The following is a 72,089-nucleotide window of genomic DNA, read 5'->3' as shown; positions in this document are numbered from 1 at the left end:
GCTTCGAGAACACGACTTAGGACAAAGACTTGTCATAAGATGGCCTTAGGACACGTCCTAATCCTAAGCTAGCTTCAAGAACACCACCCCTGTTCTTGCAAAGTATTCAAAGGCAACACATCCAAAAATGTCATAAATGACACTTTTCAACGTGGAACCCCAAATCCAACGTCAAATAATGGCCGCCATTCAAGGTTTAGTACATGAACAAGTATTTCCTCACCTGTGCTGAACGAACAGTAAAATGTTATGCAATTAGGAGTAAATATAAATTCGGCGCAAATGAAAAATTGAAATCGGCGCAAATAAAAGAATGACGATTTTTAAAATCGACGCAAATGTGATACGCCCCAGCCTCAACTCTTGTGATTGATTACAAAGTTATAGAGAAGTTGATGATCTTGAAACTTTTCATTCCTCTTACAGTGCTTGTTAAATTCTGTTACAATTACCAATACATTCAACCATGGAAGTATTATATTGGCCGTTTCACTACCATTATTCTACTTTAAAAAGTTAATGACCTGTTATCTTTCACGTAAATTATAAAATATTCAGTTTACATTCTACATTAGGATTACATGTAATTGAAAAAACTTGTTTACAAACAAATATCGATCCCCGATATCAATTTAAATACAATTTTATTAGTTATGTGTTGTATTTAAATATATAAGTAACAGTAACCCTGTTAATATTTTAAACTTGACATATTTGGCAATTATATATCATCTTAGTTAAAAATGGTCCAGTTTGCCATTCTTGTATATATAGGTCTAGTGTATATTAATTTATATTGAACTTCTCTGTAACAGGCACAGACAACTTATTGTTTAATGTCACAAATAAAGTATTCTCAATTTACGTATTTAAGTTAATATGATGTTATTTAATACATCCGTTTTGTTGTTCTAATAATGGGAATGCTGTTTAAATCACTGTTTACCTTCGTATTAAATAAAATTATACCTTCAAGACAGGTACAATCAAAACATTTTCAATGATTGACATTTTAAAGATTATGACGTGATTTATGTTTATTTTTCATCTTTTGACTAAAATCGAGAGTATTTTGAAGTAGAAAAAGACCTCGATGGGTAATAATCCAGTCAAGAATGAATCGCGTGTTTTTCGAGGTGAAAAGAGCTTCAACAAAGCCGTGACAACAAGCAATGAAGCTGAGTTAGAATCGGAAAGTTTCCTCAATGACAAGGTTTGTTTTACACAATTTACTGACATATACTAAAATATATAGAAAACACGCCTCTCTTCAATTAAATCTAAATGTAGTTTTTACTTAAAACGAAAAGTTTAATCGTTACACGTTTTATATTTGTAGTCTTAAAATATAGAGATGTGATATGATTGCCAATGAGAGAAATATCCACCAAAGTTGAAATAAAGTATATGTAATCAATCAAAGGCAAACATAGGGCCTTCAACAATGCGAAAAACCCAAACCTTATAATTGACTTTAAAAAGGCCCGACATGCAAACGTGAAAGAGTTCAATTCAGAAAACTAACGGTCTAATTTATAAGAAAACAATTAACAAAAAAACTAATATAACAGACAAGAACCGTTGATAACCACTACACTTCAGGCTTCTGACTGGGAACTTGCACTTTTGATGTCAGTTTTTTTTTTTTGTAAATCTTTTATTTTCTTTCCAATCCTGAAATACTATAACCTTGGTCGAAAAATGAAGATATAAATGATAACCTAATTGGATAAGTTATTGAAAATAAGAATTGAAGTGTAATTTAATTTTAATCTTGGATTAAAAAAAAACAAAAATATTGGTTACAGTTCTACATGAATTTAGTTTAAATTGATAGAAGTGGTATTAACTTCTAGTCCATTATTAGCAGGGGCGGATGAAGCCATTTAAAAAAAAATGGGGGTCCTAACCCATGAAAAAAAGGGTGTGTGGAGGGTTCCAACTACATGTCCCAATTCAAATGCATTGATCGTCCAAAAAAGGGGGTTCCAAACCCCAGACCCCCCCTCACATACACAATCATCCGCCACTGAGTAGAGTATATTTTGCGCCGTTAGAATAAAAACAGACCATTTCAGTTTAGTAATTTAAAATATATCCCACACAATCATTTACAGTTTTAACCTAAATCTCCACTGAAATAAAACGTATTAAAACTTTGTACTAGGAGGTGTCGATAACGTTAAGTGTTGTTTTGAACTTAAATCAATTTATTATTAATGCTTGAATAACAAATGAGGAAATAAATAAATAGTGTGGCTAAAAGGCATGGCAACAACAACAAACAAAACGTACTTTAATTTATAATTTAAAGATTTAACTCAATACCTCTCTACTAACGAAGAGTGAACATCAGATTATGTCTATTTTACAAGATTAAAGTTGGCTTTAGATGAATTTTGCTGTTTCCATAGGGTATTTTTAACATATAGCTCTTCAACGATTTTCGGTACTTAAACATCTTCGGATTTCAAATGTTTGACTTAAACGTTCCTGATGAAGGAAATCCAGAAAAGCGCTTCGGACGCAAGAAATTATTAAACGTGTTGTTTTCATTTTTTTATAACATATAAGACAGAAATTGACGCGATTTAGAGTAGAGAAATTGATAAACACGTCAAACTAAATAAGATGAGAGCAATCAGATCAGATTAGGATAAAAACGACAATCAAAATGGTGTCAGAAAAACAAGTTGGATATTGCTACAGTTTATAATCTCGATATATCTAAATGTAGTGATATATGTATAATAAGTAATGGCACACACCTTTAGCACCTTTGCGTATGAGTTCTGAAACAAATGTTTTTTTTTTAACAAAAATGGACAAACTGATATTTTGGACGCTTTCTTTGCAAAATGAAAGCTTGTTGTGTCATGAATTATCACACGACGTACTTGACACTATCAGAAGAAAAAAAATGTTATGTTCTCTCTCTCTCATGTATCCTCATTTTTAAATACGTACATCGATGTCTTCAACCTAACATTGGATGTATGTTTCATTATGAAAACGTTATTTTGATTGGCTAAAATAAATCATGTTCTATTGATCACAGGTAAAGCGTTGACCTTGCGCTCATTGTTAGAATGAAGCGCTTCCGCACTTCATACAAAATGTACTTCGGTCAACGCTTTTTCACTCCAATGAATTTACAATAAGAACCATTCAATTCTTCAATAATTGCCCTTTGTTGCTATTTTGAAATGATATAAAAATGGAACATTATCGTGCTTACAAAATAAGAAGGCAAACACTGCCATTATCGTACCAAAGGGCGACTTAAGAATAGAACTATGGACTTCTTGTTGTTTCCTCGTATAGAAATAGTGCCACGATATACACACTTTTAGAAACAATAAAACAACTCTTTCCGGGGCCAAACGGTGGCCTATGAAACAGCAAAAGTTGATATACCCTCATTTTAATGTTGCAGTTCAAATATCCTCAACATTTATACCATGCTTTGTTATTTATTTATGTGCTTTGACTGATTTTAAAGTGGTGACAGTTAAACTGCAATGTGGGCTGGGTGCCACCTGCTATTACTTGCAATGATAGATCTAGTTTTTAATTTGTTATCGTCCTAAACATGTTTGGAATATTTTTCATTGGAGTTAGGATACCAACAATCAATCAATCACTATATTCTGTGTGAGGTTTATAACATTCATGCTACTACATGTAAGTCTTATAAATATAAGGCAGACATATGAATACTAATTTCTTTAAAACTTGCTTATACATAAAAGGAAGGCCTGTCACCAATTCCACGTCTAACTTGATTAGTCAGTCATCTGTATCTCTAACTTTGGCGCTGTTTTCGGAAATATCGAACTGCGAAATGATTAAATTTTTACAAAATTACAACACTACAAATGTCTTCAAAATGATACTGATGAACCGTCTTTAATGGGTATGGGCTGTATGGCTTTGTTCATTGTTGAAGGCCTTGTGGTGACCTATAGTTGTTAATTTCTGTGTCATTCTGATCTCTTGTGGAGAGTTGTGTCATTGGCAATTATACCACATCTTCTTTTTTTATATTGAAAGTGTTTTTGACATCGGACTCAAACTTCTTTCAAACTTAGTTTTACTGTGCGTATTGCTTGTGTGTTTTCTTTATTCTACATTGGTTTGAGGTATAAGGGGAAGGTTGAAATCTCACAAAAAATGTTTAACCCCGACGAATTCACTTTGTTATGATTCATTAACATATTTTACTTCAGCATGGAGTGCAGGGGCATCACTTTGTCTAGTTTAAATGCATTTCAACATGTACATTGGATGTGCATACTTGGAAAGTTATTTCTTATGTTGGTGAATATCAACGAATCATAAAACGAAAATAAAAATAGAAATGTACAAAAACTTTTAACACCATATTTTTTTATTCAACCTAGGTCAAAATCCTTCCATCTCAAGATTTTTCCTTTGAACCAAATCCCATAACAACAAACCAAGTTCAACGAAGACAAGCAAAGCGAAATGTGGTTAAAAGAGTCTTGTACCGGAATGCTCTATGTGAACAGTACGTCATTGCAGCCAACCATAACGGTCTGAACACTGATTTGATAGACCTTATCGAAGAGAACGCATCGAAGGTAACATAAACTGTTCACATAATTCATGCATCATTATTTTGTTTTTGTGTCATTCGATAGATGAATGAAAGTGAATGATTATTAACAGTACATCAGCAACGATCTAACACACCATTGTATCTTTCAGAAATGTGAACTATTCAGTAGATTTAAATTTGCATACATTGCTTTTTATGCGTGATATGATAATAAAAAAGTACAATAGTATGATATCCTGAAATTATGACAACTATCCACCAGAGATCAAATTATATAGATGACCCAGTAAGGCCTTCAACAATGAGAAAATCCCATGCCGCATAGAAAATGAAAATGTAAAATAATTCAAACGAGGAACCTAACTGTCTTATGTATGTACAAAAAGAATAAGCAAAAGCAAATGTGATACACTGCGACAAAAAACACCATTGAAATATACGTACATAAATTGGGACACGCACATGTAGAATGTAATAATGCTTTCATACGTGCAGAAAACGTTGTGCAATCTACAAAGATAATTTTGTCAATTTAAATATACAAAGAATTGCAATATTATCTCATATCTCAGCTTGTAGGTAAGATTGACAAGGGTGCAGAACAAGATATTGGCGATTTTGATTTAAAATAATTTCAGGTACCACGGGTAGCACTGAGCAGTTTTAGAGAGCTGAGAGATTATCTAAAAGAACCGATACTCAACCACCCTGACAGTGACATTCTGCTGATCAGGTCCTTTATTATTTGGTTGTCAGATGCATTGGCTCATGATACAGTTGAGGATTTAGAGCCTCCATTTTCTCCTCTGTCATACAGATCTGGTGAAGGACAAGGCAGAACCCCGGATGTATTAATTAGACTGTTACGGCAACATAAAACTACATTTACCACAATATTTATTTTATTATGCTGGTATGTTAAAATAACATATTTATTATTTAATAGATTTTTCTTGATGCGAATGGTTTAAGATATATATGACAATTAAAACAACGGTAGTAGTTTTTTTTATATCAAAATTGAAATTCGGTGCTAATAAAATTCGAACAAAAACATTCAAACAACACAGTACAAATCCTAATACCCTGTTGGTATGATCTGACCGATTTAAAAAACATTCAGGATTTTATCCTTTTTTATCTGAATATTTGTAAAAATCCACAAAAGATCATCATGTGCATATTTTGTGTATTCAAATTTTACTGGCAAAATATTAAAGTCAGGTATTTAACCCAACAAACGTAAATAATTCTTTGATGCGTTTCATCTGGTAAACATTTCTGAAAGTTTCTGATACTGAAGTATCGGACCTGTCTCACATACACATTTATATGTTTTAAATGGTTTCCTTTTTAGGTTTTTAGTTGATTTTTTTTTCTGGTGAAAGATAAGTTACCATTAACTATGCTTTAACATCTTATGACCAGTATTTTTGTTGACTGTTTTATTTGTCTTTTTGTTCGATTTTTGTGATTGCCTTGTTAGCTGATCTTCGACGTATATGTCAGTTGATTGAATATTCAATTGGTATATATCGTTACGGTTTCTTTTTTAATGCTTCAGTTATTTCGGTTTTTCTGTGAAATACATTCCCTATAATATTAATCAAGCAATGTTACCTATTTCATTGGTAGAGAAGAGAAAAAAAGATTCAATTATTTTTTACATTTATTCTTAAATGATCTTAAATCTCTTGTAAGTTTTTTTTCGGTATGTAAGGCGTGTAATTACGTCATCATTGTGTGAATGAAATTAATAATATTAATCGTAATTTCAAGCTGTAAATAAAAAAATAAAAGAAAAACATTTCGTCTTCCTTGCTTAGTCCATATCATTTTTCAGGGCTACTGGTATTAAATGTGACAAGATAAGTGGTGTCTGCAGGAGTGATGATGGAAGCACATTACTTCCATGCGCATGGGTAGCAGTTTTTATTAAAGACACGTGGCAGCTTGTACATCCATATCGCATATGTCGAACACTATCAGGGAATATATCAAAAGACATGGTCAAATCTTATACTGAAGTCCATTCAGATACGAATGAGATTCTAAAGAAAACATTCTTAGATCATTATGTATTGTCAAATCCAGAACATTTTATTCACGAATGCTTTCCTGATGATGAAAAATGGCAGTTACTTCTTGAACCAATAACAAAAGAACAATTCTTAGACCAAGACATGTTCTTTCCTCCTTGGTGGAGAACGGGTCTAAAACTAACTACTCATTTGAGCCACCGAATAACCTGTGACGATGGTAGAATTACACTTGGTTTCATGGGAACATACGAATCCGTATATGAATTGGTACTTTGGTATAATTTAGAATTAGTTGAGACAGACTTAGATATAAAAATTGAAAATGATAACTTCTTACAAAAGTTTGTTTATCTTATCAGAAACGAATCAACCTGGACATGTGATATACTGTTTCCTTATACTGGTACCTACAAACTTGTATTTTATGCCGGTAAATATGGTGAACCTCTTCTAAAAATACTCGCAGTTGATATCGATTGCAAGGTGTGTCATCCTGAACCCATGCCACTTCCTATTAACACTGGTGCTATTGGGCTGGGGCCTGGTCCTTTCATGTACTTCTCTGGGCTATCTCATCCGTCATACAGATCTGGAATACTGCACATCGATTTGAGCAGACATTTCCAGATAAAATTTCGGATAGATAATAGAATGTCTGAACTGATTTCGATAAAAGCAAATGTGTTGTCTTCAGAAGCAACATCAAACCATTCGGAGGATTACGAAGTGATTAATGAACTAACCCAGTGTTGTTTAATACGAAGAAGAACATACAAAGAAGTAGTGATTGACGTTTTCCCACCAGAATCACCAGGACAATACATTTTGCAGATTTGCACTGAAACAAATGGATATTTAGAATCTGAGACAAAAACAGCCTGTTACTATCTGTTGATCTACGACGAACTTCCTTTGCAAGAATCGCACGAGGTATATATACTCTTAACTGATGAAGATACTTTCAGAGCATAAAATGTAATTGCCTTTTGCATTAAATTCTAACACAAAACCATGAAAATCATTTTTTTTTCTTGAATAAATACATTTCTTTGGACCGTACTGCATACAACACATTATGTTTGTTGAAGTGTGTTCTCTATTGTTTCTTGTTTCGCAATTTTGCTTCGGATATTGCTTTTACTACTTCCTCTATTTTTCTCTGGAAACCGTCGACCAAATAAAGAAATTTAACATTCAATTCTTGCCAAGGGTTAAAGTAGGATAAAAAGGAATACATTGAACTCAACATTCAAATCACAGATTCAGGTAATATCGATACAATGAATTCAATATATGCTTTGATCTAATATAAATATATGTTTTTTTTTTATAATTGTAGAACTGTGGTATCAGAGCTGCTCGTAAGATGTTAAATGCTTCAATAGAAGGCAAGAACGTCAACGAAATATTATTCCGTATTCAGGACTGTGCTAGCAAGAAAATAACAGAGGTCGACCTAGATGTTCAAAGAACTAGAGGAAAAGCTGCAATTCTCAAAATTAAACAAAGTAATGGAAGTTTTTTTAAATTTGATTTGTGTACTTCAAATAAGCTACACAAACACATTCTTAATAGCAATATAAAGCAACAAATCTTATTGCTTTTAGAATAATCATTCAGTCGGTCAACCAAGGATAACTTTGAATTTGTTATTTGATAAGGTACCTCTGATTTGAATTTTCCTTTGATTGAGGTATTTTTGTTATCTTCCCGTTTTTAAGTTTCTTCCTTTTTATCACGGTAACTGCAATGCAATGCTATCCAAAATAAAGGTACCAAAATTAATTTGATGCCTTTTGTGAACATTTAGAATTATATTTCTTTCTAGTCTGAGGTGCTTGAAACTAATCTATGTATATTGAATAATACATAATGTCGAATAACCCTAAACCAAAAATTCAGCACTGACATAAAAGAGGACACATATCAATCCAGTTTTAAAAAGAATTTACTCTAACTTCCTCTGCTAATTCAATAGTATATTTATTTAGAAAAACTACACAGAGGTCGAAAAGTGGCTGTCGATCCACGGCTGCATCATTCAAACATAGTAAGACAGTCGGAATATGAAGCAAGACTACATAGACTTATAAATATTCTCGAAAGACTGCTCTATTATCTACAGCATGGTGACAGCTCAGAAACATGGGCAACTGTGAGCAGACCACAATCATCAAACAAAGTAACAGTCGAAAAAACTAGTGCAGTTAATCAAACAGTAAATCTGCTGCTCACATTGTTCAGCAAGTCAGATGAGAAGGAAAAGGTATGTATACATGTGTTTTTTTTTTATTTATCAACAAAACACAATCCACGAAATACAAAATATTGCTTTTAATTAGTAAGTGAAGGAATTTGTTCTAATTATTTTTCAGTTGATTAGATATTTTGTTGATTTAATGTAACTACAACATGTTTTGCTAGTATCGAGTTTAGGACTTAAATATTCGTTAACTTAAATTTGCTTAAATCATTTCATTTTGCCCAGAGATACATTAATCATTCTTACACCCAACTGTCATATAAGATATGAACTAAAGAAGATTTTTGATTTAAGTTCATGCGACAGAAAAGCAACATGGAAATTCCCCCCAAAAAATTACATAAAGTCAATATAAATGAGAACTAAATAGTGTCCTAGATAAACAAATTAATCTCCATCATTAACAGCGAAAAATATGAAAAAGGATTAATCAATTAAAAGAAAAACTGATTGAAAAATACAGTTGCAAATACACAATGCCGACTAACAATGTATCAAACAAAGCATAAATAAACCAGAATATAATGGTTTTAAAGTAAACTCACTCTGCTGGCATCAACCTCATGGTGTATAATAATTCAATTTCGGTTAAAATCCTTTATTAAGGATGTTCGTTGCTCAGTTTCAACATAAATAACTTTTCATAAAACTAGTATGTATTGATAGGGAATAAATTGAGGAATAAAAAAATCAAAAAAAATATAGGGGTCAATGTGCTTCTTTTCGTGATATTAGCCATTGGAATTTTGGCGGGAAAATGTTCTCTCTTGATTTTTCATAGCTTTATCATTGACCAGTTAAAGTTCTCAAATACTACTAAAAAAATAGAATTTTATAAACTTTTACAAATGACTTATAATCATACATGTAAAAGATTTATAAAAAGAAAATTGGGGTTCATGGGGACATTTTTTGAAGGCATTCAAATGGATAAAACCAGAGGATTCCGAAAATCTGACAGAAATTCCAAAACATGACAAGCAGACATCCTAAAATATGTCAAACGGGAAATTATTAAAACGACAAAAAGATAGACTGAAGAGTATTATCCTCTTGCTTGATACCTGTGCTATATTGACAAGATTGGAAAAAAGAAAGAAAATTTTCATATACCCAAAACTTACAAATAAGAAACGAAACTTATGCAACTGTTTATTTTGATTTGTTCGATTAAAAAAGATTTCGTACTAAAACTAATATACGGTCTTTGATATTTGCTCATCAAACCTGCTGACAAAACTGATACTTGGAAAGAAGTATTCTTAGCCTACAGAGCGAAAAGGAAAAGCTGGCAGTTTGATACACAGTCTTACAAATATGTACATGCGATTGATAGATGAAACATATTAAAGAATCAAACGTAATAATACTTTTGTAGACGAAACGCGCGTCTGGCGTAAATACAACATTTAATCCTAAGTATCTAAGATGAGTTTATATACATTAAACTGTCTTAGTGTTAAAGCAGGGACGAACTTCAGTTGACACAGCTTGTACTTAAAACAAACTGTTTTCTTGTGGTCTAGTTTTTTTTCAAAAAACATTTCAGGATACTGTTTGGTTGATTGAAGAACTCTCAAAAGAGCTGAAGCAGCACGGATTTATTATTTTACCAGAAGACATTAGACGGACAATGGATTTAATGGTAGATTTCACATTTAACCATCGAGTAAAGATTGCATCAGACATATTCAAATGCGTAAGTCGAAAGTAATCAAATTGGAAGTAGTTAATGTTTGTGCTGAATAGTTTTACCATGCCTTGTACAGAGATTAGAAATTGTGATGTGATTTCGACCAAAGGACAAAGCGCATGCACTGTTGGATAACAGATTTATCTATCATGAAATGAAGCTAGCTTAATCCTTTAACATCGTGTTTCGTTGCCATTTCACTGATTAATTCAAAGTTTGGTGATTAGTTTGATCTCATGTGGATAATTGAGTACTGCTGAAATGCGTTTAGTCGACATACGACTCATCAGTGGCGTGCAAAAAAAGACAGAAGTTATAAAGTTTAAAAATTAAAAAAAATCGAAAAAAAAATGTGCGAAAAACGGCTAAGCCAATATTTTGGGTTAGAATGACCTTAGTTGTCGAACAATTTACCTGTTTTATAAACGGTAAATTTATAGAGAATGTACATATTATGATTAATATTTCAATTCAACACAGACTGAGGTGCTGTTATACCTTTAAGCTCAGTGACGTATCGAGCACCCGCAAAGGCATCAGTCCAGTTTTAAAAAAATGCTTCAACGATTCACTGCTTACAATATTTTGTATGCAAGCGAGCAATACATCTACAGAAGACTCATTAATGATGCACGAATCAAAACAGCTGGAAGACAAATTCATATGATTAGGAGAGAGTATATGCTCGTTATCTATCAATAGTTTTTTTTCTTTAACTATATACGGTCATATCATCTAAACCAATCACAAATTCTAATATACTTAACTTTATAACGTACAAGTATTAATTATAGCTGCATTAGTGTTGTGCATTGATAAAAACAGATAACAATGTTAATATATACTATTATCTGTTCATAAGAGTCATATTTCTTTATCTTTTGCAATTTTAAGGTTAGATGTAAGAAGTTTTATGTGTAAGATTTGTAATTGTCTTCATTGAAAACGTGTTTGATGTAACGTTATTAAGGATGTGCGAAAGATACCAGAGGGACATTTAAACTGCATAAGTCGAAATTAAACTGTTGATGTGTATGTTATTTGTTTATCGTTTTTTTTTTGTACATACAAAAAGGCCGCTAGTTATTCGTTTGAATTGTTTTACATTTTTCAGTTCGTGCCTTTTTATAGCTGACTATACGGTATGAGCTCTGCTCATTGTTGAAGGCCGTACGGTGACATATAAATTCTGTGTCAATTGGTCTCTTGTGGAGAGTTGTCTCATTGGCAATCATACCATATCTTTTTATTTTATATTGACAACGCTAAACATTTTCATTTTAGAGAATGTGTGATAAAATGTTTTGTTTATTACAGGTTAACGAGATAGTAACATTGCTGATAAGTGAATGGAATGCGTTAGAAAGATAGACATATTCAAAGAGGCAACAGTATGAATGAACGGCAAAGATGTTATAATTCTAATATATAGCTAAATATCTACATTAAACCTATTATGTTATCTCCAACAATCCTTGGCCATTCGTTATCTTCGAAACTATTTCAAAGCCATTTTTTCGAAGAAAAAAATCCTCAAATTGATACGGACGCCATCATAAGATTGTAAAATCCTTATAAAAAATCTGTATCACAGATATCCTGGTAAATTTTGCAATTAACATTACTACAATCCCATCCTATTCTTTAATGCTGATGTCATTGCACGAGAGTTATCAACAGTCTTGAAGGCTGTTTTATGCATATGTGGAGCAGAACCTGATTACACTTCCGATGCATCTGCGATCTCCACTAGCTTTTATTTAAAGTGGTTCGCAATGCGCTTGCTTTTGTTTTTGATGTTATATTTTGTGATTTTAAATGTATCGATGATTGTGTTGTTTTAACTTTTGTCTAACCTTTGTCATAAAAAGTCAAAATTTCACATTCGGTCAATTTAATTGGCAGTGGTTATAAAATTAAGATATGTTTTACATGTTTGGTCATTTGGACATTAATGACCATTTTTGGTAGTGGGTGACGTTAAATCACTTCATACCTCATCAAAGTATTGTAAATGAGTAGGAGTTGTATCTGATCAAGCTTCCGGGTCACCTGAATTTAACCCTGGTATTTGGTGAGGCCTGTATAGCTCGAGATCAGTCTTTAGTTTTCAGCGTAGTGATGTGTTGACAAATAATGTGTCGTTTTTTCTCGTTTTTTTTTCTCTTTTTTTCCATGGTGTTGTCTGTTTCTCTTTGACTAATGAATTTTGATTTCCTCTTTAATATTCTCTACCCCATTTTACACAGTTGATAAAAAACCATATGTACAACCCCTTTAGAAGAATCACAATTAGAATTGAAATTACAAAAGGAGATTAAAAATAAGTACAATTCACCGGGAATTATTAAAACACTGAGACGTTGGGACAACGTTTATGGAAATGTCACGTAAAACATTTGATTCTGAGGTTCACTACAGTTATGCATTGGTATCTTTTATATTGCACATGGTCTTTCTTCTACGTATGAATTCTAATTTCCACTTTGCTACCTTTTTTGTTTTTTGCGATGATAAATTTAAAATGAAGAAGATCCTGCAAAGAAGACTAGCAACGACGAGGGACAGGTCATTAGTATTCTGATTTAAAAAGTATAATCGCAAAAGTACTGAACTCTGAGGAAAATTTAAATCGGATATGGCAAAATCAAAAGCTTAAACACATCAAATTTAAAGGAATGGATAACAACTGTCATATTCAGGACTTACTACAGGCATTTTTTATGTAAAAAAGGGTGAATTCAATCTGGTTTTATAGCTAGTGAAACCTCTTACTTGTATGATAAAACACATTGTGTCAGACCATATTTTGATCTCTTCTGATTTTATTAAGTTTTATGGGATTGCTACATATAATTTACGTACACCACACTTAATGTTTAGTATACTACATTTAGATTTAAACAAATACATACGATTAAAACATTCAGATGAAAGCAGTTAACAAATCTCAATATAAAAACTGAAAATTGTTTTACAAAGATTGCGCAAAACCTATGACCGGTGTGCTCCTGAAGGGAAAGTAGTTACTCTTCTTTTTATGGCACAAAGCTTAATTCATGGCCATTTATTATACTATTTTAGTAATGACTAAGTCTATTAAAAATGCCTCTATGAAGTCTTATCACTATAAAACGACATTGGGGACTATTGTCAAACTCGAGATAGACTTTCTGATTGCAAGTTTTAACATTATGTTTCGATTTCATTTTGCTTCCCAAACGAATCGACTTTGGTTAACCCTACATCTTGTTGAAAGGTGAAGGTAGATAATTTTGTATTTATTCACCAGAATGGTCTCGATAGCCTGATACAGACACAGACACAAAGAGTAAAATAAAAAAAAATAAAACACCGAGGAAAATTCAAAACGGAAAGTCCTTTATCAAATGGCAAAATCAAAGAATAAATCACATCAAACGAATGAACAACAACTGTCATATTCCTGACAGGCATTTATAATGAAGAAAATGGTGGATTGAACCTGGTTTTATAGACAATCGCACCAAATTTAATTATATTGACAACGATCCGTGAACAACTAGAGTGAAAATACAGTTTATGCGACAGAACGTTTTTTAAAGGGCGTATCACCAGGGGTGCGTTAAATATCTTAGCTGCATCGTAGGGCTACGTAGATTTCAACTACTGAACGAATACGGACGATGTGTGTGAATGAACGACAAATTACAATGATAAGGAAAACGTTCGTCTTCAGTTTTATTGTCCCACTATCCTAGGATATAGCGGATTTCATCTACCTTTCGTACGGTAACAGATCTGTTGACCGTTTTGCTTTCACTTTGCAACTAGAAGTATGATATGGAGTATATGGCCGTTCCAAGATTGACATAGTTGTCGTTGCTACCTCTTGAGATGGCATTATTAATAATTAACTAAACAGAAAGCTACTCTTACCGCTAAATATATCTAGAACGCCAAAATGACGTCGACGTTTGTTGGATAGTAAATCATCGTAGCATATCGTTCAACAAATTTAGATATCTAAAACAAAGGGGTTATACTATAGTATGTATGCCACAATATTGAATGGAACCCATGCAGTCAAGTAGTTAGCACATTTATGTTCTCATAACATGCCATTAATATATTCCTTTTCTTTTTATTTAATGTAGATTTGTTTAACCTCTAGACAAAGATAAGTTAGGACGTAATTTATAAAAAAAAGTTTACGAAAAACGAATATCACTAATATGACAGATATGAAACAACGACAACCCCCAAAAAAGACATCCTGACTTGGGCAGGAAAATAAAGATAGTGTCGTTTTTAAACATGGGTGTGAGCAAGCAAACACACCGCTAACCTGGACAGTGGTATAACAGCACAACATAAAAATATGTTGCATTAGTGAAACTCAAAAGATCGGTACCAGACACAAAAGCAGGTAATATAAAATAAACACAAAACGCCGATATCAGTACACGTAGTTACTGATAATTCATTTTAAGATAATTATATGAATAGCTAAAAATATTTCACGTTCAGTTAAAGAAGTGTGCTAAATTAAATTTTGACAGCGTTTTTTGTGTAAAAAGAAAGAATGATTACTGTATTTCATCAAATTGTCTTTTTCAATAGCGCTATCACATTCAGTTTAAGAAGCGTGTTTAATTATAATCTTGCCAGCGTTCTTTTGTAAGAAGAAACTATTTCATATATTCATTGACTTTCATGAATTTGCCTTTTTCGATGGCACTATCATATTCAGTTTTAGAAGCGTACTAAATTACAATCTTGACAGCGTTCTCATGTAAGGTGAAAATATAGCTACTGACTTTTATAAAAAAAAAAATTCGATGGCACTATAGCGTTCAGTTTAATAAGCTTGCTAAATTACTATCTTGACAGCGTTCTCGTGTAAGAAGAACATTTAGTTACTTACTTACATGAACTTGCCTTTTTAATAGCACTATCTCAGGGTTCTTTTATAAAGACAACAGAGTGTGTGCCGTTAATTTATTTTTATTCATGTAAGCAGACAGAACTGTATCCCCTGTGAACATTAGTTTAAATTGCTTTTTCTCACAATGTATAAACACTTCCATATTTGTTTTTTTTAGATCTAGTCAGCCAATTTTGTCTGCAGTCGTAAATTGCATTTAGTTCTTTCATTAAAGATTTAAAAAGATTTAATTTTTGATTTTCTAGTACATAGTTTAACCGTCTAAGTTAATGTGCTAGGTTTATCAGGCATTCTGTTAGGTATATACATTTGTATCTATCCGTCTAATCAAACTGTGTTTAAATTAAAATTAAAAAAAGCATTGCATATATTATATACTATTGTTGTGGAGTCATGTGCAATATTTGTACATTATCTTATCATTTAATGTATATTTTTTTTAATGTATTTAGTATTGAATTTATTCATGCAATAGTTTTCCAATAGCTGTTGAATAAATGAGATAATTGAAACAACTCTTTTATTTGATATACACATGTATGGCTAATTTCCTTTGTATTCTTTCACCAGCACGGCATTTAAATCTGGACATTATTTTATGTCGTCATTTTAAATATAAAAAAATCAATTTTGAACAAAAAAGTTTTGCATATCTCTAATATTCATTGAATAATTTGTGAAGGACATTCTAAACCAAAATCGAATTTAATATAAAAAGATTATTCATCTTGATTGTTCTTTGTTGTTGTACAAAAACATGCAAATCTGTTATAGTTAACATCAATACCTTAGATATTTAAAAATGTAGAACGGAATGAGATTTTTACTCTCTCTATAAAATGTAAAAAAAAACACTTTTTGATCATTTGTTTACTTAGATTTTAAGCTGACAGATTCCACCAAGTTACAAATCTTCGATATTGACTACGAGTAAAACATGGGACGATTATCAAAAGTTATGCTCTTCTTATGTTTTACTTAAATATCTTAAAAACGGAGAGACTGAATTAGCTGAAAATAATCAAATCAATTCCAAAGACTTTACTTGGCTGAGCAATTTGTTTACTTGATGCAAACAGTGTACGAGATTTTAGACCACTATATACTTGTAATTTGCCATTCCAAACTTGCGTCATATTTGGAAGGACAAACTTATCAGAAGAGTTGCAAACAATACCACAAACTCCTTTGTTTTTTAGATAACGCTCAAAATATGACGTCTGGCTACCTGGCTACGTATACATCAATTTTTGAAATACTAAGGCTTTTCTACCTCAGGCATAGATTACCTTAGCTGGATTTGGCAAAATTTTTAGGAATTTTGGTCCTCAATGCTCTCTAACTTCGTACTTTATTTGGCCTTTTTAACTTTATTGGATTGGAGCGTCACTGATGAGTCTTTTGTAAACGAAACGCGCGTCTAGCGTATATAAAAAAATTAGTCCTGGTATCTATGATGAGTTTATTTATCAACACGACACACTCCTTTCTTATTGTAAACTGTCAAATAATAAAAGATAGCTATTACACGAGAAGAATTAAAATTATGATAAGCTAATTTGAACATACAATGTGAAAACGCACGATAGTAATATGAATCCACAAATAATTGCTGGCTGGTATAAAGTACTCCATGTACTACATTTGATCTTAGTATTATTGTTTTGCTTTGTCATCAGACTTTGACTCCCCAAATCACTTTTTACATTTAACTACTAATATGTATATCAGGTACACGAAGAAGATGAGTCCAGCATTTATTGTCAATTAGTTAATTCAGTTAAGAGCTTTAGTCGGAAGACACCAAAGAGAAACATTTGAACTCATCAGTCAAAAAATAACAATCAACTCCACCTATAAATGTATTTCATCCTTCTACTACACGATTAATTAAAAAATACACTATATTCAAACCCTGCAAAATGTTTAATGGAGGCATTGCAAAACAACAGGAGCCTGCGTATTAACTGTGTTTTTGAAAATCATGTAAAACAAGGTTTAAATCATTATAAGTAGTAATCTGTGTAAATATCCTCATAATGATTGCGGCCAACTTTGGTTAAATATGTCCCAGTAGTTAAATTAAAAGCAGTCGCCTTATTTTAGTCTTTAATGGATGACAGATTCGTCGTATACATTTCTTAATCAAGGTACTTTTTATGCCCCACCTACGATAGTAGAGGGGCATTATGTTTTCTGGTCTGTGCGTCCTTCCGTCCGTCCGTTCGTTTGTTCGTCCGTTCGTCCTATTTCAGGTTAAAGTTTTTGGTCAAGGTAGTTTTTGATGAAGCTGAAGTCCAATCAACTTGAAACTTAGTACACATGTTCCTTATGATATGATCTTTCTTATCTTAAAACAAAATTAGACTGTTGACACCATTTTCATGGTCCACTGAACATAGAAATTAAAATTGTGAGTTTCAGGTTAAAGTTTTTGGTCAAGGTAGTTTTTGATGAAGCTGGAGTCCAATCAACTTGAAACTTAGTACACATGTTTTTTATGATATAATCTTTCATATTTTTAAACCAAATTAGACTTTTGACTCCATTTTCATGGTCCACTGAACATAGAAATTAAAAGTGTGAGTTTCAGGTTAAAGTTTTAGGTCAAGGTAGTTTTTGATGAAGTTAAAGTCCAATCAACTTGAAACTTAGTACACATGTTTCTTATTAGTTGATCTTTTTATTTTTAAGGCTAAATTAGATTTGTTACCCAATTTCACGGTGACGTCCATTGAACATGGAAAATGATAATGCAAGTGGGGCATCCGTGTACTTTGGACACATTCTTGTTTGGAATATGTGTCTAAGTTTAGTTCTATTTTTCCCAGTAGATTTATCTGAGAAAAGATTTGTAAAAGACTAAAAGTTTACGAAAAATCTACTACAAAATGGATGAAAAGACAATATTGGCCATGTTTCCTATTTGAAGAAGGTACTTTGCTGAACATTATTGATGTTTACAATTTATCTGTATCTATAGTAATATTATAATTAATAACCAAAAGATGCAAAACGTCCATAAAATTGCCAGTTCAGGGACAACAACCAACCAACAGGTTGTCTGATTCATCTGAAAATTTCAGGGCAGATAGATATATACCTGATGAAAATTTTCCTTGGTCAGATTTGCTCAAAATGCTTTAGTTTTAGAGATGTTTGCAAAATAACTGAATTTTACCCTTATGTCTTGCATGTATGTGTAGCCATGTTGCCCATGTTAGTTTGCAAGCGGGATCATCGGACATATTTTTTAAACTTAATACCCAAAATGACGATTATGACCAAGTTTGGTCAAATTGGTATAATGTGTAGTCTCAGAGGGGAAGATTTTTGTAAAATATAACAAAAAATTGTAAAGAAATTGTAAAAATACCTTAAGTGTTAAATCAACAGTTATTCTGACTTATTTGTAGATCTTACTTCGCCAAACATTATTAATGTTAACATGTTATATCTATCTATAATGATAACTTTGTGCGCAAGTCTATTTTGTTTTTGATCACAATTTGTAAAAGTAAACTATTATAGGTCAAAGTATGGTCTGCAACACAGAGCCTTGTCTCACACCGAACAGTAAGCTAAATGTGTACAGATATAAATCACTGTGATGTTGATGTAAGGTCTTTAAAGTGCATACCAAAAACATTTCTGCGTGAAAATTACATGAAATGCAATGAAAACCACATGGTACTAACTTGATATCTTAAGGGCATACCATACAGTTACAGGGGAGGTAATGACGTTGCTAACGTAAATTGTTATTTTCGCGACGTCAAACTTTTACTTATCGGGAAAAGATTCAGTTTTCGACTGATTTTAATCATTCAAACTTATTTTTACTTGAAAACGAGTTCATGGACCCCTGTTTTTTTTAAATGCTATTTGGTTTCATTACGCGAGAAGATTATGTGTGGCACTTTGCATGAAAACGTAAATAGTGCATTTTTTTAAAATTTGATAAATACATGTATACAGCAAAAATGATGTTTTTTCTACATTCATGAACATTTGATAAATATGAGTTATTTCTGAATAAAAAATTGGATAAATTGTTAGAATACTTATAAAATACAGAAATTACAAATTATTTAACAAAAAACCATTTGTGTTTATCTTTTAAAACAAAAAAGTTACGTCGTTCTTTCGAAAGTGAAAATACGGCCACAAATCCGAATTTTGAGCAAATATGCAAAATTTCGACCTCATTTTCCTCAAAAAGTAGCACATGAAGGTAAAATTTTTATTACATATTTGATTTAATCAGGTAAAAAAATAGTCTATATGGAATTATTTATCAAAATGTAAATACGGGATCAAAACTGTATCGTATTCAATGCTTACAATGTTTAATCCCACCGTTGATATACACATCATTTAGTGTATTGATCATAATATTATGTACATCCAATTCATTTTCTTTTTAGACATTCATCAATGAAATATATGCCTTGAAATTCAAGTTTCAAAATGATTAAACAATTTTTTAAAAAAGCTACATTATTGCAAGGCGCTAAAATCTAACAACTGTTCAAAAAATATTAAAGTTATCTTCCTTTGTCTAAACTTGTAGTTGAATAAACTACAACCAATGCTTTATTAAGTGCAATATTTAATTTACTGCCCGTTAACTAATTAATCTCTGTTTTCCCTAAATTTAGCCTATTTGCACTCATTTTCAGAGGTCAAAAAATCTCTTGGATGGCCGGTGACCTCCAAATTTGATTTCAATTCTATAAAAAAGAGACATCAAGCTTTACAGTATGAAATAATGAGCAACATCTGTCATTTATTTTGCTCTGAAAATTCAATCAAAGAGATTCTATGTCTGTTTTCCCTAAATTTAGCCTATTTGCACTCATTTTCAGAGGTCAAAAATCTCTAGGATGGCCGGTGACCCCCAAATTTAATTCCAATTTTTTAAAATAGAGACATCAAACTTCACAGTATGAAATAATGAGCAACTTCTGTCATTTATTTTGCTCTGCAAATTCAACCAAATAGATTTTATGTCTGTTTTCCCTATATTTAGCCTATTTGCACTCATTTTCAGATGTCAAAAAATCCATTGGATGGCCGGTGACCCCTAAATTTTATTTCAATTCTATTAAATAGAGACATAGCTTTACAGTATGGAATAATGAGCAACTTCTGTCATTTATTTTTCTCCGAAAATTCAATCAAAGTGATTTTATGTCTGTTTTTCCTATATTTAGCCTATTTGCACTCATTTTCAAAGGTCATTAAATCTCTTGGATGGCCGGTGACCCCCAAATTTTATTTCAATTCTATAAAATAGAGACAACAAGCTTAACAGTATGAAATAATAAGCAACTTCTGTCATTTACTTTGCTCTGAAAATTGAATCAAAGAGATTTTATGTCTGTTTTCCCTATATTTAGCCTATTTGCACTCATTTTCAGAGGTCAAAAAATCTCTTGGATGGCCGGTGACCCCCAAATTTTATTTCAATTTTATAAAATAGAGACATTTAGCTTTACAGTATAAAATAATGAGCAACTTCTGTCATTTATTTTGCTCTGAAAATTCAATCAAAGAGATTTTATGTCTGTTTTCCCTATATTTAGCCTATTTGCACTCATTTTCAGAGGTCAAAAAATCTCTTGGATGGCCGGTGACCCCCAAATTTTATTTCAATTTTATAAAATAGAGACATCAAGCTTTACAGTATGAAAGAATGAGCAGCTTCTGTCATTTGTTTTGCTCTGAAAATTCCATCAAAGTGTTTTTTGTCCATTTTCCCTATATTTCTATATAACCTATTTGCAATCATTTTCAGAGGTCAAAATATCTCTTAGATGGCCGGTGACCCCCAATTTTTTTTGCATTTTTTCATTTACAATACTTCAAAGTTAAATTTCACAAAATAGCGATAATAAATATTACAATTAAAATATTAAAAACATTACTGACTTACTGGACATTTAAAAAATAACACATTCTAAAATAAACAATTAAAACTTATACATAAAAAATATCATTACACACAATACCTTCTTCGATAAAACATTTTATGTAAGGTTTTTGCAAAAAATGGTTGAATTGCATCATTTGACATTTAGAAAATAAATTTGTCTTTTGATTCAAGATCATTAAAAGTCTCGAAAATATCACAAGAATTTTTCTTTAAATCATATCTTAAATCTAAATAAAAATTGCACCTTTACTAAAAATGTTTTTCATCCTCAACACAGTATATACAACTACATTGCACGTGCATTAAAAGGCATTTTGGCCTGGTGTATCTACCTGTTTCAACTGCCAGTGGTAAACAGTCACCACTAAAATTTGACAAAACTCGTCTATGCTGCCTATTACATGTACGAACTAGTTTTACCGGTCTTACGTATAAGAATCAAATTATAGAACATTTTTATACTCCATATATAAGTTCGTTACATTCATTTCTGTCATTAAACAAAGTTTTAACTCATTCAGTTTTATCTAATTCACAAAGTTTGGATTTGGTTTCTTGCAATTAATGTCTGATGGAAAAATTATAAATAACATTTTCAATACATAAATTTGTGCTTTATTTATACATGTTTTATCCCATGACCTAGAACAGTCCTTACTTCACGCATGAACCTTATATGTTAGTCTTGTATCGTAAGTGTTGCTCACTCTGAAAAATAGACGAAATTGGGTCATCAATGCTCTTCAACTTTGTACTTGTTTTGTGTTTCTAATTATTTTGATCTGAGCGTCACTGGTGAGTCTTATGTAGACGAAACGCGCCTCTGGCGTATCAAATTATAAGCCTGGTACCTTTGATAACTATTAGAGATTTATAGAATGATTGATGCCACCTGAATGTTTTTCTTTGTTACACATAAAATAACCGGAGGAAGTTAGTTGAAATGAAATGACGAAATATAGACATAAAGCAGTAACATTTTGGATACACAGTATCTGAGGGTATTTTTTATTTGGGGCGGGGGGGGGGGGGGTCCTTTATTTATGTATTCTTTAGATTTGTAGAAAGCAGTGGGTTTGACGACGCGACAAACATATCATATTTAGTTACAAATAACTATATGAATAAATTGGAGTTCACGTCCCAAAGCAGACTCTGTATTTGTACATCCCGCGCAGGAAAACGGACGCCGCTCGGCAAGAAACTTGTTTGAAGGAATCTATTTACGTGTAGAGATCTTGGTATAAATGAACGGACTCTCTAAGCCAGAAGAGCAGCAACGGCACACTACTTCATACAAAATAAAAACCACTATTACTAACAGATATTCGCACAGTATACAAATGGGTAGATGTATTACCCCCCCCCCTTTCCCCCTAAAAAATAAATAAATAAATTACAAAATCAAACAATAGGAATTAAAAAAGAGATGTGCTGAATAAAGTAGCCCAACAATACAAATAACCAACAGAAATTTGGAGGACATCATACAGTCTTAAACAACAGCCAGGTGTACACATACAATATAACAGTCTTAAACAACAGCCAGGTGTCCATACAACATAACTGTCTTCAATAACAGACAGGTGTCCACACACAGAATAACAGTCTTAAACAACAGCCAGGTGTCCACATACAATATAAAAGTCTTAAACAACAGCAAGGTGTCCACATACAATATAACAGTCTTTAAAAACAGCCAGGGGTCCACATACAATATAACAGTCTTAAACAACAACCAGGTGTCCACATACAATAGAGCAGTCTTAAACAACAGCCAGATGTCCACATACAATAGAGCAGTCTTAAACCACAGCCAGGTGTCCACATACAATAGAGCAGTCTTAAACAACAGCCAGGTCTCCACATACAATAGAACAGTCTTAAACAACAGCCAGGGGTCCACATACAATATTACAGTCTTAAAGAACAGCCAGGTGTCCACATAGAGTATAACAGTCTTAAATAACAGACAGGTGTCCACATACAATATAACAGTCTTAAACAACAGTCAGGTGTCCACATACAATACAGCAGGCTTAAACAACAGCCAGGTGTCCACATACAATATAACAGTCTTAAACAACAGCCAGGTGTCCACATACAATAGAGCAGTCTTAAACAACAGCCAGGGGTCCACATACAATATAACAGTCTTAAACAACAGCCAGGTGTCCACATAGAGTATAACAGTCTTAAACAACAGACAGGTGTCCAAATACAATAAAACAGTCTTTAACAACAGTCAGGTGTCCACATACAATAGAGCAGTCTTAAACAACAGCCAGGTGTCCATACAATATAACAGTTTTAAACAACAGCCAGGTGTCCACATACAATATAACAGTCTTAAACAACAGCCAGGTGTCCACATAGAGTATAACAGTCTTAAACAACAAACAGGTGTCCACATACAATATAACAGTCTTTAACAACAGCCAGGTGTCCACATACATTAGAGCAGTCTTAAACAACAGCCAGGTGTCCATACAATATAACAGTCTTAAACAACAGCCAGGTGTCCACATACAATGTAACAGTCTTAAACAACAGCCAGATGGCCACATACAATATAACAGTCTTAAACAACAGCCAGGTGTCCATACAATATAACAGTCTTAAAAAACAGCCATGTGTCCATATAATATCACAGTCTTATACAACAGCCAGGTGTCCATACAATATCACAGTCTTATACAACAGCCAGGTGTAAGAGGGGGGGGTCCGGGGTTTGGAACCCCCTTTTTTGAAGATCAATGCATTTTAATGGGGACATATAGTTGGAACCCCACCCTTTATCTTGGGTTGGGACCCCCCTTTAAAAGTGGTTGGATCCGCCCCTGTGGTGAATTTATTTCTTATTTCTTTAAATGAAGTTGTCCGAAGTTTTAATATTAGATGATACTTCTTTGCGATCACGCGTAGACTTACCAGGACAAATACATTTATTCTTAAATGCATTCTTAATACCAGAGGACATAGCTATCAATATTAAGAAGTCGCTGGCACTATTTATGATACGGAGAATAGTTCCGGCTTGACTGATAAATCGGGATGTGTGCGATGTGATTTTATTAATTCCTAATTCTGGAAATAAACGTGCAATAATAATGGTCAGTGAATTTGGAAGAAAAGCTAAAATGTTTGCTAGACACAGAACAAGAAAAATTTTGCACAATTTAATTTGAACGCATTTCCGTTGTTGATTAACAGCAATTAAATTTAATGCTTGCATTGTTTTCCTATATGTATACATCTCATACAATATAAGCCCATTCATTATACAGAAAATAATGATTTGAAGTGGCCCAGAAAAAATCTTTGATGTAAGAATTACTGTGTTTGACCTCGCAATATTCTGTAAATAAAAATATGAGCTTACAGGCGAATACACGGTTAAATTTGTTCCATCTAATACAATGTCTGCAAACTTAGTATTAATGACTTTTGATATGTTAGCAGAGCAACCAAAAAGAAACGAAAGTGAAATAAATATGAATGGAAACCGAGCTGTTAGAGATGACTTCAGGTGAATGGGATATTTAATTGCCAGGAATCTTTCCACAGAAAGTACACACAAAATATTGATAGCTGTACACCGAAACGTGTACGTTACAAACACTTGATTCCAATGTCTCATTTGGATAAATATCCTCTCCCAAGCACCAGAGACATATAGTTCTAGTATATTGGATAATGATACTAACATATCTGATAGAAGACTTAAAATATCAGCCATTACAAATGAGAACATGTATACGAATGAAGATCCAGTATTACATCTGTCAAATAAAACTAACGTTACAATGATATTTCCCACAAGTCCTATTAAACAAATTGATGGAATTATATACGCGTTCTGGTAAAATTCAATGTCTTTTAATATTGCTAGTAAAGAGCTAGGGTAAATATCGAGGTTTGGTGACCTAGTTTTTGTATTGTTCTCATTCAGACAAGCTCCAGTTGGTATCACACTACTTGACGTTGTTAAATCTATTCTAAATATTGTTATTGCTTCTCTGACTATAAATCCAGCTTGTGTCTCCTCTGCTGTAGTATTCATTCCAACTATTGTTATTGCTTCTCTGACTGTACTTCTAGTTGGTTTTTCTTCTGCTTTGAAATTCATTCCAAATGTTGTTATTTCTTCTCTGACTGTACTTCTAGCTGGTGTCTCTTCAGCTGTGATATTAATTCCTAATGTTGTTATTGCTTCTCTGACTGTTCTTCTAGCTGGTGTCCCCTCTGCTGTGATATTCGTTCCAAATATTGTAATTGCTTCTCTGACTGTACTTCTAGCTTGTGTCTCCTCTGCTGTAATATGCATTCCAAATATTGTTATTGCTTCACTGACTGTGCTTCTAGATGGAGTCTCCTTTGTTGTTATATACATTGCAGGATACAACGTGCGCACTTTGTTTGATTGTGGAGTAGAACTGGTCGTTAATTTCCCTTTCAACGATATCAAAACCAGACTAATTATCGTGCTATGTACTCTGAACATCATTTGAAGTAAAGGCTGCTTATACTAGTCACTAAAATATTTAAAACATTTGGTATTGGTTGCTTAATTAAAATTAAATTTCAAAACACTTTGATGTCAACAAGAAAATTCATAAATGTCTAACGATGTGTGGAAGGAATGAAAAATGGTCCGAGACCACAATTATTTCGTAGTGCATTTCTTTTAGAACATAAATGAAAATAAAAAAAAAACACCTGCGCTTTCTCAAAGAAACTTTTACAGTGTGTTGTACTACTTTTGGGACAAATTATATCAAAATTATAGAAAACTTCATCGGCTCTAACTCAAAATATGGACAATTTCATGTTTAGGGCGTCTTGAAATCTTTTGACAGCTTCCGAAGTGCTAATTTTCAACCTTTTTCAGCTGGACCAAATCACTACTTTCCTTTAAAATTCTGGACCCAAATCTTTTTACAGTGTAATTTCACCCCCTACTTGCAATTTGAGGCATTAAACATGGAGAAATAAATTTGAGCATAAAAGGGGCATAAAAGTTAATGGAAGTAATCCACGGTCAACACTGGGGACTATGAACAACGAAAATCAAGGGACGACAATTGTGGTCTCGGACCTAATAGACAAAAGGTTAGAATAATTCAAACTGCTTTGTCCTATCGATTATCTCTTTCTAATCTGAATTGAAGTCGGGAAAATGAACACATATGTAAACATAGTTACACCACTGTCCCAGGTTAGGTGAAGGGTTAGCGTCAACAAACTATTTTAACCCCGCCGCATTCTGTATGTGCCTGTCCCAAGCCAAGAGCCTGTACTTCAGTGGATGTGGCTTGTCGCTGTGTAACTAATTTGTTTTTCGTTAATCATTTTGTATATAAATTAGGCCATTAGTTTTCTCGTTTGAATTGTTTTACATTTGTCATCTCGGGCATTTATAGCTGACTATGCGGTATGGGCTTAGCTCATTGTTGAAGGCCGTCCGGTGATCTATAGTTGTTTATTTCTGCGTCATTTGGTCTCTTCTTATTTCTTTATAGACAGGATAATGTAAACATAATACCATGCTCCTATTCAAGTGAATGAAGGCGTACATACGTGTGCACTGTCATACATACGTGCTGCAGGTCAAGAGCACGAATACATACATACATGTACGTGTACCCAGTCAGGAGAATGGAATATTAACACCTGTTATCAGGAGAATGCAGGAATAATCTGTACCTTGTCAAGAGAATGAAGGTACACATAACTGTCCCTAGTTACGAGAACGATCACATACCTGTATATGAACAGGAGAATATAGACATAAATACGTGCACTTAATGAGGAGAATGAAAGCATACATGCTTGTGCATAGTCAAGAGAATGAATGCATAAATACGTACATCTAGTCAAGAGAAGTAATACATACCTCGGAGAATGTAGACATAAATACATGCTCCTAGGGGTATAGGGGAGGGTTGAGATCTCACAAAACATATTTAACCCCGCCGCATTTTTGCGCCTGTTCCAAGTCAGGAGCCGCTAGCCTTTGTTAGTCTTGTATGTTCTATTAATTTTAGTTCATTATATGTTTTGGAGTTTAGTGTGACGTCCATTTTCAATGAACTAATACACAATTTTATTTAGGGGCCAGCTGAGGACCACCTCCGAGTGCGGGATTGTCTCGCTGCGTTGAAGACCCATTGGTGGCCTTCGGCTGTTGTCTGCTCTTTGGTCGGGTTGTTGTCTTTTTGAAATATTTCCCATTTTCATTCTCAATTTTACCTAGTCAAGGGAATGTAGGCATAAATACGTGCACCTATAGCTAGTCAATAGAATGAAGTTATGAATACATGTACATAGTCAAAAAAAGGAAGGCATAAATACGTGAACCGGTGTAAAATGTATTGTCTGTGCGTAATCAGGATCACGAAGTCATAAATACCTGTACTTTGTCAGATTTTGTAAATTTGTTAGATCATAGATCAATTTCAGTTTGAATTAAATATGTTCTCCAAACGTTGTTATTTTTTTTTTTTTTAGTTTTTTTTTAGTTTTTTTTAGTTTTTTAGTTTTCCTGAATTTGTTTTCCTGAAATAATTAACTTTCACATGTATGCTGTTTCTATATTTTCATTAATTCTTAAGAAAAAAAATTCCTTACCTTGACTTCTGTATATATTTGTGTTACAGTGTATTATTTTTCCTGATATTTTGTCCAACAAATTAGTGTATTTAAACAATTGCTGTGAAAATTAAAATCTGTTAACCAATCAGCTAAATGTGGTTTTCTATTGGTTTAAATGGCAATAGTACAATAATCAATACATCTCATCAAACAAATAATTAAAGTCAGCATTATAGTTAGAGGAATATATATATTATCTATCATTAGTGTCGGACGGCGAAATCTAAGCAAAGAGAAATTGAAAAGAAACAATAACAGGTGTGATAACAATTGTTAACCAGCATTAGATCGGTTTCATGAACGGTCTTTTCCTAGCCGTTTAAACACAGAACTAAATTTAATTCTTAGAATTACCCATCAAAATCATCTGCATACAATGTGGTAAACCGATTGTCAGACAATATTTATGTTTTGTTGTCAGCTATCAGACCCTGTCTTATGATGTTGTCAAGTGTAAGTGCCTGTCAATATGTTATTGCCAGTTGTCATGTTAACCTGACTTTACTATGTTACTTGTTGTCATCATATCCTATCAATACAGTCTTTTTCGATCAGTTGGCAGAATGTCTTTACTGGGTTGTCAGTGGCTGTCTAAACTGTGTTGATAGTTGTCATTCAAAAACTATACCATGTCTTTACTGGGTGTTCAATTATGTATATAATATATGTTCCATATAAATATACTTTGTAACTTCTTATCATATCCTGTCAATACAGTGTTTTCAGTTGGCAGACTGTTTACACTCGGTTGTCAGTGGCTGTCTATAATGTGTTGAAAGTTGTCAGTCCAAAACTATACTATGTCTTTACTGGGTTGTCAGTGACTGTCTATACTGTGTAACTTGTTGTCATATCCTGTCAATACAGTGTTTTCAGTTGGCAGACTGTATACACTCGGTTGTCAGTGGCTGTCTATACTGTGTTGATAGTTGTCAGACCAAAACTATACTATGTCTTTACTGGGTTGTCAGTGACTGTCTATACTGTGTTGATGATTGTCAGTCCAAAACTATACTATGTCTTTACTGGATTGTCAGTGGCTGTCTATACTGTGATGATAGTTGTCAGTCCAAAACTGTACTATGTCTTTACTGGATTGTCAGTGACTGTCTATACTGTGTTGATGGTTGTCAGTCCAAAACTATACTATGTCTTTACTGGATTGTCAGTGACTGTCTATACTGTGTTGATGGTTGTCAATCCAAAACTATACTATGTCTTTACTCTATTGTCAGTGACTGTCTATACTGTGTTGATGGTTGTCAGTCCAAAACTATACTATGTATTTACTGGGTTGTCAGTGACTGTCTATAATGTGTGGGTAGTTTATACCTTTCCATACTGTGTTAGTGGTTGTCAGAATACCAGAATTAATGTGGAGGTTTCCCTAAGTAGATCAATAAGTTTGTCATTGCTTTATCTGGGGTACCAATTTCAATCCACAATTCAAAATTAATCGAAACTTTCTCAAATTCTTATAACATTAAAGGTACTAAATTTATTGCAATAGATATGTATGGCCGTTTCAGAATCTAAAGGACTATAATTGTATTGCTCGTACCCTACAATAAGCATAACGTCACGTCATTGGTCGAATTTCCATTGTTAAAAACGTATTTAACCAATCATAACGTTTTTGTGTAAACTTTTGAAATACTACCCAGTATGCATATGATGAAGACATAATCTTTCAGTCAGTTTAATTGAAGTCTGGAGCTGGCTTTTCAGTAACTGCTAGTAGTCCTGTCATTTTGCTTAGTTTCTTTTGTTACCTTTTCTGACATCGGACTCGGATTTCTTTTAAACTGAGTTTTACTGTGCGTATTGCTATGTGTTTCTTTATTCTACATTGGCTAGAGGTATAGGGGGTGGTTTGAGATCTCACAAAACATGTTTAACCCCGCCGCATTTTTGCGCCTGTTCCAAGTTAGGAGCCTCTGGCCTTTTTTTAGTCTTGTATGTTATTTCAATTTTAGTGTGACGTCCATTTTCACTGAACAAGTACACAATTTTATTAAGGGGCCAGCTGAGGACCACCTCCGGGTGCGGGATTTTCTCGCTGCGTTGAAGACCCATTGGTGGCCTTCGGTTGTTCTCTGCTCTTTGGTCGGGTTGTTGTCTCTTTGACATATTCCCCATTTCCATTCTCAATTTTGTTTTAATCATATTCTGAAATGACAAAGGAGTCAGTCCGGTAAGGACTCATTTTGGCCTCAAATTTCAGTTTCATCTGACGACAGATTTTGACCACTTTTTAAAGACTTAAGTGTCTATTTCACTTGATTTAATTAGTATAAGTGAAAGATTTTAACTGATTTAGTCATTAAAAACGATCCGATTCAAGCTCAAATGTGAAAAATCTCTCAAATATGCCAAAAAACGTCACTTTTCAGATGGTTTTTGTCAAAAATGAAAGTGGCCGCATCCGTGTTCATCCACAACTTTTATATATGTTATGTATTATCATAAAATACAACTTACATTTCAATATTAAGGATGAACACGAATGCGGCCACTTTCGTTTTACAAGGAAACCGTCTAAAATTTAAGTGAAATGATTGAATTTTGAAGATTTCAGTAATTTAGCATGACTTTATGGTGCTACAACCCGATATATGTGCATTGTATTGTCAAAAACAGCCCATATTTATGTAGCAGAAGCATTCAACTGTCCAATAAATAACTAAAAGTTTACATTTTAACAATTTTGTAAAACTGTTATATTTTGGGGCCAAAAAGGGGTCTTACCGGACCTACTCCTTTATGTTACTTTCCAGGTTGTTTGAGGCTTAAACCTTTGAAAATCCAAAACCTAAACCAAACGTTGGAGTGATGATAAAACCAGAAAGACCAAATGCGAAGCCGACCAAACCGGACCAAAATTGCGGGCTTTGCATAAGAGAAATAAATACATTCCGGAATTTAAAAGGATTTCAAAAAGTTTGAAACAACAAATTTCAATACAAAAATATCCGTATTTACATATTAGTACTGAGAATTATTGGCTACCAAGAAGGTGATAACCTCGCGGAACTGCATTTCACCGGCAGGCTTAATTTATATTTGTTCATCACAAAATTGATCAAATAAAAAATAAATGAAGCGAGATTTTGCTATTCCTAAGTCTCGATAATTAAGGTTTTACATATATTAAATCAAGTTAAGACACGGCTGTTTTCCGGCAATCTCTGCATAACAAAAAAAACTTTACTAGTAACACATCTAGGTTAATCTTACATCTTGGAATTATTCCGTAGTGTATATAGTAACTTATTAAAATGAAGAAAGTTTGATAAATGGTTTTTGTCTCAATTTCTTTTATTGACGTATACCACACATCTTCTCTCATTGATATTTATAATCTTTTAATGCCTAGGGTTCGGTTTAGTAAAGAATTATTCATTATAGAAATTTTCTTACAATTATCATAATAACATAATCGGAAATCCTCTTTCTGTTAATCGTAATTGAATTGACAGTTTTTCTTAGGATTGACGTAAATTTAATTCGACTCACCCGATGAATGAATATGAATGTGGATGTTTTGGTATAATCCAATTTTCTGAAAAATTCTAGATTGACATTGACCTCTTCCAGACTTTTAAATTATCTAAATCTATTTTTCGTACATTTTTTCATAGTATACTTTCTCCTGTTTTGTGAATTTTTTCCCATGCAATATCAGGGATTCTTGAGGCGTTTATGATATAAATGCGAACTGTTACGGTAGTGTGCAGATATGACAAACTCTATGTCATGCCAAATATAACGGGTGTGCTCACAGTTCAGTTGATGAAATGGAACCATAAGAGAGAGAGACGAAAGATAATAGAGGGATATTCAAACTTATATGTCGAAAATAAACAGACAACGCCATGTCTAAAAAAAGAAAAAAAGACCAATAGACAAACAATAGTACACAAAACACATAGAAAAAAACCCATAGAAAACTAAAGACTAAGCAACACGAACCCTAACAAAAACTGGGGATGATAGCAGGTGCTCCGGAAATTATTGAAGGTAAGCAGATCCTGCTCCACATGTGACACCCATAAACCTGATATAGAAACGTTTCATAAAAGTTCTACACTCAAAATTATTTGAACAACTGTTCAAAGATCTTCATGATTTTTTTGGAGCATGCAAAACTCTCCTATTTTCTTTGGTTGGTCTTAAATGAAACTTAACTTAATTACCATGATCAATATATATAAAAATGTTTACTGATAACATGATATGCAAGCGTTTTATGACAGTTTCACACTCTCAAAGACCTTTGAACAACTGTTCAACGAACTTCATGATAAGACTAATTTAAAAGGTTAATGGAATAATACGTTGACCTTCAAATTTTATTTTTTAGGAGCATGCAACAGGAAACTGTTACAAACCATTTGTTTTGCCTTAAAAGAAACTGCACATTATTATAATGAACACAATTTAAAAAAGAAATATGTTTTGTAAACAAAAATTCATCTTTCGTACCGATTGTCAGTTTTCTACCGTAAATCGGTGGTTCTCTTAAGCTGGGGTCACACATTCACGATTTTTACTGCCGTCCTTGACAGGACCATTCCCGATTAAAATTTATCAAAAGTCTGATCAAGATCCTATCAATCTTGGATGTAAATTCAAACTTTAAAAATCTAATCACGACAACAATCAGATATTGTCCAGGAAGCGTCGATATTCAACCGTTTCCAAGCGAATTTATCCCGATAATCCCGTTCTAAATCCGCTTCTAATCCGATTTTTCTCTTTCACCAGGTAAAATACGACCGAGTCTGTCACGACTGCGTCCCGATTCTACCGAATGTAATCCGACAGAGATCAGATAGTGACAAGACAGTGAACCGACGCTGACGGAAGTTATCCGTTCGAACAAATTTCTCCAGATCATTCCCGTACCACAGGACACCGTCCCGAATACACAGAACATTGTTAGGAATTCGATCCGATACAGCAGAATCTGTCACAACATAGGCACGATTGTAATACGACTAGACAAAATCGGCTGAGTTTCCCCGAATGTTACGGGACGCACCTAACTGTCGGGGTGCTTTGCCGAACTATTCGGACCCTTCCCGACCAGTAGGAATCTGTTACGAACTAAAACGACTGCGTTCAGACAATAATAGGGCATTCCAGATAATTGAGGATACTAATCCGAATTTTTCACTTTTCGTGTCGTATCGCTGTCTGATCTCAAACGGGAGTAATAATCGGCAATGTGTGAACCCCGCATTAGGGCACTCTGGCTGAAAAAATATATAAATGTGATTGCAATTGAGACAACTCTCCAAGACCTAATGACGTAATAGTGGTAGATTATAGAATTGCATAAATTAATCATGGTTTATAGCTATAGACGAGTTGATTATTCCCAGCTGTTAAATGGTGTTGTTGACTTTTCTTAGCCCGTTTCTGCATAATCCGTTATTCGACATTAAATCGGTTAAGAGGTCACAAAACATATAGGTTAGAAAAAGTTGCGTGCTTCCAGTTTTATAATTCATATGTTACGTGAAACACAAGTTGAATCACAGTCTTAGTAATTGCTCAATGACATTGTGACAACAGCTTTTAAAACTTATTCTCAAAACAACCTCCATTCTCCCCCACCTCATGATTTACCTTCAATATGTCAATGAAAAGGGAAAGAACTCAACAAGTGAACCTTTTGAAATATTTCACTTATCATTCATAATTTTCATTCATTTTCCAAGCATTTTTCATTTAACATCTCCAACCTCAACTCAACACTTGTAAACATTGTAGCCCACGTCATGCGGGGGCAGGTCCACTGCTACGCATGGGTCGTCAGATGAAGCTTCGCTTTGTCATTCTTTTGTCAGTTGTGTTGTTCAAGTTGAGCGTAGTGGCTTGTCAGCTGGTGTACTTTCCACGAAAGAATGGATTGTCAGCTGGTGTACTTTCCACGAAAGAATCGCTTGCTGACAAAGTGCTGGAGCAAAATTATTTTTCAGATATTTGAGTGATTTCCCAAAGCCAAACAATTTAACATGTTTTATATATTTAGTACAGAAAATACATTTTCATTTTATTTAGTGTAATATTCATAATAAATATATTACATGTACACCGTATTTTTAGTAGCTAGCATTATGGTTCCGTGAAAAAAAAATTATTGAATCTACAGTCTGCTGACACTACATTAAGATTTGTATCAAGATTTTATTGTACGCTCTGACAGTTTACACTGTTACAAGAGGCAGATATACATTATATACAGCTTGACAAAAGTGGTATAATAACAAAACAAAAATTGAAATAAACATATATATACAGGTCAATTATTGGATATAAGCCAACAAACACACCGTCACATACGATTGTTTGACACGTTATTTCAACGATCCAAACAAATACACATATCGTGACATATATATATCATATGATTAATTGGATTATAAAATTTGAACAAAGTGTACTCATCGTTGTTTATTTAGTTTCATCAAGTAGCCTTCAAGACAGATATCCCTTTTCAATGATGAGGGCCCTCATGGGGTTTTTGATTATGTGATTACTTGGCCGTTTTTTTAATGATTATTTGATTATTAAGCCAAATATTTCATGATTATTTGATTACCTAGGACTGTATTTTTAGTTTATGATTATTTGATTACCAAAGATAAGCAAATATTTAATGATTATGTGATTATATTGGCAAAAAAATGGTGATTATGTGATTACTAGGACCCCCCCATGAGGGGCCTCAATGATAAGCAAAGTTCCTCTCTCGAGGCACTTTTAGCGATACTGTGCCATTTTGTACAAATTGGTCTTGTTAGATTTGTTTAACGTAATATTTTATACTATATCATTCAGTATAGATTTCACATTTAATAACCATTTTGATTGCATATTTCCTGAACAATTCATTTCATACAGTAACTTATACATAATACTAGACAGTTTAGAATCATTCGAAAGTAGTTTTACCCAAAAATTAAGTATACAGTTATTACGTAGTTTTACATGTATGTCTTATGGATATCTACCTGTTTCGCAGTACACCATGAAGTTTGGCGTTGATCTTCGGACAGAGAGCACCTTCTTTAAAAATTTCAAGTGCACCGTTTCCAATATGTCTATTTTTTCATATCCCCAAATTTCGCTCCCGTATAAAAGTATAGGATCAATTAAAGAATCAAATATCTCAAGCTGTATATCTACTGGAATAGATATATTCCTAATCTTTCTATATAGAACATAAAGTGCTTTTTGTCCTTGTTCTGCTTACTTATTTTTCGTTATTACAAATTTCCCATTTTAGTTTAAAAACAAACAAAGATAGGGGTACGACTCCACTCTTTCAATAATTGAACCATATAGTTTAAAATTATCCATCATAACGTACTTTCTTTTATAGAATACCATCACTTTAGTTTTTTCAACATTTACTGAAAGTTTCCAAATATTACAATATTGTTCAAATACATCTAAACACTTTTGCAGTGCTGTTGTTGATTCAGCTAATATTATTGTATCATAAGCATACAATATAATAAATAACAACAAAAACATATTCAGTTGTTCTAAAGTTTTTTGTGATACGGTTTGGAGTCCTGATATACCATTTTCACGGAAAAAAAGTCTCAAGGTCCGAAAGAAATACAGAAAATAAGAAAGGAGATAAATTTTCCCCTTGACGAACTCCGACTTCACATGGAAAAAACCCTGATAACTCAAAGTTTGATGTCCTACGACGATTCTTATACTAACTATTTGATTGACAAGGAGAATAAAATAATTATCACAGAGACTGCAATGTCGAATTCCTCACAAATCATATTGTGCTATTACACGTGTATAGCAAACTGCATAACATTAGATTCGTGGTATAATCGCAATTGAAACCAGCATCAAAGTTTAAGTACAACGTTAAAATATGCTATCGTTTTATTAAATTGTACATGATTTCACTTAGACTAATTGAACTACAATTAGTTAAACAAGATTATCATGTGGGAAACTCGCGTCATTTCCAGATCTAAAGTTATTGATTGATTAATTGGATGGCTGCTTACATGGTTATTTGGTTGTTGGTATAATTCCAGTGGCAAATATTCCATGCATATATAGGACGGGAAAACATAGGATATATTCGACTATCAGTTTTAACACAAACACACACAGGAAAAACGAGTATATAAATTAGCAACTATAAGTCACCATACGACCTTCAAGGATGAGCAAACCCCATACCGCATAGCAACTTACAAAAAAAAAGACTTAATCTAAGCAAAAAGTGGTTTTCATGCTAAGAAAAATACAATAATGGGATTGCAATCATAATTGGATCATTATATGGTAAAATACAAGATTTAAGGTTACATATCCAAGTTCAAGTCATAGTAACTAAAAATGTATAGATATTATGGAAACTGGTTTTTTGGTACAAAATTAACAAGAGGGCACACGCTGAAATGTCTCGCGTTCTTTACTGACCATTGCCATTATGCTGATAGTCCTAAGTATAGAGTTTTACCACAAGTATCACATAAACTTAACATGATCCAAGAAAATGAGGTCAAGGTCAGATAAACCTAAACGGGAAATACATGTACACCTTACAATCATTCAATACACTAAATATAGTTGACCTATTGCTTATAGTGTCTAAGAAACAGACTTAACCAGGAAAATTAAACATTGACCAATGAACTATGAAAATAAGAACAAGGTCAGATGAACCATGCCAGACAGACATGTACACCTTACAATCAATATATGCATTAATTATAGTTGACCTATTGCTTATAGTATCTAAGAAACAAACTTAACCATGAAAATAAGGTCAAGGATAGATGATACCTGTCAGACAGTTATATACACCTTACAAAAATTGTTTTTTTTTGTTTTTTTTGTGTGGCGCAAATGAAATATATTAACCTTGTGGCGCAAATGAAAGATTGTATTTTGTAAATATTGGCGCAAATGCAATGCGCCCTGAGGACCACTATTCCTTAACCGCGAACATATTTCACCTGTATTCTATCGGCAGATCAAAAGATGTAGGCATTACAGAAATAAACCGTTTCTAATGGTAATTTAATTCAAATTTTACACGCAGTTGTAGATGACCTAATATTGTGTTTTAAGGACAATTTAGTGTGAATTCAATTATTCAATTAGATAGTTAGTTTAAGTGGACATTAGAAAAGAACAAGTCATATTTACTTGAGATAATGGTACAAAGTGTTTAAGCTGTCAAACCATTATTTATTTGCACTGAAATGGTAAGTATTTTACTTCAAAGACGACACGGTAATATATGATACTGTTACGGTATTGCTTTTGTGTTTATATTATTTAAAAAAATATATACTTGTACCTTTAAAATGGTGGCGTTTATAATTTATTATAATTATTTGAGAAATCTTAAGCTTAATTCGAAATATTGAAATTTTTATATTCAAATATTTTACAATAAATTACCATTATCACAATAATATCATGGCAAGGAATCATTCTTTTGAAAATCTTACAAATTAAACAATACATGTATATGAAAAAATACATGTTTAACCAAATTAGGCTCGAAATCATTATAATTGATGTACAAATACGGTCAATTTTACGGCTTTATGTTAAAAAACAACCGCCAATTTAAATCAAAACCTAGGGTGAACAGATTATTAAAACATGGTCAAGTCTGGTCAGAATGTGAAGGTTAAATACAACTTGAATGTCTCTTTCGTCTGGACATTTGCAACAAATTTCTGAGACAAAAAAGATGTAAAATTTGCAATTGTATGTGATATTGTATTCAACGGCAATCTAAGGCCCAGATGAACATTTTGATTTAAAGTACATATAAACACTTTTGCACTTTTTCTTAAAATATATTAATCTGACACTTTGATATATATATCACTTTCGATATTTATATTTTAATTATCTTATCTTTTTCATTTAGGGTTGGTTTATGGTAAGACATTCGCCGACTTCACTCCATTTAAAAATCATGCATACTGATATATAGTGTTCTACAAATGTACATTACTTCTTACACAGTCGTATATATATTATATATATATAAATGTGGAAAAAAAATTCGTTTTCAATGACTTTATCTCAGCTCGATTCATTGCCTCTCAAATTGCAAAATTAATTGTCGATTTATAGCAATTGATCTTGTATCATGACAGCAGATCGACATAAAGCCACCATCACATTTTCCTTAGTAGGGCTTGATATTGTTTGGCGATTGACCCGTATTCTTACATATTTCCTGAGTGATGTCAACTCCAGGGTCCAACAAAAAAGTGTCCATAGTACACGGATGCCCCATTCGCACTGTCATTTTCAATGTTTCAAGTTGATTGGACTTCAACTTCATTAAAAAACTACCTTGACCAAAAACTTTAACCTGAAACGGACAGACGAATGGACGGACAAACTAACGAACGGACGGACGAACGAACGAACGAACGGATGCACAGACCGAAAAAACATACAAAAATGATATATTTGTATTTGTTTAACGTACAGTGTAGCTCATATTTCATCGATATACAAGACGAGAACATTTTCAGAATTAAAACATTAAGCAGGTTCTGATAGGAAGGTCGATATGCAAGAAATGTCAACTGTTTCTGGAAAATGTCGGTTTGATGGATATGATTAATTATTTTGCTTTGCAAGATACCCTATAAGGGCCCCTCGGTTAGGCGTAGCAAGTGTTCTTTAACGTGCAGATCTCTTGACACTCATGTAGTAGGGTAATGATATAGTATGGAACGGGATAATTCCAGGGATGATCATCTTTATTTACCCCAGTCATCCCTTGTGACTACCTGGTATATTTTTTTTTGTCTGCCAAGTTATAATCTTGAAATTTTGCATTGGTCTTACAGTGCATATAAAATTCTGTTGCTATTGAAATACATTTAACCATGAAAGTATCATATTGACCATTTTACCAGTCAATAACCTGTAATCTCTCCCGTCAATTATAAAATATTCGTTATACGCAATGCAGTTTACATCCTACATATAAGGATTGATTAAAAAAACTTATTTACTAACAAATATCGATCCCCCGGATCAATTTAATAACAACTTTATGAGTTATGTTGTATTTGAATAGATAAGTAACAGTAACCCAGCCAAAGTTAACATCTTAAACTCGACATATTTGGCAAAATACCATGTTTAGTTAAAAATTGTCCAGTTTGCCTTTCTTGTATATATAGGTCTAAAGTATATTAAATTTATATTGAACTCCTCTTCAACAGGTACAGAAAACTTATTGTTTAATGTCATAAATAAAGTATTCTCCATTTACGTATTTTAATTAATTTAAAGTTATTCAATACATCCGTTTTGTTGTTCTAATAATGGGAATGTTGTTTAAATCACTGTTTACCTTCGTAGTAAATAAAATTATACCTTTCAAGACAGGTACAATCAAAACATATTTTCACAATAATTGACATTTTAAAGATTATGACGTGATTTAGTTTATTTTTCATCTTTTGACTAAAATCAAGAGTATTTTGAAGTAGAAACATACCTCGATGGGTAATAATCCAGCCAAGAGAGAGCCCCGTATTTTTCAAGGGGAAAAGAATCTCAACAAAGTGACAGCAACCACAGAAGCTGAGTTAGAATCGGAAAGTTTCGTCAATGATAAGGTTTGTTTTATACAATTTACTATATATTATGTACTAAAATTCATAGAGAACGTGTCCCTCTTCAAATGAATTTAAATGTAGTCTTCACTATTAAAATAAGAAAATTTTAATCGTTACACGTTTTATGTTTGTATTCTTAAAATATAGAGACGATGTATGGTTGCCAATGAGAGAAATATCCACCAAAGTTCAAATAAAGTGGATGTAAGCAATTATAGGCAAACATATGGCCTTCAACAATGAGAAAAACCCACACCGTAGTCGGCTAAAAAAGGTCCCGACATGAAAATGTGAAACAGTTCAATTCAGAATACTCATGGCATAATTTATAACAAAACAGTTAACGCAAAACAAACATGACAGACACGAACCATCGACAACCACTTCACTACAGGCTCCTGACTTGGAACAGACACATTTGCTGTCAATTTTATATTTTATTCAAATCTTCTATTTTCCTTTCAGTCCTATAATTTTATTACCTTGGTCGTAAAATGAAGAAAATGCCAACTTACTGTAATATGATGATTACCTATTTAATTAAATGAATTACAGAATAAAAAGATTTGCATTTTAATTTTGGATTGTAAATTTGAAATGGAACGGGGTAGGTTAAAATTCTTACATAAAATTCAGTATAAAGATACTTTTCAATTTAAAGTGGTAACAACTGTTATTTGTGTAAAAAGGAGTACATTTGAGTAGACGATGCTTCGTTGGTATAGTAATTCAAAATATCTCCGACACTGTCATTTACAGTTTTAATTTAAATCTTCACTAAAATACAACGTATTAAAACTATGTACTTAGAGGTGTCGATCACGTTAAGTGATGTTTTTAACTTAAATCAATGTATTATTAACGCTTGAGTAATGAATTTGGAAATAAATAAACATCAAGGCTAAAAGGTATGGCAACAACAACAACAAACAAAACGTACTTAATAAAATATAAGACAGAAATAGACGCAATTTGCCTTTAAAAGTAGAGTCATTGATAATAACGTCAGACCAAATAAGATGAGAACAATCTATCAGATCAGATTAGGAAAAAAACGACAATAAAAATAGTATCAGAAAAACAAGTTGGATATTACTACAGTTTATAATCTCGATATATCTAAATGTAGTGATATATGTATAATAAGTCAATGGCACACAACTTTAGCACCTTTGCGTGTGAGTTCTGAAACAAATGTTTTTTAACAAAAATGGACAAACTGATATTGTGGACGCTTTCTTTGCAAACTGAAAGCTTGTTGTGTCATGAAATATCACACGACGTACTTGACACTATCAAAAGAAAAAAAATGTTATGTTCTCTCTCTTTCATGTATCCTCTTTTTAAATACGTACATCAATGTCTTCAACCTAACATTGGATGTATGTTTCATTATGAAAACGTAATTTTGATTGGCTAAAATAAATCATGTTCTATTGATCACAGCTTATAAATATAGTTTTAATTATCAAATGATTCTTTTAGCAGTTTCATAGGGTTGTAAAAGCGTTGACCTTGCGCTCATTGTTAGAATGAAGCGCTTCCGCACTTCATACAAAATGTACTTCGGTCAACGCTTTTTCACTCCAATGAATTTACAATAAGAACCATTCAATTCTTCAATAACTGCCCTTTGTTGCTATTTTGAAGTGATATAAAAATGGAACATTATCGTGCTTACAAAATAAGAACTCGTATAGAAATAGTGCCACGATATATACACTTTTAGAAGCAATAAAACAACTATTTCCGGGGCCAAACGGTGGCCTATGAAACAGCAAAATCTGATATACCCTCATTTTAATGTTGCAGTTCAAATATCCTCAACCTTTATACCATGCTTTGTTATGTATTTATGTGCTTTGACTGATTTTAAAGTGGTGGCAGTTAAATTGCAATGTGGGCTGGGTGCCACCTGCTATTACTTGCAATGATAGATCTAGTTTTTAATTTGTTATCGATCTAAACATGTTTGGAATATTTTTCATTGGAGTTAGGATACCAACAATCAATCAATCACTATATTCTGTGTGAGGTTTATAACATTCATGCTACTACATGTATGTCTTATAAATATAAGGCAGACATATGAGTTCTTATTTCTTTAAAACTTGTTATACATAAAAGGAAGGCCTGTCACCAATGCCACGTCTAACTTGATTAGTCAGTCATCTGTATCTCTTACTTTGACGCTGTTTTCGGAAATATCGAACTGCGAAATGATTGCATTTTTTTGCAGGCCAAAATTACAACACTACAAATGTTTTCAAAATGATACTGATGAACCGTCTTTAATGGGTATGGGCTGTATGGCTTTGTTCATTGTTGAAGGCCTTGTGGTGACCTATAGTTGTTAATTTCTGTGTCATTCTGATCTTTTGTGGAGAGTTGTGTCATAGGCAATTATACCACATCTTTTTTTTTTTATATTTAAAGTGTTTCTGACATCGGACTCAAGCTTCTTTCAAACTTAGTTTTACTGTGCGTATTGCTTGTGTGTTTTCTTTATTCTACATTGGTTTGAGGTATAAGGGGAAGGTTGAAATCTCACAAAAAATGTTTAACCCCGACGAATTCACTTTGTTCATTAAAATATTTTACTTCAGCATGGAGTGCAGGGGCATCACTTTGTCTAGTTTAAATGCATTTCAACATGTACATTGGATGTGCATACTTGGAAAGTTATTTCTTATGTTGGTGAATATCAACGAATCACAAAACGAAAATAAAAATAGAAATGTACAAAAACTTTTAACACCATATTTTTTTATTCCACCTAGGTCAAAATCCTTCCATCTCAAGATTTTTCCTTTGAACCAAATCCCATAACAACAAACCAAGTTCAACGAAGACAAGCAAAGCGAAATGTGGTTAAAAGAGTCTTGTACCGGAATGCTCTATGCGAACAGTACGTCATTGCAGCCAACCATAACGGTCTGAACACTGATTTGATAGACCTTATCGAGAAGAACGCATCGAAGGTAACATAAACTGTTCACATAATTCATGCATCATTATTTTGTTTTTGTGTCATTCGATAGATGAATGAAAGTGAATGATTATTAACAGTGCATCAGCAACGATCTAACACACCATTGTACCTTTCAGAAATGTGAACTATTCAGTAGATTTAAATTTGCATACATTGCTTTTTATGCGTGATATGATAATAAGAATGTACAATAGTATGATATCCTGAAATTATGACAACTATCCACCAGAGATCAAATTATATAGATGACCCAGTAAGGCCTTCAACAATGAGAAAATCCCATGCCGCATAGAAAATGAAAATGTAAAATAATTCAAACGAGGAACCTAACTGTCTTATGTATGTACAAAAAGAATAAGCAAAAGCAAATGTGATACACTGCGACAAAAATCACCATTGAAATATAGGTACATAAATTGGGACACGCACATGTAGAATGTAATAATGCTTTCATACGTGCAGAAAACGTTGTGCAAAATATAATTTTGTCAATTTAAAAATACAAAGAATTGCAATATTACTAGTATCTCATATCTCAGCTTGTAGGTAAGATTGACAAGGGTGCAGAACAAGATATTGGCGATTTTGATTTAAAATAATTTCAGGTACCACGGGTAGCACTGAGCAGTTTTAGAGAGCTGAGAGATTATCTAAAAGAACCGATACCCAACCACCCTGACAGTGACATTCTGCTGATCAGGTCCTTTATTATTTGGTTGTCAGATGCATTGGCTCATGATACAGTTGAGGATTTAGAGCCTCCATCTTCTCCTCTGTCATACAGATCTGGTGAAGGACAAGGCAGAACCCCGGATGTATTAATTAGACTGTTACGGCAACATAAAACTACATTTACCACAATATTTATTTTATTATGCTGGTATGTTAAAATAACATATTTATTATTTATAGATTTTACTTGATTCGAATGGTTTAAGATATATATGACAATTAAAACAACGGTAGTAGTTTTTTTTATATCAAAATTGAAATTCGGTGCTAATAAAATTCGAACAAAAACATTCAAACAACACAGTACAAATCCTAATACCCTGTTTGTATGATCTGACCGATTTAAAAAAACATTAAGGATTTTATCCTTTTTTATCTGAATATTTGTAAAAATCCACAAAAGATCATCATGTGCATATTTCGTGCATTCAAATTTTACTGGCAAAATATTAAAGTCAGGTATTTAACCCAACAAACGTAAATAATTCTTTGATGCGTTTCATCTGGTAAACATTTCTGAAAGTTTCTGATACTGAAGTATCGGACCTGTCTCACATACACATTTATATGTTTTAAATGGTTTCCTTTTTAGGTTTTTAGTTGATTTTTTTTCTGGTGAAAGATAAGTTACCATTAACTATGCTTTTACATCTTATGACCAGTATTTTTGTTGACTGTTTTTTTTGTCTTTTTGTTCGATTTTTGTGATTGCCTTGTTAGCTGATCATCGACGTATATGTCAGTTGATCGAATATTCAATTGGTATATATCGTTACGGTTTCTCTTTTAATGCTTCAGTTATTTCGGTTTTTCTGTGAAATACATTCCCTATAACATTAATCAAGCAATGTTACCTATTTCATTGGTAGAAAAGAGAAAAAAAGATTCAATTATTTTTTACATTTATTCTTAAATCTCTTGTAAGTTTTTTTCGGTATGTAAGGCGTGTAATTACGTCATCATTGTGTGAATGAAATTAATAATAATCGTAATTTCAAGCTGTAAATAAAAAAATAAAAGAAAAACATTTCGTCTTCCTTGCTTAGTCCGTATCATTTTTCAGGGCTACTGGTATTAAATGTGACAAGATAAGTGGTGTCTGCAGGAGTGATGATGGAAGCACATTACTTCCATGCGCATGGGTAGCAGTTTTAATTAAAGACACGTGGCAGCTTGTTCATCCATATCGCATATGTCGAACACTATCAGGGAATATATCAAAAGACATGGTCAAATCTTATACTGAAGTCCATTCAGATACGAATGAGATTCTAAAGAAAACATTCTTAGATCATTATGTATTGTCAAATCCAGAACATTTTATTCACGAATGCTTTCCTGATGATGAAAAATGGCAATTACTTCTTGAACCAATAACAAAAGAACAATTCTTAGACCAAGACATGTTCTTTCCTCCTTGGTGGAGAACGGGTCTAAAACTTACTACTCATTTGAGCCACCGAATAACCTGTGACGATGGTAGAATTACACTTGGTTTCATGGGAACATACGAATCCGTATATGAATTGGTACTTTGGTATAATTTAGAATTAGTTGAAACAGACTTAGATATAAAAATTGAAAATGATAATTTCTTACAAAAGTTTGTTTATCTTATCAGAAACGAATCAACCTGGACATGTGATGTACTGTTTCCTTATACTGGTACCTACAAACTTGTATTTTATGCCGGTAAATATGGTGAACCTCTTCTAAAAATACTCGCAGTTGATATCGATTGCAAGGTGTGTCATCCCGAACCCATGCCACTTCCTATTAACACTGGTGCTATTGGGCTGGGGCCTGGTCCTTTCATGTACTTCTCTGGGCTATCTCATCCGTCATACAGATCTGGAATACTGCAAATCGATTTGAGCAGACATTTCCAGATAAAATTTCGGATAGATAATAGAATGTCTGAACTGATTTCCATAAAAGCAAATGTGTTGTCTTCAGAAGCAACATCAAACCATTCGGAGGATTACGAAGTGATCAATGAACTAACCCAGTGTTGTTTAATACGAAGAAGAACATACAAAGAAGTAGTGATTGACGTTTTCCCACCAGAATCACCAGGACAATACATTTTGCAGATTTGCACTGAAACAAATGGATATTTAGAATCTGAGACAAAAACAGCCTGTTACTATCTGTTGATCTACGACGAACTTCCTTTGCAAGAATCGCACGAGGTATATATACTCTTAACTGATGAAGATACTTTCAAAGCATAAAATGTAATTGCCTTTTGCATTAAATTCTAACACAAAACCATGAAAATCATTTTTTTTCTTGAATAAATACATTTCTTTGGACCGTACTGCATACAACACATTATTGTTGTTGAAGTGTGTTCTCTATTGTTTCTTGTTTTGCAATTTTGCTTCGGATATTGCTTTTACTACTTCCTCTATTTTTCTCTAGAAACCGTCGACCAAATAAAGAAATTTAACATTCAATTCTTGCCAAGGGTTAAAGTAGGATAAAAAAGAATATAGAACTCAACATTCAAATCACAGATTCAGGTAATATCGATACAATGAATTCAATAGATGCTTTGATCTAATATAAATATATGTTTTTTTATAATTGTAGAACTGTGGTATCAGAGCTGCTCGAAAGATGTTAAATGCTTCAATAGAAGGCAAGAACGTCAACGAAATATTATTCCGTATTCAGGACTGTGCTAGCAAGAAAATAACAGAGGTCGACCTAGATGTTCAAAGAGCTAGAGGAAAAGCTGCAATTCTCAACATTAAACAAAGTAATGGAAGTTTTTTTAAATTTGATTTGTGTACTTCAAATAAGCTACACAAACACATTCTTAATAGCAATGTAAGGCAACAAATCTTATTGCTTTTAGAATAATCATTCAGTCGGTCAACCAAGGATAACTTTGAATTTGCTATTTGATAAGGGACTTTCCGATATTAATTTTCCTTGGATTTAGGTATTTTTGTTATCTTCCCGTTTTTACGTTTTTTTTCTTTTTATCACGGTAACTGCAATACAATGCTATCCAAAATAAAGGTACCAAAATTAATTTGATGCCTTTTGTGAACATTTAGAACTCTATTTATTTCTAATCTGAGGTGCTTGAAACTAACCTATGTATATTGAATAATACATAACGTCGAATAACCCTAAACCAAAAATTCAACACTGACATAAAAGAGGACACATATTAATCCAGTTTTAAAAAGAATTTACTCTAACTTCCTCTGCTAATTCAATTGTATATTTATTTAGAAAAACTACACAGAGGTCGAAAAGTGGCTGTTGATCCACGGCTGCATCATTCAAACATAGTAAGACAGTCGGAATATGAAGCAAGACTACATAGACTTATAAATCTTCTTGAAAGACTGATCTATTATCTACAGCATGGTGATAGCTCAGAAACATGGGCAACTGTGAGCAGACCACAATCAGTAAACAAAGTAACAGTCGAAAAAACTAATGCAGTTAATCAAACAGTATATCTGCTGCTCACATTGTTCAGCAAGTCAGATGAGAAGGAAAAGGTATGTATACATGTGTTTCTTTTATTCATCAACAAAACACAATCACGAAATACAAAATATTGCTTTTAATTAGTAAGTGATGGAATTTGTTCTAATTATTTTTCAGTTGATTAGATATTTTGTTGATTTAATGTAACTACAACATGTTTTGCTAGTCTCGAGTTTAGGACTTAAATATTCGTAAACTTAAGTTTGCTGAAATCATTTAATTTTGCCCAGAGGTACATTAATCATGCTTACACCCAACTGTCATATAGGATATGAACTAAAGCATATTTTTCATTAAGTCCATGCGACAGAAAAGCAAACTGGAAATTCCCCCCAACAAATTACATAAAGTCAATATAAATGAGAACTAAATAGTGTCCTAGATAAACAAATTAATCTCCATCATTAACAGCGAAAAATATGAAAAAGGATTAATCAATTAAAAGAAAAACTGATTGAAAAATACAGTTGCAAATACACAATGCCGACTAACAATGTATCAAACAAAGCATAAATAAACCCGAAGATAGTGGTTTCAAAGTAAACTCACTCTGCTGGCATCAACCTCATGGTGTATAATAATTCAATTTCGGCTAAAATCCTTCATTAAGGATGTTCGTTGCTCAGTTTCAACATAAATAACTTTTCATAAAACTAGTATGTATTGATAGGGAATAAATTTAGAAATAAAAAAAAATAAAAAAAAATATAGGGATCAATGTGCTTCTTTTCGTGATATTAGCCATTGGATATTTGGAGGGAAAATGGTCTCTCTTGATTTTTCATAGCTTTATCATTGACCAGTTAAAGTTCTCAAATACAATTAAAAAAATAGAATTTGATAGACCTTTACAAATGACTTATAATTATACATGTAAAAGATTTATAAAAAGAAAATTGGGGTTCATGGGGACATTTTTTGAAGGCATTCAAATGGATAAAACCAGAGGATTCCGAAAATCTGACAGAAATTCCAAAACATGACAAGCAGACATCCTAAAATATATGTCAAACGGGAAATTATCAAAACGACAAAAAGATAGACTGAAGAGTATTATCCTCTGGCTTGATACCTGTGCTATATTGACAAGATTGGAAAAAAGAAAGAAAATTTTCATATACCCAAAACTTACAAATAAGAAACAAAACTTATGCAAGTGTTTATTTTGATTTGTTCTATTAAAAAAGATTTCGTACTAAAACTAATATACGGTCTTAGATATTTGCACATCAAACCTTCTGAAAAACCAATACTTGGTTAGACGTATTCTTAGCCTACAGAGCGAAACGGAAAAGCTGGCAATTTGATACACAGTCTAACAAATATGTACATGCGATTGATAGATGAAGCATATTAAAGAATCAAACGTAATAAAACTGTTGTAGACGAAACGCGCGTCTGGCGTAAATACAAAATTTAATCTTAGTATCTATGATGAGTTTATATACATTGAACTGTCTTTAGGTTAAAGCAGGGACGAACTTCAGTTGACACAGCTTGTACTTAAAACAAACTGTTTTGTTGTGTTCTAGCTTTTTTTCAAAAAACATTTCAGGATACTGTTTGGTTGATTGAAGAACTCTCAAAAGAGCTGAAGCAGCACGGCTTTATTCTTTTACCAGAAGACATTAGACGAACAATGGATTTAATGGAAGATTTCACATTTAACCATCGAGTAAAGATTGCATCAGACATATTCAAATGCGTAAGTCGAAAGTAATCAAATTAGAAGTAGTTAATGTTTGTGCTGAATATTTTTACCATGCCTTGTACAGAGATTAGAAATTTTGATGTGATTTCGACCAAAGGACAAAGCACACGCACGGTTGGATAACAGATTTATCTATCATGAAATGAAGCTAGCTTTATCCTTTAACATCGTGCTTTGTTGCCATTTCACTGATTAATTCAACGTTTGGTGATTAGTTTGATCTCATGTGGATAATTGAGTACTGCCGAAATGCGTTTAGTCGACATACGACTCATCAGTGGCGTGCGAAAAAAGACAGAAGTTATAGAGTTTAAAAAACAAAACAAAAATCGAAAAAATTTGCGAAAAACTGCTAAGCCAATATTTTGGGTTAGAATGACCTTAGTTGTCGAAAAATTTACCTGTTTTATATACAGAAAATGTATAGAGAATGTACATATTATGATTAATATTTCAATTCAACACATACTGAGATGGTGTTATACCTTTAAGCTCAGTGACGTATCAAGCACCCGCAAAGGCATCAGTCCAGTTTTTAAAATGCTTCAACGATTCAATGCTTACAATAATTTGTATGCAAGCGAGCAATACATCTACAGAAGACTCATTAATGATGCACGAATCAAAACAGCTGGAAGACAAATTCATATAATTAGGAGAGAGTATATGTTCGTTATCTATCAATAGTTTTTTTCTTTAACTATATATATCATCTCAACCAATCACAAATATATTTTAACTTTATATTTCTTTTATTTTTGCAATTTTAAGGTTAGATGTAAAAGTTTTATGTGTAAGATTCGTAATTACCTTCATTGAAAACGTTTTTGCTCTAACGTTATTAAGGATGTGCGAAAGATACCAGAGGGACATTTAAACTGCATAAGTCGAAATTAAACTGTTGATGTGTATGTTATTTGTTTATCGTTTATTTTTTGTATGTACAAAAAGGCCGCTAGTTATTCGTTTGAATTGTTTTACATTTTTCATTTCGTGCCTTTTTATAGCTGACTATACGATATGAGCTCTGCTCATTGTTGAAGGCCGTACGGTGACCTATAAAAAACTGTGTCAATTGGTCTCCTGCGGAGAGTTGTCTCATTGGCATTCATACCATATCTTCTATTTTATGTTGACAACGCCATGGCTAAACATTTTCATTTTAGAGAATGTGTGATAAAATGATTTGTTTATTACAGGTTAACGAGATAGTAACATTGCTGATAAGTGAATGGAATGCGTTAGAAAGATAGACATATTCAAAGAGGCAACAGTATGACTGAACTGCAACGATTTTATATTTCTAATATGTAGCTTAATATCTACATTAAACCTAATATGTTATCTCCAACAATCCTTTGCCTTTCGTTATCTTCGAAACAATTTCAAAGTCCTTTCTCGAAAAAAAAAATCCTCAAATTTATACGGGCGCCGTCACAAGATTGTAAATCCTTATAAAAATCTGTATCACAGATATCCTGGTAAATGTTGCAATTAACATTACTACAATCCCATCCTGTTCTTTAATACTGATGTCATCGCACGAGACTTGTTAACAATCTTTACGGTTGATACATGCATATGTGGAGCAGAACCTGCTTACACTTCCGATGCATCTGCATCTCCGCTAGCATTTATTTTAAGTGGTTCGCGTTGCTCTTGCTTTTTTTTTTTGTAGATAAGGGGGAATTCAATCTGGTTTTATAGCTAGTGAAACATCTTACTTGTATAATAAAACACATTGTGTCAGATCATATTTTGGTGTCTTCTGATTTTATTGAGTTTAATGAAACTGCTACGTATAAATTACGTACACCACACTTAATGCTTAGTATACTTCATTTAGATTTAAACAAATACATATGAGTAAAACATTCAGATGAAAGTAGTTAACCAATCTCAATATCAAAACTGAAAATTGTTTAATAAAGATTGAGCAAAATCTATAACCGATGTGCACCTGAAGGGTAAGTAGTTACTCTTCTTTTTATGACACAAAGCTACATTCATGGCCATATATTATACTATTTTAGTTCTGACTAAATCTATAAAAAAAAATGCCTCTATGAAGTCCTATTACTACAGAATGACATTTGAGATTATTGTCAAACTCGAGATAGACTTTCTGATTGCAAGTCTCAACATTATGTTTCGATTTTATTTTATTTCCCAAACGAATCGGCAGTGGTTATCCATACATCTTGTTGAAAGGTGAAGGTAAATGATTTTGCATTTATTCACCAGAATGGTCTCGATACCCGGATACAGACACATACACAAAAAGTAAAATAAAAATAAAAAACACCGAGGAAAATTCAAAACATAAGTCCTTCATCAATTGGCAAAATCAAAAGATAAATCACATCAAACGAATGGACAAGAACTGTCATATTCTTGACTTGGTACAGGCATTTATAATGAAGAGAATGGTAGATTAAAACTGGTTTTATAGACAATCGCATCAAATTCAATTATATTGACAACGATTTGTGAACAACTACAGTCATAATACAGTTTATGCAACAGAATGCCTTTTTAAGGGGCGTATCACCAGGGGTGCGTTTAGTATCTTATTTAGCTGCTTCGGAGGACTACGTAGATTTCGACTACTGAACCAATACGAATGACCGACAAATTACAATAATATGCAAAACGTTCGTCTCAGGTTTTGTAGTCCCACTATCCGAAAGGATATCGCGGACTTTAATCTACCTATCGTATGGTTACATATCTGTTGTCCGTTTTGCTTTCTGCTAAATATATCTAGATAGCCAAAATGGCGTCTACGTTAGTTGAATATTAAAGCCTCGGAGCAAATCGTTCAACGAATTTAGATATCTCAGACAAAGCGGTTATAGATATAGGAAGATGTGGTGTGATTGCCAATGGGACAACTCTCCATTCAAATAGCAATTTATAAAAGTAAACCATTATAGGTAAATGTACGGCTTCAACATGGAGCCTTGGCTCACACCGAATAACAAGCTATAAAGGGCCCCAAACTTACTAGTGTAAAACCATTCAAACGGGAAAACCAACGGCCTAAACTATATAAAAAAAGAGAAACGAGAGACAAGTATAAATTACACAAACAAACGACAACTACTGTACATCAGATTCCTGACTTAGGACAGGTGCAAACATTTGCAGCGGAATAAAACGTTTTAATGGTACAAAACCTTCTCCCTTTTCTGAAACAATAGTATAACATCACAACATAGAAAAAACACACGATAAATATCAATCGGAGGGCTTAACTCAATCAAAAAACGTAAATAAACACACTATATATATCTGCAACAATATTGAACGTAACCCAGTCCATTAGAAAGCACATTTATGTTCACATAACATATCATTGATATATTCCTTTTCTTTTTATTTCATCTAGATTTGTTGAACCCCTAGGCAACGAAAAGCTCGGACCTAATTTATAAAAAAAACAGTTTACAAAAAACGAATATCAAGAATATGACAGACATAAAACAACGACAACCAATGAAAACAAAAATAGCAGGAAAATAAAGATAGTGTCGTGATTAAATATGGGTGTGCGTAAGCAAACCTACCACTAACCTTGACACTGGTGTAACAGCATAACATACACATATATTTTAAATTGGTGTAACTCAAAAGATCGGTACGAGACACAAAGACAACTTACATAAAATAAACACAAAACAACGATATAAGTGTACACACAGTTACTGATTGCTTATTTAAAGATAATTACATGTACAACTAAATACAATTCCCGTTCAGTTTAAGAAGCGTGTTAAATTACAATCTTGACAGCGTTTTTGTGTAAAAAGTAAATATAATTACCGACTTTCATCAACTTGTCTTTTTTAATAGCACATTCATTTTAGAGCGTGTTTAATTATAATCTTTACAGCGTTCTTTTGTAAAAAGAAACTAGTTTATATATTCATTGACTTTCATGAACTTGCCTTTTCCGATGGCACTATCATATTCAGTTTTAGAAGCGTACCAAATTACAATCTTGACAGTGTTCTTGAATAAGAAGAAAATATAACAGCCAGGAGAGACTGGTAACCGGGGCATTAGGCTTGGCAAGTCAAAGTGCATCTCCTGTGAAGGGGAACCCATTTTACACGCTATGGAATGATATATACTAAGACACCCTCGGGGCTGTGCGAGAGCGAGGGAGGATGAACAGCCCATAGGACAGGATCAGGAAACGACTATGGAACCGACAAGGACAACGAACCAGAACAACGGATGTAAATGTTTTTTGTGGTAAAGTCTGTAAGAATTCTAGAGGTTTGAAGATCCATCAAAGCAGAATGAAATGTGTGCAACCCCATTCTGGCAATCAACGCACAGAGACATCTGGTCAGACGGAGGAGGAGACCATCCAGGAAACAAACCACAGTGATGATAGCCTCCCTGTGACCCAGGGTGAGGATGAGCACGAGGAACAGCCTACAGAGGTAGAACAACTTGACGAGGCAGAAGAGATAGAGAGGATAGAACCAACAGTCCATAGAGAAGACGGGATAGAAACAACAGTCCGTAGAGAGACAGGATAGAGCCAACAACCAGTAGAGAAGAGAATGAGCCATGCAAAGAGAAGATCAAATGGCCAACGAATGCAGACAAAGCAGCTTGGAAAGCTCTTGACGAAGATTTGGAAAACATCTTAGAGGCAACATTAGCAGGCAGTGTAGACAGAAAGATAACAGCAATGACGTCCATTATTTACAGCGTAGGAAAGGACAGATTTGGAGTGGTACCACAAGGGAAACAACCAACAAAACAAGGCCATAGTAACCGGAGACAGAAGAAGATCAAGGAATTGAGAGGAGACTTGAGAAGGTTAAAGAAGAGATACAAAGTCGCCAATGAGAATGAAAGGTAACCATTACAGCAGTTAAGAAAGGAAACTAGGGAGAAACTTAAGACACTTACAAGAGTAGAAACTCATAGAAGAGATAGAAAGAAAAAGGCAAAGGAGAGAGCAACATTTACAGCAAACCCATTTCAGTATATGAAGCGATTATTTGGAGCGAGAGGATCTGGTAAACTGGAAAACTCGAGGGAAGAAGTGGAAGAACATCTCAGTAAGACCCACAGCGATGAGAGACGAGGAGAAGACCTGGAAGAATGTGAGAAATTGTTAACACCAGAGGAGCCAAAAGAACAGTTTGATGAGTCAGACCTGAAGTTCCAAGAAGTGCAGGACGTAGTGCGAAAGGCAAGAGCAGGGTCAGCTCCAGGACCAAATGGTATTTCATATAGGGTATATAAGAACTGTCCCAGACTGATCAGAAGGTTGTGGAAGCTATTAAAAGTAATTTGGAGAAGGAGAAAGATGACAGAGTCTTGGTACAAGGCAGAAAGATGTTTTATACCAAAAGAAGAGAACTCAAGGAAAGTTGAACAGTTAAGAACCATCTCCCTATCGAACATTGAGGGGAAGATATTCCTGACAGTTTTAGCAAGGAGAACGACGAGGTACCTGTTTGGCAACGAATATATAGACATCGCAGTCCAGAAAGGAGGCATGCCTGAAGTATCTGGTTGCATCGAACACACCAGCGTTATGATACAGATTTTAAGAGAAGCAAAGGAGAAGAAAAGTGACTTAGCAGTGTTTTGGCTAGATCTGGCTAATGCTTATTGGTCCATACCTCACAAACTAGTAGACCTGACATTGGAGAGGTATCATGTTCCACCAACTATCAGAACTATGCTGCGAGAGTATTTTGACAAGATTGAAATGAGGTTCACAGCTGGAGACTTCACCACAGCTTGGCAGAGACTTGAAGTTGGAATATTAACGGGGTGTACAGTATCAGTAGTCCTGTTTGCAGCAGCAATGAACTTAATTGTAAAATCAGTAGAAAAACCAAGTAGAGGACCATTATTGTCATCAGGGGTCAGGCAACCACCAGTAAGAGCTTTTATGGATGATATGACAGTGACAGCAAAAACAGTCATAGAGGGAAGATGGACTTTAGAGGAATTAGAAAGGATGATTAAGTGGGCCAGAATGAAGTTCAAATCAAGTAAATCTAGAAGTTTGATAGTGGGGAAAGGCAAAGTGCAAGATGAGACATTTGAGTTAGCAGGTGAAAAGATACCAACAGTTGGAGAGAAACCAGTGAAATGCCTAGGTAAAAAGTTTGATGCAACACTAGCAGATATGGTAAACATGGGTGAAGTTCAAGTGCAATTGGTAGAATGGCTGACGAAGATAGACAAAAGTGGGCTCCCAGGAAGATATAAGGCCTGGATATATCAACATGGGGTCTTACCAAGAATACTGTGGCTATTACTAGTTTACGAGTTCCCGTTGTCCAAAGTGGAGGCCTTAGAGAGAAAGATCAGTGCATGCCTAAGAAGATGGTTGGATGTGCCAAGAAGTTTCAGCAGCATTGGATTGTACAGTACAGGAACAAAGCTACAATTACCAATGAAGGCATTGACAGAAGAGTATAAAGTTACAAAGACAAGACAGGTTATGACGTTGAGAGACAGCAAAGATGCTTAAGTGAGAGGAGCCAAAGTAAAACTCAGGACAGGAAGAAAATGGAAAGCAGAGGAAGCAATTAAGGAAGCTGAGACCAGACTAAAGCACAGTGTCATCGTTGGTGTAACAGCAGTTGGTAGACAGGGATTTGGTATGACAACAAAACCAAGGTGGGATACAGCAAATGAGAAGGGACGGAGAGAACTGGTGCAACAGAAAATACGACAGATGGAAGAAGAGAGTAGGAATGTTAAGGCAGTAGAAATGGAACAACAGGGTAGTTGGTTGAATTGGCAAGGAGCTAGAAGCAGGACTTTGACCTAGAGCGAGATTTGGAGTATGGAGGATACAGATTGAGTTTTCTCCTAAGATCAGTGTATGATGTTTTACCAAGTCCATCAAACCTCTATACCTGGGGGTTGATAGAAGACCCAACATGCACCTTATGCAAAGACAAACCAGCATCTATACAGCATGTGTTGTCAGCATGTCCAGTCGCACTAAAAGATGGAAGATATACATGGAGGCATGACAGTGTATTGAAAACAATAGCAGCAAAGTTGGATACCACCAGGAGAAAGAAGAGAAAGATGCAGACGAACATCATGTTTGTAAATTTTGTGAGGGCTGGAGAAAAGAAAGACAACCAGGCAGAATGTTTAGGGATACTTGGAACAGCATCAGACTGGCAGATGACAGCAGACATACATCAACGCATGAGTTTCCCAGCAGAAATAGCAGCAACATCGCTAAGACCAGATATAGTCATTTGGTCACAGGGAACTAGGCAGGCGGTATTGCTGGAAATAACAGTCACATGGGAAGACAGAATAGAAGAAGCTTATGAAAGAAAGATGGCAAAATACCAGCAGCTAGTAGAGGATTGCAAACAGCGGGGATGGAGGACGTGGTGTATGGCAATAGAAGTCGGATGCAGGGGATTTGCAGGACAGTCAATGTGGCGGGCACTTAGGACTTTGTGAGTGGTAGGAACAGAGAGGAAGAAACTGATTACAGAAATGTGTAGAGAAGCAGAAGTGGCATCACCGTGGATTTGGAGGAAAAGAGACGAAGTGTGAAAAAGTGCAAAGTGATAGAACAATGAACAGTTATTGTGTAGATAATGGACAGATATAGATATACAGAACAGCATTCAGTTACAGAAGAACAGCAATGACATCAGCTGAGACATCGGAGCCGTGTAGGCCATCCAGTTCCAGGTTCAAATTGATCACCTGAGCCGGCGCACCTCTGGAGGTTGTTGTGGAATAGCGCCGAAACAGCCAAGGAAGGAGGACTCCACCTGATGATGGAATTGGATCAGCATTCCTTTGATGTTTACAAGGTAATAACTACTGACTTTTTTAATTATTTTTTTTCGATGGCACTATCACGTTCAGTTTAATAAGCTTGCTAAACTACTATCTTGACAGCGTTATCGTGTAAGAATAACATTTAGTGACTTACTCACCTGAACTTGCCTTTTTAATAGCACTATCTCAGGGTTCTTTTTTTAAAGACAACAGAGGGTTTGCCGTTAATTTTTTTTTCTTCATGTAAGCAGATGGAACTGTATCTACTGTGGAAATAAACTCATCATAGATACCAGTACTAAATTTTGTATATACGCCAGACGCGCGTTTCGTATACAAAAGACTCATCAGTGACGCTCGAATCCAAAAATTAGTTTAAATTTCTTTTTCTCACAATGTATAAACACTTCCATATTTGTTTTATTTAGATCTAGTCAGCCAATTTTGTCGGCAGTCGTGAATTGCATTTAGTTCTTTAATTAAAGATTTGAATTGATTTAATTTTTGATTTTCTAGTACATAGTTTCCCCGTATAAGTTAATGTGTTAGATTTATCAGGCATACTGTTAGGTATATACATTTGTATCTATCCGTCTAATAAAACTGTGTTTAAATTAAAATTGAAGAAAGCATTGCATATATTATATACTATTGTTGTGGATTCATGTACAATAATTGTACATTATCTTATCATTTAATGTATATTTTTGTTTATGTATTTAGTATTGAATTTATTCATGCAATAGTTTTCCAATAGCTGTTGAATAAATGAGATAATTGAAACAACTCTTTTATTAGATATACACATGTACGGCTAATGTCCTTTGTATTCTTTCACCAGCACGGCAATTAAATCTGGACATTATTTTATGTCGTCATTTTAAATATAAAAAAATCAATTTTGAACAAAAAAGTTTTGCATATCTCTAACATTCATTGAATAATTTGTGAAGGACATTCTAAACCAAAATCGAATTTAATATAAAAAAAATCATTCATCTTGATTGTTCTTTGTTGTTGTACAAAAACATGAAAATCTGTTATAGTTAACATCAATACCTTAGATATTTAAAAATGTAGAACGGAATGAGATTTTTACTCTCTCTATAAAATGTAAAAAAAAACACTTTTTGATCATTTGTTTACTTAGATTTTAAGCTGACAGATTCCACCAAGTTACAAATCTTCGATATTGACTACGAGTAAAAACATGGGACATACCTCGCACGATTATCAAAAGTTACGCTCTTCTGCTGATGTTTTACTTAAATATCTTAAAAACGGATAGACTGAATTAGCTGAAAATAATCAAATCAAATCATTCCAAAGACTTTACTTGGCTGAGCAATTTGTTTACTTGATTCAAAAAGTGTACAAGATTTTAGACCCTTATAATTTGCCATTCCAAACTTGCGTCATATTTTAAAGGACAAACTTATCAGAAGAGTTGCAAACAATACCACAAACTCCTTTGTTTTATTAGATAACGCTCAAAATATGACGTCTGCGTACGTTTACATCAACACGACACACTCCATTGTTATTGTAAACTGTCAAATAATAAAAGATAGCTATAACAAGAGAAGAATTAAAATGATGATAAGCTAATTTGACCATACACTGTGAGAACGCACGATAGTAATTTGAATCCACAAAGAATTGCTGGCTTGTATAAAGTACTCCATTACTACATATCAGCTTAGTTTTCTTGTTTTGCTTTGTCATCAGATTTTGACTCCCCAAATCACTTTTTACATTTAACTACTAATATGTATATCAGGTACACGAAGAAGATTAGTCCAGCATTTATTGTCAATTAGTTAATTCAGTTAGGAGCTTTAGTCGGAAGACACCAAAGAGAAACATTTGAACTCATCAGTCAAAAACTAACAATCAACCACACCTAAATGTATTTCATCCTTCCACTACACGATTAATTAAAGAAATATATAAGCACACTATATTCAAACCCTGCAAAATGTTTCATGGAGGCATTGCGAAACAACATATCCTGAGTCTCTCAGGAGCCTTCGTATTGACTGTGTTTTTGAAAATCATGTAAAAGAAGGTTTAAATCATTATAAGTAGTAATCTGTGTAAATATCCTTAAAATGATTGAGGCCAAGTTTGGTTAAATATGTCCCAGTAGTTAAATTAAAAGCAGTCATCTTATGTTAATCTTTAATGGATGACAGATTCGTCGTATACATTTCTTAATCAAGGTACTTTATTGGAATATGTGTCTAAGTTTAGTTCTAGTTATCACAGTAGATTTATCTGAGAAAAGATTTGTAAAAGACTAAAAGTTTACGAAAAATCTACTACAAAATGGATGAAAAGACAATATTGGCCATGTTGTCCTATTTGAAGAAGGTACTTTGCTGAATATTATTGATGTTTACAATTTATCTGTATCTATAGTAATATTATAATTAATAACCAAAAGATGCAAAACGTCCATAAAATTGCCAGTTCAGGGACAACAACAAACCAACAGGTTGTCTGATTCATCTGAAAATTTCAGGGCAGATAGAATATACCTGATGAAAATTTTCCTTGGTCAGATTTGCTCAAAATGGTTTAGCTTTAGAGATGTTTGCAAAATAACGGAATTTTACCCTTATGTCTTACATGTATGTGTAGCCATGTTGCCCATGTTAGTTTGCAAGCGGGATTATCGGACACATTTTTTAACCTTAATACCTAAAATGACGATTATGGCCAAGTTTGGTCAAATTTGTATATCTAGTCTCAGAGGGGAAGATTTTTGTAAAATATAACAAAAAAATTGTAAAGATATTGTAAAAATACCTTAAGTGTTTAATTAACAATTATGATAATTCTGACTTCGCTAAACATTATTGCTGTTAACATGTTATATCTATCTATAATGATAACTAAGATTATAACAAAAAACTGCCAAATGTCTTTAAAATATCAATTAAGGGACAGTAACCCAACAACGGGTTGTCTGATTATTTCGGAAAGTTGATAAACATTTTAACACGTATCATATTTATTCTAATCATGCTAATTGCTTTAAATTCAGAGATGAAGGTCAAAACTGCATTTTACCCCGTAATTTTAATGGTATTTTTTAACCATATCAGCACTGTCTGTTTGCAAACCGGATCATCGGACACATTTGTTAAACAAAATATCCTCACAATGACTGTGGACTACTTATATAGCCAAATCCATTTAAGGCCAACTTTCCCTGCTGGAGTTGAAAACTTAGTTTCATTAAACTTTAAAATTTTTAGACGGACAATTTTTTGAAGGGAGTTCCGTTTCCAATTTTATGAATTTCAGATATGACATATGCCTACATACAAACATAATTACACAATCATTTTGTCCTGCTCTGGACATTTTTCCATAGATTAGGACAATATTTTGCTTTAAACACACACTTAATTAAACCCGAGGTAGCTTTAATAATGCCAAATTATTCATACTTTGTGTCAAAAAATACTACTTTGCGCGCAAGTCTATTTTGTTTTTGGTCACAATTTGTAAAAGTAAACTATTATAGGTCAAAGTATGGTCTGCAACACGGAGCCTTGTCTCACACCGAACAGTAAGCTAAATGCGTACAGATATTAATCACTGTGATGTTTATGTAAGGTCTTTAAAGTCCATACCAAAAACATTTCTTCGTGAAAATTGTACTAACTTGATATCTTAAGGGCATACGATACAGTTACGGGGGAGGTAATGACGTCGCTAACGTAAATTGTTATTTTCGCGACGTCAAACTATTACTTATCGGGAAAAGATTCAGTTTTCGACTGATTTTTATCATTCAAACTTATTTAACTTGAAAACGAGATCATGGACCCCTCTTTTTTAAAATGTCATTTGGTTTGATTACGCGAGAAGATTATGTGTGGCAATTTTCATGAAAACTTAAATAGTGCATTTTTTTAAATTTGATAAAAATACAGCAAACATGATGTTTTTTTCTACATTCATGAACATTTGATAAATACGAGTTATTTCTGAATAAATTTTTAGAATACTTATAAAATACAGAAACTTAAAACTATTTAACTAAAATCAATTTGTGTTAATCTTTCAAAACAAAAAAGTTATGTCGTTCTTTCGAAAGTGAAAATACGGCCAAAAATCCGAGTTTTGAGCAAATATGCAAAATTCCGACCTCATTTTGCTCAAAAAGTAGCACATGCAGGTATATTTTGTATTACATATTTGATTTAATCAGGTCAGAAATAGTCTATATTGATTTTTTTTTTATCAAAATGTAAATACGGGATCAAAACTGTATCGTATTCAATGCTTACAATGTTTAATCCCACCGTTGATATACACATCATTTAGTGTATTGATCATAATATGATGTACATCCAATTCATTTTCTTTTTAGACATTCATCAATGAAATATATGCCTAGAAATTCAAGTTTCAAAATGATTAAATAATTTTTAATTAAACATTATTGCAAGGCGCAGAAATCTAACAACTGTTCTAAAAATATTAAAGTTATCTTTCTTTGTCTATATTTGTAGTTGAATAAACAATGCTTTATTAAGTGCAATATTTAATTTTACTTCCCGTTAAATAATTAACACAATCTTTTATCCTTCAATGCATACACGCGCTTTGAATATTTGCATGTATTTAATAATTAATAAGTAAACCTTTAAAATCGATGATAATAAAAACACTACTAAAATGGAAAATAAACAATCATTGGAAAATTATGAAGCAACTGAATTGTTTGATCGCATTCAACTGTACAACTTGAAAGAAATTTTAAACACCATTTAGTATATACATGTATTCATATCTATTGTTGCAGGCAATTGCATTCATTTATTATTGTAAATTACTAATAATGGGTCAAAATATGAATTATAATTATAAATGGGATTTTACAAAGGTTAATGAATTCAAATCACTAATGAATATATGAATATAAGAGAGGTTTTAATCGTGAACATTGTTAACTTTGAAAAAAATCTGAATTTACTGTAAAAACCTTACGCTAGATGTACTAAGAATTGATTTTTAAATATTGTAAAATTATAACAAAAATACAGGGATATGGCACATGAGTTTTGTCATACCTATCGACTTTTGAAAATACCAATTGTGTTTTTGTCAGACTAAAAGAAGACCCGAAATGAGAGTGTTTCTGTAGGTAGCGACATGATTTGTTAAAATTTGTGATAATATCAGTCTTAGGATAACCACACAACTATAAGTCCATGATGTGTGGTATGTACATATGTGGTTAGAGTAGCCTTGACACAGCTCGTTTTCGAATGGGATCAGTCTTAGGTAACCACACAATTATAAGTCCATAATATGTGGTATGTACATATGTAGTTAAAGTAGCCTTGGCACAGCTCGTTTCCTGATTAGATCAGTGTTAGAGTAACCACACAATTATCAAGAAAAAAACTGTTATGAAAAGCCAATTACATTTGCCAGTAGCATTTCAACAAACATTGTTTTTTTCATCATTTTAAGGCAAAACCTTTTCAACTTTTGATCTTCAGTGCTGTACAACTTTGTACCTTTTTCACTTTCGATCTTTTATATCTGGGTGTTATGTATTCGGGTTTAGTTTTCTGTAATTAGTTAATACTCCAGTTTCTTTATGTATATCTCTTTCATATTCATTTGATAAAATTTACTGTTTGCAATAGCATGAATTGTTCTATATAATAAGAATGTTCTTATCCCGGACATAAAAACAATGCCGTATTTGGCGAAACCTTTTCAACTTTTGATCTCCAGTGCTGTACAACTTTGTACTTTTTTCACTTTCGATCTTTTATATCTGGGCGTCACTTGTAAGTCCTGTGTGGACAAGGCGCGTTTTTGGCGTATTGTATTTTAAACCTGATGCTTTTTGTTATCTATTAATCATGTTTTTCTTTTTCTAATATGTTCTCCTATTTATTTGTATTGTAGTCCTGTAATATTATGTTGTCATTTCAATGTTATATTTAACTTTACCATTAAAGTGCGAGGTTTGGCATGCCACAAAACCAGGTTCAACCCACCACTTTTATTCCCCTTTTAAAGTGTCCTGTACCAAGTCAGGAAGATGGACATTGTTATATTATTGTTCGTTTCTGTGTGTGTTGCATTTTAACGTTGAGTCGTTTGTGTTTTCTCTTATTTTTGAGATATTGAGATAAGACGTGGCACGGTACTTGTCTATCCCAAATTCATGTATTTGGTTTTCATGTTATATTTGTTATTCTCGTGGTGTTTTGTCTGATGCTTGGTCCGTTTCTGTGTGTGTTACGTTTCAGTGTTATGTCGTTGTTCTCCTCTTATATTTAATGCGTTTCCCTCGGTTTTAGTTTGTTACCCCGATTTTGTTTTTTGTCCATGGATTGATGAGTTTTGAACAGCGGTATACTACTGTTGCCTTTATTTATAAAGCTTTCCGGCATATACTTTACATTATAGGATATTTATGTTATCCAAATCGTCCTTTCGTTTGCTTATTATAAGTGTTATTTTGAAAAAGAAAATAGTCAAATTAGTTGTAATGCTCTTGACTCTGATGAATATATTAATATATTGAACTGAGGAAAATGGACCTGACTAGAAAGAAGGGATGATCTCTTATACTATTGAAGGGTAAACATAAAACAATTAGCATTTAAATAACACTACACGGAGCACATTCTTTAATAATCAGCTAAACGGTTCAATCACGTTTTATTGTTAAGGTTATATTTGGTATTTCAATGATAAGAAATAGTACTGGTTTAACTGCTATATTTCCAAATATTTTACCGATAAATTGTGAAGTTAATTTTTTTTTTAAATTTGAGTATTTTTGTCACAGAGTCAAAGTTTAATGCTGGTGGAGATTTATTTCCCCGAGGGTATCACCAGCCCAGTAGTCAACACTTTTGTGCTGACATGATTATACATTTATAATTTAACTGTTTACAAAATTTTAAATTTTTGAAATACTAAGGCTTTTCTACCTCAGGAACAGATTGCCATAGCTGGATTTGGCAAAACTTTTAAGAATTTTGGTCCTCAATGCTCTTCAACTTCGTACTTTATTTGGCCTTTTTAACTTTTTTGGATTCGAGCGTCACTGATGAGTCTTTTGTAGACGAAACGTGCGTCTGGCGTATGTACAACATTTAGTCCTGGTATCTATGATGAGTTTATTCAATGAACGTTACCAACGTTGCCAAATTAATTTTAGTCAAGGTGTTTGGTACCTCTTCAAAAGACTATTCATATATATTCAACATATCCAATAATGTTTCATGATTACTAACAGTTGAATTCTAATATTTTCTATATTCATTTATAACCTTATTCAAATAAGAATTTACATTGTCTTTCTTAATTTGTTTAAAAGTTCATTATATGACGTAGCAAATGAGTTTTATCACCACTTTAAACATCCGATATAGATTGAATAAAGAGACAAACAGATAAAGTATGAATAAGTGGAAACATTTTCTATGTTAAATGAGAGGCGTTTGACATTTGATTACAAACGGATATAGCGTCACTGTTGATGTTAAATATTTCATCAAATCTCTTCCCTCTGAAACTTAACAAGAGTATTATCAAGTACTTTCAATCTATTGATTTTCACACGGGAAGAAATATTCATAGAAAAGTGATAAAATTAGTCGGCTTTTGAGACAAGTTTTTCGTTTGCTATGTGTAAAAGTCTTTAACCCTTGTATCTGTAAAATGCATGGTTATTATAACATACAAATAAGAAAATTGATTGATACATGTATGCATGATTTAATTAAGAAATAATTTTGACCATCTTTTGTTGATGATCAACAACAGAGTTTTTGAAATGCACACATCATGAATATATATAAAGATAGTACAAATGTACCAGACACACAGGTTTATACCCCATGAATGTCAAAACGCATGGAGCGAATATACATCATGTACATTATGATTTTATTGACTTAAGTCATTAGTCACCATACACCAATTATACCATCTTCTACATTTACTATACACCATTTTTTTAAAATGCCATCGAAAGTTCATCGTAAGAATAAAGATCAATGTAATAACTTGATTTACTTCTGATCATTCTTTTCTTCAATATTTGCATTTGACAGTATCACAGCTATGGGTATGTTGTTATTTAAATTCGTTCAATATAACATATACGTTAAGGTGTTTGGGAAAGTATTCAAATGAATAGGACCACAGCTAGTTAAAATCTATATGTATACATATTACGTAAATAGCTGCTAAGAACATGCCTTTTTGTGTTTCTTCGATACATATGACGTGGCTCTGTACTTATACATCCCATAATTGTATTATTGTGCTATGGTATATTTGTGTAGTCTTGTCTTTAATGTTTGCTAATGTTCTTTGTCTACATGCCTGTTTGTACTTCTTTATTACATATTTGCTTCTTTTAACATGTTTAATAGTGGTTAAGATTGTAACACAATGTTGACTGCTATTTTTGACATTTTCACCCATCATATCTGTTTGTTTTGTGTATAAGCTTTTGATTTTGACATTTCATATAGGACTTTCTGTTTTGAATTGTCTGAGGAGTTCGGTATTTTTGTGATTTTAGTTTTTGCTCAGTGATGATTGCAATCTGTGAACTTATCCATGGTAAATTTCATATACTCCAAACATAATTCCCTGTCATTAAAGATGGTGAATATATCTGCACTAAAACACAATATGAAATACAAATAATGAGAAAAATCTTCACAAAAACTGTGATTAGAACCTGATTTGTAATTTTTTAACCAAACAGAACCAAAAACGTAATAAATATCTAGTTCATGTATTATAACAGTAACTGATATACAAGTACAAAATGTACATTTCCCCATATTGTTAAGTCACGTTCGTCTATATGTAAACCGAATAAAAACACAAGACTGTGTACTCTGAGATATTGTCCGAAGCAAATAGAGATCATTTACAGTTATTATATTGTTCAATAACGAGCCATCGTCTTATTCCATGTGCAGTCAAGTGTGAAACATCTACAATGTAGGACATTTAAGTTATTTAATTATTAAACAATATATAATAGTATGAAGCTGTTTCTTTGAGTTTATATATGAACTGAGTAAATCGCCACTACGAACATGACGAAATGCTTTGATATTGTTCCCTTATAAGGCCGATATAAAGTAGACCATTTGCTGTCATTGAATATTTCAATGTGATAAACAATCATGACAGTCGAAAAGGTTATGTGTTAAGGTGGTTTAAGTACAAACATCATGGTGTGGAACCTTAGGCGTGTCATTTAGATTAAAAGGGGGAGTGGTATTTTTTTTTTTTTTTCATGAAGCAAACGAAATATATATACCCATGAATAGACTAGTCTGTATGCTGGCATGGTGATTGCGTCCGTTAATTAGAAACTTATCTTTTAGATAGAGACAGTTTTCTTTTCCAATACTGCAGAAATATTATATGTTAATTGAAACGACTTTACACGTGATATGGATTCAAGTTTGTCCTATTTCTGATATCATTTTTGTTATAATTTGAAGCATTTGGTATACTCATGTCGATACTACCGAAAGACAATAAGTGTCTATGGGCTTTATCAGCATCACGAAAATTAAGCGCATGGCGTGTTAATCTAATTTTATTGATGAAAACGCCCCCCCCCCTTTTTCAATGGACTTTCCCTTCATTTTTATATAGTTGTCCTTTGATGGAGTGAAATATAGTAAAACAAGTAAAAATAAAAATAGAAGCGAAAGTATTTGAGGAAATATCCATATTCATATATAAGAAGAGTGGTGACACAAATATTTACTTCCTAGAAAACTATTGTTGGTAAATACTCTGAATAAGTAACTGAAGTTTCAGTTTAATTCGTTACAGACACAATTGTAAGTTATTATTTTTTTAATCAGTATTCATATATGACTATTCAGCTTTAAATGTAATAACTATATAGAGAATGCTATAAATGCTTTTTTACTCATTTTTTTCAAATTGTTTTAATTTATTTTAGTTTTTTTTCAAAGGCGCATCCGAAAATTCCTTGTGATTTCAGTTATTATAAAGATTATGAAGACAGTGGTTTTAATGTTGATTATAATCAAGTATATCGTAAAATTCCAAATCTATATATGGAATGAAAATTCAAAAGACTTATTTTATATTTCAATATAAAAATTGAATATTGTTTTTTATAATTGTCCCATAAGTATACACTGTATGCAGTTGTCCTGTATGTATTGTGAACTGCGTTGAAACTGTCGGTCAAAGACATGCATCGTTTGGATTTTGTATACCCCGTAATGACTATAAATGTTGATAATCGACATCTTATAGAAATTTGAGACTATCATATGCAATTGCGAATTTTGTTTTGCTTTTCGAAAATAAAAATTCATCTCATTATGTGTAATGGTTCAAGTGACAGGTTATTGATGCGTTGTATGTTCCAATAACACTGACCCTTTTTATTTTAAAATAACAAGTATTTGTAATATTTGTAAGAAATTATAAAACCAGTCAAATTATGCTTATCTAATCATTTGATTTTTGTGCACAGAGAACAATCCTTATCCTTTAAAATGCAAGTTCTATAAAGTAAAAAAAACTAAACAAACGGAACTCCAAGGAAATCTATAAACGAAGTCCTTAAACAAATGACAAAATGAAAAGCTGAAACACATCAAACTAAAGACAGCAGTTGTCATAATTTTGACTAGGTACAAACATTTCATTATTATACAATGGTTGTGGATTAAACATAAGTGGTGATCCTAATCATAACAACCGTTATTACTTGCAGTTTTGTTTTATGTCATAATGATCAATCTTAACATGCAATTCATGCAATTTGTTTCTTTGTTTTGATGGGTATAATTAATTAAAATGAGTTGACTGATGTGAACATTTATTTATCACTGGTGTAAGAACCAGACATACATTGATAGAGGTAGACGATTATTAAACCTTGGTATAAACATATGATATCGAATAGGTAAAGAAACTACTACATTTAGAATTGAAGAGTGGGAAGATAGGGAATTTTACTCATAAGTGTAAAGTGAGTGATCTAATAAACAATAGAAATAGCGTCACAGTTGATATAAAAATGTCTAGATTTTCTTCCCTATGTACTTGAAAAGATGTTTTATCAGTTATTTTTAATCTATTGTGTTTCATTCATTAACATTCAAATATCTGATCCTATGAAAGTCAGCTTGTTCTATTTTGTTTTTCTTCCATGTGCACCCAGTAGGTTCATCTTATCACGAAGATACAGTTGGTTTATCAAACTAATTCATCAATTTTTCAAACTTTAGTTTCATGTCAAATTTTTATTCAACAAAGTGGCACAAGAGAATTCGTAAACTTCAGCCCAAAATGCATGAAAGCAGTACAAAAGTACCTAACATCAAATATTCGTTAAGTGAATGTCAGTAAAGAAGGAGAAACAATACAATAGACTATATAAAAAAATGATGGTGTATTTAATGTCATTTTGAAATTTCGATGTACAAATTAGATTTTTAATGGTGTCCTTTAGTGTTTTTTCTGTTGCATTATATACCACTCGTTGGAAAGGATATAAAGAACCACAAAAGTCTTTGTTTTGGAAAATATTGGGTTGTTGTTTCATTGACGTGTACCCAAATACTCCTTGAAAAATTATTTCCAATGTGCTTGTTACATGCTGGTCGATCAAAGTATATTAAGAATTAACTGAGGTGAACAATCATAATCACTTGTACTAGCATCAGCCATACATCCATTGAGGTGAACAATTCTAATCACTTGTATAAGAATCAGACATGAACTGACTGAGGGGAACATTTCTAATCATTGGTATAAGAATCAGACATGAATTGACTGAGGTGAACAAATCTTATCACTAGTTTCAGAATCAGAAATGAACCATTGAGGTGAACAATTCTAATCATTGGATTAAGAATCAGAAATGAACCATTGAGGTGAACAATTCTAATCATTGGATTAAGAATCAGACATGAATTCACTGAGGTGAACAATTATAATCTCTGGTATAAGAATCAGACATGAATTCACTGAGGTGAACAATTATAATCACTGGTATAAGAATCAGACATGAATTCACTGAGGTGAACAATTATAATCACTGGTATTAGAATCAGACATGAATTCACTGACGTGAACAACTAAACTCACTGGTATAAGAATCAGACATCTATGAGTTTGACTGTCCCTCTTGTATCTTTCGTCCCTCTTTTAAACTATTGTTAAAGATAGGGATAAGTGTTGGTCCCTATTTAAATGTATGGACCCGCTGCAGTTGTTTGCGTCTGGGCTGGGTCAGGAGTATTGTGTTCGGAAGTTGTCGTTTTTTTTATGTGATTCAAAAGTGTTTGAATGGTTTTACGCTAGTAATTTTTGGCGTTCTTCATTCCTTGCCGTTCTATGTGAGCTAATGCTTCGTGTATAAGAATCAGACACGAATTGACTGATGTGAACAATTCTAACCACTGGTATAAGAATCAGACATATATTGACTGAGGTAAAGAATTATTATCACTGGAATAAGAATCAGACATGTTAAACTATTGTTATAGATAGGGGTGAGTGTTGGTCCCTATGTTAACGTTTGGACCTGCATCTGTCCTGGGTCAGGAGTATTGTGTTCGGTGGTAGTCGGTCTTTTATGTGATTCACAAGCGTTTCTTGATTCTCGTTTTTTATATAGATTAGACCGTTGGTGTTCCCGTTTGAATAGTTTTTGCTAGTAATTTTTGGCGTTCGTTATAGCTTGCTGTTCTATGTGAGCCAATGGTTCTAGTTGAAGACTGTAATGATCTATAAGGGTTAACTTTGATAAATTTTGACCTGGAAGGAGAGTTGTTTCATTAGAATTCATACCTTATTTTCTTATATCACTGAATTAATCGAGGTGAGCAATTTTAATCACTGATTTAAGATTCAAACATGAATTATTGAGCTGAACAATACTGATCACTGGTATAACTAAGAATCAGATATGAAATCCCTGAGGTGATTAATTCTTATCACTGGTATACGCAACTGATATTAATTCAATAAGAAAACTAAACAAAATTAGCTTTAAATGAGAGAGATGACAGAACATTTTCCTATAAGTACACATTTCCTTAAAAGAGAGGAGTAATATACCAAAGGAAACTCTTAAGTGGATATAAAGATCTCTGATTGACAATGGAGATCGCATCACAATTGATGTAAACATTTCTTGATTTGTTTCCCTATGCACTTGGCAAATAGTTTTATCATTTATTATTTATCTAATGTTTTTCATTTATTAAAATCTAGATATCTGATCATATTTTAGTCAGCTTTCTGGATTGTTGTTCTTCTTTCGTTTGCACCTAGTGGGTTGTTCTTATCATGCAGCCAGAGTTGGTTAACCAAACTAATTTTGAACTTATTTTCATTTGAAATTTTTATTAAATCAAATACCAGCCACAAAAGTCTTAAACTTTAACGATACATACTTCGAAGCTTCGAGTTATGTTGGACGTTGACTCCTAACACAAAATAATTATGCAAATAGATATAATCTTTCTATTACATTCTACAGGATTCATTGAAAAGGATGAAACGAATCAAATATGCTTTTAGTCATTATTGTTACATACCAATAAATTATTATCTGATTGTTTTATGGTTCGGGGACCAGACAGAATATTTCTTGAGATTCAATCGTCAAATATACTATATGGCTTTATTATATATCATTGGGTACTAAACTCACTTTTAATTAAATCTAGAGACAATGAAATGCACTAGCACTAGCTTTGTATACCTAAATGTATTGTTCAAATTTTGTAGTAAGGATCGAAGGGATGTCACCTTAATATTGTGACCTGAATGATAGTATTGTTATGTCTATTCTTACTACATTTGAAGTTACAGGAATTTTCTAATATTTCACCAATAAATCAATTTAAAGGAAAACAAATAAAAGAGCTTTGTTTTTGTTAGAGGTTTTCGGCTTTGTGTCGAATTGATGAGTTAATCCCTTTTCAACTGGGTTTTATAGTTTGTTCTTATGGTGAACAGTTAAACCATTATCACTGGTTAGGGGAGGGTTGGTGCCTTCAAACAATTAAACAAGGCCACTTTCTTAATGAGACTGTCCAAGTTAGGAGCTTATAGTTCAGTAAAACAAGGTTTAAATCATTATAAGTAGTAATCTGTGTAAATATCCTCATAATGATTGCGGCAAAGTTTGGTTAAATATGTCCCAGTAGTAAAATCGAAAGCAGTCATCTTATTTTAGTCTTTAATGGATGACAGATTCGTCGTATACATTTCTTAATCAAGGTACTTTTTTGGAATATGTGTCTAAGTTTAGTTCTATTTATCCCAGTAGATTTATTTGAGAAAAGATTTGTACAAGATTAAAAGTTTACGAAAAATCTACTACAAAATGGGTAAATAGACAATAATTTCATTAAACTTTCAAATTTTTAGACGGACAATTTTAGAAAGAAAGTTCCGTTTCCAGTTTTATGAATTTCAGATTGACCATTTTGATTTTTCTATAAGATATTGTCTCAATACGGTCCCTCAATATTCACAAAATATAACTTCCCTTTAATAGTACAAACTATAATAGTTTTCATGTCATTCAGCTATGACATATATCTACATACAAACAAAATTACACAATTGAAATTTGTCCTGCTCTGGAAATTTTTCCATAGATGAGAACAATATTTTGCTTTAAACACACACTTAATTAAACCCGAGGTAGCTTTAATAATGCCAAATTATTCATACTTTGTGTCAATAAATACCACTTTGCGAGCAAGTCTTTTCTGTTTTTGGTCACAATTTGTAAAAGTAAACTATTATAGGTCAAAGTATGGTTTGCAACACGGAGCCTTGTCTCACACCGAGTAAGCTTAATGTGTACAGATATTAATCACTCTGATGTTTATATATATGTAAGGTCTTTAAAGTGCATACCAAAAACATTTCTGCATGAAAATTGCATGAAATGCAATCAAAACAACATGGTACATGTACTAACTTGATATCTTAAGGGCATACGATACAGTTATAGGGAAGGTAATGACGTTGCTAACGTACATTGTTATTTTCGCGACGTCAACTTATTACTTATCGGGAAAAGATAGAGTTTTCGACTGATTTTTATCATTCAAACTTATTTAACTTGAAAACGAGTTCATGGACCCCTCTTTTTTAAAATGCCATTTGGTTTGATTACGTGAGAAGATTATGTGCGGCAATTTTCATGAAAACGTAAATAGTGTAATTGTTTTTAAATTTGATAAATATACAGCAAAAATGATGTTTTTTTCTACATTCATGAACATTTGATAAATATGAGTTATTTCTGATAAAAAAAAATGTATAAATTTTTAGAATACTTATAAAATACAGAAATTACAAATTATTTAATATAAAACAATTTGTGTTTATCTTTTAAAACAAAAAAGTTATGTCGTTCTTTCGAAAGTGAAAATACGGCCACAAATCCCAATTTTGAGCAAATATGCAAAATTTCGACCTCATTTTCCTCAAAAAGTAGCACATGAAGGAATATATTTTAGT

At 32.9% G+C, this 72,089-nt stretch overlaps 3 protein-coding genes across 3 annotated transcripts; all 3 read left to right on the top strand.

The window, feature by feature from the left end:
* The first annotated feature begins 974 nt into the window (after positions 1 to 974).
* Positions 975 to 12,052, top strand: LOC143056248 (lim and transglutaminase domain protein ltd-1-like). The gene is made up of 8 exons (XM_076229334.1): positions 975 to 1,213; positions 4,404 to 4,604; positions 5,221 to 5,495; positions 6,426 to 7,554; positions 7,964 to 8,132; positions 8,616 to 8,890; positions 10,437 to 10,586; positions 11,898 to 12,052. Exons 1-8 carry the CDS (start codon positions 1,094 to 1,096, stop codon positions 11,949 to 11,951), a joined length of 2,373 nt encoding a protein of 790 aa, XP_076085449.1. The 5' UTR covers positions 975 to 1,093; the 3' UTR covers positions 11,952 to 12,052.
* A 27,490-nt stretch (positions 12,053 to 39,542) lies between these two features.
* LOC143056086 (lim and transglutaminase domain protein ltd-1-like) lies at positions 39,543 to 50,449 on the top strand. Its single transcript, XM_076229170.1, has 8 exons — positions 39,543 to 39,762; positions 42,543 to 42,743; positions 43,360 to 43,634; positions 44,550 to 45,678; positions 46,082 to 46,250; positions 46,736 to 47,010; positions 48,555 to 48,704; positions 49,910 to 50,449. Exons 1-8 carry the CDS (start codon positions 39,646 to 39,648, stop codon positions 49,961 to 49,963), a joined length of 2,370 nt encoding a protein of 789 aa, XP_076085285.1. The 5' UTR covers positions 39,543 to 39,645; the 3' UTR covers positions 49,964 to 50,449.
* A 2,568-nt stretch (positions 50,450 to 53,017) lies between these two features.
* LOC143057470 (uncharacterized) lies at positions 53,018 to 57,248 on the top strand. Its single transcript, XM_076230778.1, has 6 exons — positions 53,018 to 53,212; positions 53,602 to 53,959; positions 54,527 to 54,857; positions 55,254 to 55,483; positions 55,693 to 56,081; positions 57,243 to 57,248. Exons 1-6 carry the CDS (start codon positions 53,018 to 53,020, stop codon positions 57,246 to 57,248), a joined length of 1,509 nt encoding a protein of 502 aa, XP_076086893.1.
* The last annotated feature ends 14,841 nt before the right edge of the window (positions 57,249 to 72,089 follow it).

This window comes from Mytilus galloprovincialis, chromosome 13 (genome assembly GCF_965363235.1).
Source record: "Mytilus galloprovincialis chromosome 13, xbMytGall1.hap1.1, whole genome shotgun sequence".
Lineage (NCBI taxonomy): Eukaryota > Metazoa > Mollusca > Bivalvia > Mytilida > Mytilidae > Mytilus > Mytilus galloprovincialis.
Note: the sequence above shows the minus strand (reverse complement) of the source record. Positions and strands in the feature narration are given on the sequence as shown.

Bases quoted from the DNA above. Each gene is read 5' to 3' on its own strand.
- LOC143056248 (XM_076229334.1), top strand. From the start codon at position 1,094: ATGGGTAATAATCCAGTCAAGAATGAATCGCGTGTTTTTCGAGGTGAA. The intron at 4,605-5,220 runs GTAACATAAACT...AAATAATTTCAG, and splicing joins TCGAAGAGAACGCATCGAAG to GTACCACGGGTAGCACTGAG. The intron at 5,496-6,425 runs GTATGTTAAAAT...ATCATTTTTCAG, and splicing joins ATATTTATTTTATTATGCTG to GGCTACTGGTATTAAATGTG.
- LOC143056086 (XM_076229170.1), top strand. From the start codon at position 39,646: ATGGGTAATAATCCAGCCAAGAGAGAGCCCCGTATTTTTCAAGGGGAA. The intron at 47,011-48,554 runs GTATGTATACAT...AAAACATTTCAG, and splicing joins AGTCAGATGAGAAGGAAAAG to GATACTGTTTGGTTGATTGA. The intron at 48,705-49,909 runs GTAAGTCGAAAG...TGTTTATTACAG, and splicing joins CATCAGACATATTCAAATGC to GTTAACGAGATAGTAACATT.
- LOC143057470 (XM_076230778.1), top strand. From the start codon at position 53,018: ATGAAATGTGTGCAACCCCATTCTGGCAATCAACGCACAGAGACATCT. The intron at 53,213-53,601 runs GTCCATAGAGAA...TAACCATTACAG, and splicing joins TAGAGAGGATAGAACCAACA to CAGTTAAGAAAGGAAACTAG. The intron at 55,484-55,692 runs GTAGTTGGTTGA...ATGTGTTGTCAG, and splicing joins AGTAGAAATGGAACAACAGG to CATGTCCAGTCGCACTAAAA.